Here is a 71,829-nt window from a genome sequence, read left to right on the forward strand (position 1 = left end):
CCATAAACTTTATTTAATTGACCATGCACACCAGCTCAGATAAACTATGAAGGGAATGTACAGCAATGCACGCAATCAGACATCAACCACGAATAAAACAATACCTATTAACTGCCCCCTCTTTTTATCATGTCTTTAAAAGTCCTGAGCGCAGAAACAAACAATTTAAAAACACTAAATAAGCCTGATCTATAACCAGCTGTTGTCAGTGTTTAGGAAATACTTTACATCTTCCGAAAAGACTGCAGTCCTACAAACAACATGGGGGTTTGTGCCACTGAACTCAATATGGTTTATATATAGGATTGCATCACATGGTATAATCCCAAGATGCAGACGTCTTGTATTTTTTGAAGGGACGTTCTTAATTATTTCAGATTGCTTAATAAACGCCTCCTCTGCAGTTTTCAAATGGCTGACCTTTGTGTCTGTTTCAACTATGGATGGGAGTTAACCATTTTCAGTCTTGCATTTCTTTCTGTTTATGCTTTGGCCAGCTCTCTCTGCTCTGTTTTGCAAGGAAAAGCAACAGACAGCATCCTCTCATTCCTCTGCTGATGTCAGCATACAAAGCTCATATGATGTTGCTAGTGATAAGAAGAGGTTACTGGAGGGTTGCGAATCCCATGGAGACTTTTTCACATCCACATGGATGCTTCCCTTACAATTCATTGCAGACAACTTGAAAATAATACTGAGCATTCATATAGCACTAGTTCCCCAGTGTTCTGGGGGTGCTTTCAGGTGGGGAGAGGGTTTCTTACTGCAAATGGGTCCTTGAGATATTGCAGATGTGGCACTGGCAACAGCAGGTTTTTCCAATTGGATTTCCCCCAGGAAGAGAACATTGGGTGAAATGGAAGAGAAATACAAGCTGTTTCATTCATGCACAAGTTTAACATGGTGTCTGTGTGTGTGTGTGGGGGGGGAGGAGCAGCACAGTCCTGCAATGTTGGTGGGTCTGCCCCAATCGGAGGGGACCTGAGAAAATGCTTTCTGTGTCCACACGTAGGCAGTAAGCACTTGAGAAAGGCATTCTCATTGGCACAAAACGGATTATAACTTCTCAGCCGAACGCGATTTAGGTTGTCAAAACAGTGTGGCACAGGGATGACATTGTGTGTGCAGCACCCCCGAAAGGTGCTTGCCTGCAGCACTGAATGCACATTATCACATAGTGTGTACCATATATATTTGTTTCATAAAATTTATACACTGCTTGTTTTTTGTTTTTAAAAAAACAACCCCAAGAAACCAAAGCGTTTTACAATGAGACATACAAAAGTTGAAACACTGAAACAGATTAAAATTACCACAACTTTCTAAGCATCTGGACATGTTTCTAAGCATCTGGGCAGGAATGTTTTTATCAGGTGCGGAAAAGTATAGATGGAAGACACCTGCTAGATCTCAATAGGCAAGGAGTTCCAAAGAGCTAGAGCTGCCACACTAAATGATGGAGTTCTTACAAATGCAGAATAGGTATTGGGTGGCAGCTGCAACAGTGTCCTTTCCACTGATAGAAGTGGCTGAGTGGGTTATGGCAATGTTGTAGGCCGGGTGACTGGAGGCCCCTTCCTAGGGCCTAGCCAGACTTACACCGCCATGACAGGAATGCACTGCGAGTTTATAACTTTCTTCTAGCAAGACTCCTCCCCTGGGCCTTAGACAAGCTCTGCATTGGCTTGCTCATGGAAACAGATGGATAGGTAGGCAGGTAAATAGAATCAAGGGCCTCATGAAGGTGCCGGACACACCTCTTTGCCGAGGGAATTCCATCATCAACACCCATCGGGAAGCACCCTCCAAACCCTGACAGACAGGAATATTGTCACAGTCCTCACAACAGTCCATGAAAGTCTGATCAGCAGAAAATTACGCCCATTTTTCTGATGAGGGGCTGAGGCTGTGTGAGCAAGAGAGGTTTTTCTAATTCCGCCTCTGGACTTTGTAGGCGAGGCGACAGTCAAAGCCCAGGCCTTTGCAACTCAAGAATTGGCCTATTTCTTCGTGACTCCATACTGGCTGTTGTTAAACCACCTTCTTCTCCCAGGAGCTCAAGGCGGGGTACAAAGTGATTCTCCCCCCTCATTTAATCCCCACAGCATCCCTGTGAGGTGGGTTAGGCCGAGAGGCAGTGACTGGCCCAAGGTCACCCAGTGAGCTTCGTGGCCACATGGGGGGATTTGAACCCTGTTCTCTGACAGTTCCATGGTGGTCACACTGTTCTGAGCTACACCTGCAAGGTCTTTTGTCTCTAGGCTGCAAGGTGTGTGTGAACACAAGTGTGAAAATAAAGAAGGAATATCTGCGGACGAAGGAACGAGGACAATGGAAAAGGTTATTTGTTCAATTGCAAGCGGCCGGTAACAGGCGGTGCTCAGAAGTGCACACAGAGTGCTTTCCAAGTAGGAAATGATAAGGCGAAGGCTAATGAAGAGAAGGGAGACGGAATGCAGCAGCCGAAGGCACTTTTTGGCACATTCGGAGTGCATCTTTCTTTGGGAAAAAAAAACATACACGCACACACAAACATCCTTTTGGCTGGCTGTTTTGGCTTGTCAACGCTTTCCTGGGGTTCAGGAAAACGCAGAAGATCTGGCCACAAACACAACAGCCCTGTGAAAAAAAGCAGAGTCAGTGGAACTGAGGAACTTCAATGAGAGAGGGGCTGCGCTGGAGTGGGGCGAAGGGGCTGCAGAGGAGGCAGGAAAAAGAACAGCAAACGCTGCAGATGGTCTCACTCTCTGAGCGAGAGAGCGAGAGAGGAAGCCCCATAATTGCAAAAGTCAGCTAAACTCGCTCTGGCTCTTTAAAACGCGAGGCGAGCGCGCCGCAGCGCGCTACTAGGAGGCACCGGGCGAGCTGCAAGTGGCTGAGGGCAGGCCCAATAAGCGCCTTCAGCACCTCCCCTCGGAGAAAAAAGCAGCAGGCGAAGGAAAAGCAACTCTGGCTCCAAAGCCTTGATAAAAAAAGAAAAGAAAAGGGACAGAAATTGGCACACGGCGGCGATGTATATAAAGCTCTCCTAGCAAGCGCGCTGCCTGTTTGCAAAGCCAGGCACCGTCGAGGGGGGTGGTAGCAGGAGCGCGCCGGCCGCGATGCCTCGCTGAGTGAGTGAGTGAGCGAGCGGGCAGCGGGCTGCTCCCCGACGCGGAGGACCTGCAGTTGCCCCGGCCGGCCCGGTCCGCGCCCTCCCCGCCGCGCCATGCCGCTCCTCCTGCTCCTCCTCCGTCGGGGTGCCCTCTTGCTCTGCCTGACCGTCCTGCGAGGGTTGTGCGCCCCGGCGGAGACGGAGCTGGTCACCCCCATCCGCCTGGACCCGTCCCCGGAGGGCGGCCGGCCGTATTTCCATGGCCCCCCCGAGGGCACCCCTGTCGGGCAAGGAGCCACCTTCCAGATCACGGCTTTCCACCAGGATTTCTACCTGCACCTGCGCCCCGACGCCCAGTTCCTGGCGCCCGCCTTCTCCACGCAGTACCTGGGCAGCGCCCCGACGGCGGGGGCGGCCGAGCAGGAGGGAGACCTGCGCCGCTGCTTCTACTCCGGGGACGTCAATGCGGACGCGGACTCTTTCGCGGCTCTGAGCCTCTGCGGAGGGCTGACGGGGGCTTTCGGCTACCGCGGCGCCGAGTACCTCATCCGCCCCGTCGAGAACAGCGGCGGGAACCGGGCGCTGTGGAGCGGCCCCGGGGAGCACCTGCTGCAGCGCCGGATCGCGCCAGGTCCCGCCGTCCCGACTTCCCGTTGCGGCGTGGGCTCGGGCTGGAACCCGGCCATCCTGCAAGCCCTGGAGAAGTACAAGGGGGCTCCCGGGGCCCGACGGGGCCCCCGCAACGGGACGGGCCACGCGCCGCAGCCTCCACCGCCCCGGGCCAAGCGCTTCGTCTCCATCCCGCGCTACGTGGAGACGCTGGTGGTGGCGGACGAGTCCATGGCCAAGTTCCATGGCGGCGACTTGCAGCACTACCTGCTGACCCTCATGGCCACGGCGGCGCGCCTCTACCGGCACCCCAGCATCCAGAACCCCATCCAGCTGGCCGTGGTCAAGTTCCTGGTCATCGGGCAGGACGACAAGGGGCCCAAGGTGACGAGCAACGCCGCCCTCAGCCTGCGCAACTTCTGCGCCTGGCAGAAGAAACTGAACAAGGGCAACGACAAGCACCCCGAGTACTGGGACACCGCCATCCTCTTCACGAAGCAGGTGGGTGGGGGCGATCTGACGGGGTGGGTTGACGGGTTGCCTCATGGCTCCTCCGGCTAGTCCTCCAGGGCAGGAGGACCAGGAGGTGCTGCCAAGCGGGGTGGGTGCGTCTCGCCTCCACCCTAGTGGTCCCTGCATGGGCGTCGAATGGGTCTTTCGAGGGAAGAGACTTCGAGGTTGGACGGCAGCGCGGGTGAGGCCGATTCCCCTCCTTGGCCAGCAGGAGGCGCTGTAACGATGATGGTTTTTACTAATCCAACATTCTATGCATGTATGGTCCGGGGTTCTGGTTTATTGCATCTGTACCCGGCCTTTTCCTCCAAGGAGCTCAAGGTGGCGAGTGTGGTTCTCCCCTCCATCATTTAATCCCCACAATCACCCTGCGAGGTAGGGTTGCTGTGAGGTGACTGGCCCAAGGTCAGGCACTGAGCTTCATGACTTGTGTATGTGCGCTCCTGTAAATGTGTGGTTGAATCTTGATCTCTCCCAGGTCCTAGTCTGACACTGTAATCTTCACAACGCCAGGCTGAGAGGCAGTGACTGGCTTACGGTCTCTCAGTGACCTTCATGTGCTGAGTGAGAATTTGAACCCTGATCTCCCAAGGTGCTGGCTTGACACACTAACCACTGCACCACTCTTGACTCCTCCCAAAGCCCCATTAGTCCCCTTTCCCTTAGTCCAGTCTGGGGCCCTTCAGATGTTGTCAGATTACAGCTTTCATCACCTCCTCACCCTTGGCCATGCAGGGCAGGGGCTGCTAGGAGTTTTAGTCCAATGTTTCTAGGGCATCACGTTGAGGAAGGCTGCTGTGGCCTCAGTGACCTTCAGGCTACCACGTCCATTACACACTTACTTAGGAATAAGCCCCATTTGTTTTCAACGGGCGGAGACGTCTTCCCAAATTAATTCAGAATTAGGTTGCACCTGCCCCGAATGAGCCACGAGAAGATGCCTGCCCAAATGAAAAGCAATAGCGCTTACTTGGCTGGTCACTTTCGGCTTTTCTGATTTTTCCAGAGAAGTGCAGGGAATCTGGGAAGCTGCTCTGATGCCGTTCTCCTTTGTTTAGCCCACTACACTGCTGCCTGCTTGGATTGGCAGTGCCTTTTGTGGGTCCCGGGCAACTACAGCCCTGATGTCTTAAGGAAGCTCCTAGTTATGATGGCTGCACTCTGCCTCCAGCATTCAGGTTTCCCCAGATAAGAATCCCGCTGGCCACTGAACCAGATGCTGGACTAGATTGGCATGATCCCTGAGCCAGCAGGGCTCACTTTTTATGTTCTGGTCTTTTTGCTGAAGCTGCCAGGGGGACGTGGGTTTGGGACCTTCTGCGTGGGATGAACGCAGTCCAGCCTTGCTCTCTGCCACCACCACCCCAATTGCTTGGTTGCATCTCAGAGGGGAGCACGTGGGTTGTGAGCTTGGCATACATGGAATTCCTTTTGAACAGCAGCCCAGAAAGAAATAAAAAAAGAGGGTAGAGAAAAAACACCCGTTGGCACAGTTTTTTTGCGAGGCCAGTAAATGGGTCAAGAGAGAGACATTCTTCAGGAAGAGTCATTTGTGACAAGAAGCTGCCCTTTGCCAGTGAAGCATCTCGCTGGGCGGGGCGGAGCCACGATTCTCCTCCTCTCTCCTCCTTCTGTCTCTCCCTCCTTCTCTTCTTCCTGCCTCTGCCAACTGGGCCAGAGCTGCCAATTACCCAATGCAGTGTCTCAGTTTGCCTGCCATGATGTGGCTGAGAAAACCATTGCAGGATGCATTTGTAGTTGCACCTTAAAAGTAATTTTAAAAACTTCAAGAGGAAAAAGGCAATTAATAGAGGCAATTGAGAATATAAGAAGAGCCTGCTGGATCAGGCCAATGGCACATCTAGTCCAGTATCCTGTTCTCACAGTGGCTAACCAGGTGCCCCTTATGGAACACCTGTAAGCAAGATTTGAGCACAAGAGCCCTGTGGTTTTCAGCAGCTGGTACGCGGAATCATTGCTGCCTCCAGCTGTGGAGGGAGAGCGTAACCATCCTGGCTCATAGCCACTGATAGCCCTCTCCTCCTCTTCCATGAATTTATCCAATCCTCCTTTCAAGCCATCCAAATTGGTGGTCCTCACTGCCTCCTGTGGGAGGGAGTTCCACAGTTTAAGTCTGCTCTCCATAAAGAAGTGCTTTTTAAAATCCGTCCTAAATCTTCCAACGTTCAGCTTCAAATCGTATCATTTTTTTTACATAGTAGGAGATACATAAATTGTAGGAAAACTTATGGAGAAAGTGGAAAGAGATGCATCCCCTCCCCTCCCCCGACCCTTAGGGTGATAAAATGTAGAGCAGGGGTGAGGAACCTGGAAGTCCAATTGCCCCTGGAGCATTGGAGGTTCAGCTCTTGACTTGGGATCACCCACTGAAATTAACTGGCAGCAGATTCAGCAGACAGAAGAAAAAAAAATCTCTTTCCTCCTTCCCTGCATAGTGAATTCATAGGTTTTCCTTGCACCATGAAATGGTTATGGCTGTTGACATAAGTCCTGATAGCTAAATGGAGACCCACCATATTCAGAGGCAGTCTACCTACAGCATAGCTGTTGTTGTGGGATGTAGTTGCGGTGGGAACCTTTGATGCTGTTGGATTCCAGCTTCTCTCCACCCAAGATGGCATGACCTATTGGTCTGGGATGATAGGAGCTGTAATTTAAAAACATATTGAGGGCCATAAACTCCTATCTCTGCTGTAAGGGAAGTCCTATGAAAAGGAAGTTAGGATCAATGGACTCTTGGTTTCATCCAGCTCTTCTCATGTTCTTGTTGGTCACACAGAGCCAGGGATTTGCTTTGTTTTCTGGACTCCCCCTCCCCCACAAACAGCTGGGCAGAGCACCAATCTCTTTCTGAAATCTCTTGCAGAACCCTCTATTGCATGAGGTTTGGGAAACTAGAGACCAACTGGGGTGTCTCCCCCACCACTAATCTACTGTCTTTCTTTAGAAATTGCTAACTCTCACTCGCCTCATGTGTGAAGTGGGATTTATTCCCCCAGAGTAATTTTTCATGTCAACATCCGTTTACAGTGGACGTAAACAAGTTAAGTTTGTCTGGCTGCACGACTTTGCCCTTAAATAAACATCCCTGCATTTCCCCCGCTTAATTAGAAGGATTTGCTACTTCCTTTCCTGCTGTTCCTTTTTTTTTTGGGGTGGTGCTTGTGAAATCCAGCGGAGAGAGCAAAGTTAAGTCCTTAGTTTGTCAGTGGAAATCTCACGGCAGTCAGGGATGTCAGATCAGTGGTGGCTGCTGTCCGTGGGGACTGGTGGGGTAGAAGTCTGGGAGCCCAACAGTAGGTGGTGCCAAAGCCAATGACAGACAGAGCCAATTCATTCTAGCTTGGTCCTTGTCCTCCTCCTTCCTGCTGAGTTTCTTTAGAAATTCTTTAGAAAGGGCAACTCTGAGACAATGGAGGAGGAAGGTGACAGGCAGTGCCACCCCTGGACTGGGTGTAAGTGGGGAGGCAGGCAGGTGAGGGCAGCCTAAGGTTGGCGGACAATGCCCAATTTGCCCTAATGGACCAATCTGTGCTGACATCCATCATGCATTTCCTTCTGGAATCTATTACTTATTGCATTTATTTCCTACTTTGTTCTCTAAGGGGTTCAAGGTTCTCCCCATCCTCATTTGATCCTCAAAACAACCCTGTGGGGTCAGTTAGGGTGAGAGGCAGGGACTGACCCCTAGGGTCACCCAGTAAACTTCGTGGCTGAGTGGGGATTTGAACCCAGTTCTCCACAATGATAATCCAAAACTCTAACCACTACACTGGAACCCCGATCTTCGAATATTTTATATCTCTGTGCGCGTGTGTGCGCGCACGTATACACACACACACACACACACACACACACACACACACACTAAACTTCCAAGGTTCTAGTTCCCATTTCATCTTCACAACAACCCTGTGAGGTGAGTCAGGCTGAATGGCAATGCCTGGCCCTCAAGGTCGCCCAGTGAGCTTTGTGACCAAGTGGGGATTAGATCCCTGGTCTCTGAGGTCCTAGTCGGACACTCTTTCCGCTGCACCACACTGGCTCTCATTCTGAAACCTGGCTGGGCCTGTTCCTAACTCCTCCCCTCTGTAGTCCCTGGTCTCCTGCATCTCCATGTTGATGCTGACAGCCTCAGCATCCTCTGCGATTGCTCCTTGATGCTATGGGCTTCGTGCCCGACGGGAATGCAACTGCTCCCTCTAGACCCGGTCGCTCAGCAGCCATCATCGCCTAAGAACGAGTGGTTTTTGCTTCCCTACACCTGGACGGGCTTCAGGCAGGTGATTGACTTGGAAATCTCCTCAAGGAATCCCTTGTCATCCTCGGGCTGAACCTTGGCTACACACACTGTTCTGATCCATGGCAGTCTTCCCAGTTTTGCTCGCAGGAAACATTTGTATGCATCCAACTGGGATTTCTCATTTGACACGGCAGGAACTTTGGCCAAACTTGTACCGGGAAACGTTCTGAGCGTTCTGTTTCCATCTCTACCATTTGCTCATCGCCTTCCTCCTCCTCCTCCAGGGTTCTGTTGCCTAAGTGAAGGCTTCCTCCTCTGTGTTTGTGCGGCCGGCTGCTGTGATAGGCAAGTTTAAGGGAGGTGCTTCTTGCCTTGGGTCTCAGGCAAAAAAATGCCTCGCCATCTTAACCCCAGATACGTGGCCATAGTCTGGCCCTTGAATTGCTGTTGGACAACAGCTCCCATCATTTCTAACAATAGCTGCGATTCCTCCATTGCAAGGCATTGGACTAGATGACTCAATGATCGCAGTGATGCAATGAATATAGGGAGGGCCACATCTCTATTTGCTGATGGAGAAAGATTAGAAAAAAACCTTCTGGTAGGAATGAAAGGCATCGTGATTGTGTATTTGTGTGTGCAAGGAAGCAGCACAACACACACGACCACTCATGTGTGTGAAATATCTCAGAGACTACTCCATCCCTCTTCATTCCTTCCATGACTACAGCCAAATGACCGCAGCTACCTGCATGACTCACACCTAGACTTGGGTTGTTGTTTTTTTGGGTAGGCACAGCCCCTCCAGAGCTTTGAGCCATTCTGTGAATTTCCATAGGCACTTCTGTTTGTGCGAATCTCAGAGAAGGGGTTGAGGACAAGGGGGATGGAGAGGCAGACCCAGAGATGTTTTGGGGTGGCCTGTCACTTTTACTCATGTCACAGGCATGGCCCTCCTAACACATGGCAGAGGCTGCAATCGTTTGCACTCTCACCTGGAGAAGGGTCCCATGCAATTCAGTGATACTTGTTTGAGAGGAGACATTGGTGCGATGGCAAATTCTGAAGTGCAGGAATGTATCGTGATGGCAACTCCTATGGCGGGGATGGGGAACCTCAGGCCTGGGTGATAAATGCGCCCCCATCCAGGTCTTTCTGTTTGGCCCCCAAAGATCTCCCCTTCCGAAGCACAAAATGAGCCTGTTCTATGGCATCTTTGAGTGCTTTTGCCTGGTTGGATTCTGCTCCTTGCTTGCCTAGATGGAGGACAGGTGCAGGTGTGTCAAACCTCTGATTTCTGCCTGGCTAGTATGCAGCTTATTGTAAAAAAGCAAGAGTCACATCCATTGCTCCTCCCAATTTTGTCTCTGGGCCCTGCATGCGCCACCCCTGCAGTACAGCTATAGGGACTGTGTGTTTCTTTAGTCCTGAGCCAGACCAAAGACATACTCACAAGTTAGACCATTGTTCATGGCATTGACTGCAATCCCGTGCATCACTTTCTGGGAGTAAGCTGAGTGCCGTGGTACTTCTGACTGTAGAGGTTCAACTTGGAAAACACACTGAGCTTCAAGAACAAGTTTTTCTGCCAGCTGCAATGGCAGCCTTTTCAATTACAAATGCTACTATCTTGCAAAGAAATGTTGAAGACGACAACAACAACAATAACAATGCTCCCATCTGACTGGTGTGAAGCAGATACCTCATCAAAGAAATGGAAGGAAGTACCTAGCCTTGATTAATTTTCTTGTTCTCTGACTTCCTCAATGCTAACATCCCACAAATCCTGGAGGTGGGGGAAACGACAACCTTGAAACCTCATTCAGTTGCTGAAGAAAATAGAGTCTATCAATTCCTCTGGTGCTGCAATACTTGATGTCATCGCTCATGCTTTGAAAAAGGTCCCCAAACTGTGCTCCCTCACATCCTCCCTCTGATGCACCACTGGGAGTAAACATGTGTGGGATTGGACTGTAAAACTCCTAGAAAGAGATGCAGACTTTGAGGCGGCGAGTGAACATGGGACTCCGCCCTGTGACGAACCCTCCTTCCCTTGTCCCCTCAATTCCTCCCATGATATCAGGCTGGAACAAGCCAGGTTTGGCTGCTCCTTCTCTGCTGGTCTATTGAGTTGGGACTGCAGGAGCCTCAGATGGAATGCATTAGAGCAGGATGTGGCTCGGGCGCATGAGACCCTTGCCTTGTTGAAAACGAGACCTGGAACTTTTCCACCGACTTTGGGAGGAGGGAGCTAAGGCTTCCCCCAGCTGCTGCATCCCAGCAGTGTGGCGACGGAAGTGAATGTGACAAATGCGGTATTATTTGCCGGATTGTCAAAAAGCTGCCATTATGGAAAAGGGGGAGAGAAAATAACAGTTTCTGCATGTTAGGAATCCGAAAGAGTGATTCAGCCTCGCAACTGCCAAGGGAACAGTGAAAAGAAAAAGAAAAAAAGGGGGGGAGAGGAAGAATACATATTTTTAATAGATAAAGGAAGGTGTCTTAGATTTTCATTTTCCTCCCGATTCTGTGGAATTCTATCCTGGAGCAGATGAGTAACTCCCTTTCCTTTTCAGGATGAGGATTTCCACTGAGTAGGTTCCAAAATAAAACACTTTTTTGGAATCGCAGGAAATTGGGCTCCATGAGTTTGTAGCTATTTAGGCAATGTGATGACTACCAAGGCTCGGATTTAGTGTTGACCTTCAGTTCAACCTGAGCTGCGTGTCCTGATCCTTACAAACATCAGATGGAGAAGATAAACTTGGGTGCAGAGTCATGCGACTTCAGACTGATGGGGGAGGGAGGCTGGAAGGAAACATAGAATCATAGAATAGAATTTGTAGAGTTGGAAGGCGTGCCACTGGTCATCTAGTCCACACCCTGCAATGCAAGATTTATTTAAGCCAGACTTAAATAAAACAAAAATCATTGCATCCAGAAAACTAACATGTCAGGGAGAAGGTGTGACTAGAACGCTTCCTCCCTTGATATCTGTTGCCGGGTTTTTTTGTGTTTCTTTTTTTGTAGAAGCAGGATCTTTCGGCTCTGTGATTCTCTCCACCACACACTGCAGACTACAATGGTAGAATCCAGAACCATTTCTACTCTGTTGGGTTTGAGTTGTGTGCCATTGAATCCAAGGCCCTCCCACTGGGTCGGTTGTGAGCAATGACAACAAAAGAGTAGGCGGCTTCTCCTCTTTGCATCTGTGGATTGTGTCCAGTGCTAGTCCTACTCAAGAGCAGGCCCTTTGAAATGAATGAGCCATGTCTGCTAACTTCAGCAGGTCTCCTCTGAGAAGGAGGCAACCAAATACCTTGCATCTATTGGGGATGCTTCCCAGGAATGTGGCTACAGTTTTTTGGATCAGAACCTGCCTGATTTAAGAAGATGTAGATTGTGTGCACACTGTCCCTTTAAAGCACATCTGGAGCACATTTTCTGCCTCAAAGAATTCTGGGCACTGTAGTTTGATAAGTGCTGTTGGGAACTGTAACACTGCAAGGGCGAACTACAGTGCCCAGGATTCTTTGAAGGAAAGACTGTCCCTTGAATGTGCCTTAAAGGTGTAGCTGGTACGCAGCTCACAAGTATGAAAAAGGCAGCCTACGGGGTTATGTTTGGGGAGAGTTTGTGCTGCAGCGTTCCTGGGGCCTTGTCCCATCTTCCGAATAATAGCCAGCTTGCATTTTTTGCGCATTACTGAGCCGCGCATTCCTCAAACCCCAATGTGAGGGCACTGGATCAATGGAGACATCTGCCTTTCTTGAACTCCTCCATCTGTGGTCTCTTGATACTGCAAAATGTATCTGCCTGCCAAAAAGGCTGTTGCGTAAACCCCGAGCTCTTGTTTCATTAAAAAAGGAGGGAGGGCGACAAGCTAATTGATAGGCAGTTTGCAGTGGCAGTCGACAAGTCCCGTGCAGAGCAGCTGGCGGGCGGCTTGGGGTATTTGCTTTTTCTTTCTGGTATCAGGAAGTTCTGGAAAAGGCAGGTTACTCAGTTCAGGAGTAGCACCAAACTTGAGAATGGCTGCACTTCAGTAGCGGAACATCTGTTTTGCAGGCGGAAGATCTCTGGTTCAATCTCTGGAATCTCCAACTAGGACTGGGAGAGACAGCTTGTCTAAAATCCTGGAGGCAGCTGCTGCCAGTCAGTGTAAACAGTGCAGAGCTAGATGGACCAATAGTTTGACTCAGGGTTAGGCAGCTTATTACATTACTGTGGAGGCAGCTGCAATTGACTTTATTCTCCAGTTGTTTCATCCTGATCTTCTAAGCAGGTATGAATTGGAAGTCTCCTTCTTTGGTGGTAATGGTGTAGCCCAGCAGCTGCAACTCTGCCCCATAGGATGAGCCCTGTCGGATCAGAACAGAGCCCAACATCCTGTTTCACACACTGCCCAACCATGTGCCCATGGGAAGCTCACAAGCAGGATGTGAGCACAACAGTCCTCTCCTGCAGAAATCTCTCTGGGTGATCTTAAGCCACCCTTTCATACCTGCAGTTTGGGAATAATAATACTGAGCCTACTTTACAGGATGGGTGCTAGGACTGCAGCAAGATAATGTTTGCAAAACACTCAGCTCACTCAAAAGAGGGCACCAATCCATATGATTCACTACTCTAATTAGAAGGTGCTTGGTTGCATGATGAAACTTGGGAAAGTGCGCCAACAGTGACTTTTAAAGTGATATTAGAATGATCCCTATGTGCAGGACCTTGAAGGCACATCAGAATGCTGTCTTGGTGAGGTCCAGTTCTGTGGTTTGTTCTCTGTACACCGCTTGGAGAACAGAGGAAAACACGGTGTAAATGCAATCAACAATATTTAGCATTTATATAGAGCAGGCACATCCAACTTCCAAGAGACTGTGATCTACTCACACTGGCAGTGATCTATCTACCCAGTGTATTGATCAAAGTTGTTGAGCTTTCTTTAGGGGAGGGTGAGCTGGGAAAGAAAGTTGTTGAGCTTTTTTTTTGGGGATCCCACAATAGATCATGATCGACCTGTTGGACAGGCCAGATATAGAGGTAAAGGCACTTCATATACATTATCCCAGGACTCCTCCTAGCTTGGGATGCCTGAGGAACTCAGCATTCATAAATTCTGGTGCACATTGACCTGATTTACATCTTCAAATGGGCAGGTCGATATGGAAATGGGATGGGGAAAACCTATGAATGAACATGTGCAAAACAGACGTGGTCAGGAAATAGAGTGATTTGCCCATCTCTCTGCCTACAACAGTCCTGTGAGGCAGGCCAGTCTTATTCTTTCCATACTGCAAATGTGAGCAGGGCAGGGAGTGGTCTGGCTGAAAACAGCAGCTGACTTAAAGCTACTATAGGCACCTTATGTCATAGCACTACACAATTCACTTACAATTTGTTTACAGAAAGGCACCTTTCCTGTAAAAAAAAAGGCTTTCTTTTAACCTCTTACTATCCATCAGTGACCTCAAGCGATGCTACTAGACCGGATCCAGGGCCTGTCCTCACAAGCTGCATGAGGGCCGTATGATCTCCAAGGAAAAATGACTTTGGGTGACCTGGGGCGGGGCAAGGGGGCATTAGAGGAGGGCCTGTTAAAATCTCCTTGTTAATCTCTGCTTGCAACCAGGAGGCAAGGCTCACTAGAGAAAGTGGGTCAGTATGTCAGTGCAAGTCTCAGGCAAAAAGCCAAGAGATCCTTTCAGCTTGCAAGGCAAGGAGAACTAAAATGAAGAAAAAAGGAATGAGTAAGGCAAAAGAAATAACCAACTTCCATTTTTTGGTCAGAGGCAGCAATGCTTCTGAATAGCAGTTGATGAAACCACAGGAAAGGGGGGGGGTGCTCTTGTGTTTGGGTGTCCTGAATGAGGGCTTCCCCATTGGGGCACCTGAGAACAGGATGCCTGTCAAGATGGGCCACTGGCAGCGGAGCTCTTCTGCTGTTCTCATAAAGCAACATTTCTCCCTCTCCAATTAACTAAGGTACGACTTGTAGACTGTACTTTATGAACCTAGAAGCTCTTCAGGGACTAAAGACCCATCATGCTCTGCTTCCTCTGGGCTGCATGTTTGGACAAGGAGCAGGGGCAAGCTAGGATTGTGTCCACAGTTGGCATCTTTGCCTCAACACTAAGCTGGGCTGCCCTGCAGATAACACTGGACTCCAGCCCCCACCAGCCCCAAGCAACATAGCCAATGGCCAGGGGTGATGGGAGTTATCATCCCACAGCACCTGTGGGTCTACAGCTCCACCAGCCCTGGCTTCATTGTTGTGGGCTGCATTTCTCCAACAGAAGAAGTGTGGAAGAGTATATGCAGAAAATGTTTCTGGAGATTGGTGAGAATCCGCATAGACTTTGCAGGGAAGATCTGTGAGCATTAAGATCTGCTTTCCTGGATCAGACCAAGGGGGTCTAGCTAGCTTTTCCTTATGTTCTCAGCTGAAGCTACCCATATGCCTCCGAGAAGGCCACACGCAGGACATGATGCTTGAGACAGCCAACCCCAACCTTTCTGGGTCCTGCTTACAAACCTATTTATACATTCAGCATAACGAGGTGGCCACATCAGCCTGAGAGAGAGGGTGAACGACATGTTTAAAATGCCCCGTTTATAGAAAAGTGACAAGCAAACAAGCCCAAACTCCCTGCACCTAGAAAGCTAACACTTACAGAAGGAAGCTTCTACCCTGGTCCTTTCTCTTGTGTGCTAGATTTCTGCATGCAAAGACACCTTTTTATTTTTTTTAAAATGGGGTGATATTTGCATTGCAATCTTACGCAGTGACTCCCACTGTGTTCAGTGGGGCTTACTCCTAGGTAAGTGTACTTTATAACCCAAAGCAGGCAATCCTACACCAATAATCCCTAAAGAATGTTGTCGCATACATTTTTTCTGAAACGTAAAGACTGACTTTCAATCTGAATCTGGTGGCTAAGTTATTTTGCAGGTTTTGGAGTTTCTCTGGCAAGGCATGTTGTATTTCAGAGTGGGCGTAAATGGTGAAAGCGACTAGAGGATGAACAGAGAGCGCAACGTAGCTGGATACCATGAGGGAGGAATGGCTAGCCTGCTAGCCACACAGGGCACAGGTCCAGTGACCCTGAACTTGGAGCCTCTCACAGGAAGTTACTGTGTGTTCTCAGATGTTATCTTTGCATGTGCAAGGGCTTGAACATTGTCCTTAAACTAACAAAATCTCAAAAGCTTAGATTCTTCAGTGTGAGATTCCAAAATAACCACAACCATGCCTTTCAGGGGATGTCAGGGGTGTATGTCAGGGGTGGGGGACATGTGTGATCTTCCAGTTGTTCCTGAACTACAAATCCCACCATCTTTGACAATTGGCTATGCCAGCCAGGGCTGATGGGAGCTGAAGTCCAACAAAACTCCTCACTTTGCAAAGGGATGTATTCAGCATGATGGCCTTGGCTGTGAACCTTCTGTGGAGTTGGCAGGTTGACATGGAAATTATATTAACATGGGTCATTGCAAAGTGTGATCAACAGAGCTGTCTTGTGAGCTGAGAGTTTATTCCCACCCACCCATGTTCCTCTCCTGCTAGCTGCCACCATGCCTGAATCGTTCCAGAAAATGGGCGCAGATGGGTGCTGACCAAGGAATTTGGTAAATTCTCATCTTGATCTCCTGAGAAGCAGGACTTGGCAATCTTGCTGATGGATGAGCTTAGCTTCCTCCTGAAGTCCATCTATCACAGTGAGATGAATGTGATTCCCATCCCCTGTGGCTGCAGGAAAACAGCCCCTGGGGAACACCCCCCCTCCAATCTCTTGCTTCAAAATGCCAGTCAAAGCTCCTTAGTGCAAGCCCATAAGTGGCCTGTCATCAAGATGCAATTGATGCTCCTCATACTCTGCAAAGATGTGGCAGCAGGGGTCCTGCCTCACCTTGACCTCATGTGATCCCTTTTAGCCCCTGGGGGTGGATCTACACACAGGAAAAAATGCTATAAATAAGCCAGAAATTAAATCAAGGTAACAAAAGAAACGCTATGGAAATTTGCTTAGAAATTTCTTTTTGCTTTCTGGTGCCATCTGGGGTTGCATGTTTATAATGTATTCAAAACGCTGTTTCTTGACTAATGTAGCTGAGTCCTGGGACTCAGCAGAAAAAGCCCTGGGGCTCCATTGTGCCTTGAGGGTACCAGGGCCACATTCACACCATACACTAAAACCACTTCAATTTCACTTTAAGCAGTTATGGCTCCACCGCAAAGAATTCTGGGAGCTGTGATTTGTTAAGGGTGCTGTGAGTTTTTAGGGAGATTCCCTGTTTCCCTTCCCTGAGCTGCAATTCCCACAGTTCCCTGGGAAAAGGGCTTGATTGTGAAACCACTTTGGGGATTAAAGCTCTCCATGAGGAATAAAAAGGTAAAGGGACCCCTGACCATTAATTCTAGTCGTGGCTGACTCTGGGGTTGCAGCGCTCATCTCGCTTTATTGGCCGAGGGAGCCGGCATACAGCTTCCGGGTCATGTGGCCAGCATGACTAAGGTTCTGGTGAACCAGAGCAGCACATGGAAACACCGTTTACCTTCCCGCTGGGGTGGTACCTATTTATCTACTTGCACTTTGACGTGCTTTCGAGCAATGCGAGCTCACCCCGTTGCGGGGATTTGAACTGCTGACCTTCTGATCGACAAGTCCTAGGCTCTGTAGTTTAACCCACAGTGCCACCCGCATCCTACCAAGAGGAATAGGAGTCTCCTAACAACTCTCAGGACCCTTGAACTACAGCTCCCAGGATTCCTTGAGGGAAGGCACTCTGACTGTTCAGAGTGGGATCATCATGCTTTGGCTGCATGGTGTGGATGTGGCCTTTAGAGCCAGCCCTGTAGGCACCTCTCTACTTACAACACCAGTAACCCTTCAGTCACCTTACTGGGGCAAGAAATCTCATGTCCCTCTCTTGCATAAGGGCCAAAAGTTACATGTAGTGGCTCTAGACCCACCAGTGAACTGCATTACCAGATTGCTGTTAAGGACCAGTGATTGCCTAACAGGAGAGAGAGTTTTTGGCTCATTGCTCTCCATTCACTTTCCCTTTTTCCTTTCTTTTATTTTTTTGGTTGAAGCCAGTGCCAGATTATCTGCTCCGTTGACCATCATCTGCCACAGAGAGGAGCATGAGCTGGCTAGGTAGAGGCAGTTTGCACAGAGACAATGGAAAGCTCTCTCTGGGTCACAATGATGAAGGGCTTCTCTGGTTAGCATCCAGCATGGAGAGGGGGGACACCAGGTGGCGCATTGGAAGATGGCCGACAATAACATCTCTCTGACCCACACGAAGTAATTAAGAGGCTGCTATGGGAAGTATGCAGTCTTCCTACCCCCCCAAGGATATGGGGAGGGGCTGCCTTGCCAGCAGTGGTCACAATGCACCCCCCAATTTGAAAGACGGGGGTGAGGATCACTTGGCACAAGCCCTCTGTGAAGTCGGCTCTTCCTGAAGCCGTCTCCAATCAGCGTCCCGGTTTGCTTCAGCTCGGAAAAATAATTGGAAATATATAATTGGAAAAGTAGCTGAAGCACATATATCAAGCAAAGTTCGAGAGATAAGGCTGCTGATTAATGCATCTCTGTGATTGGAGTGACGGGAGGAGACAAATCAAGCAATAAACCACCATTATGAGACTGGTACGTGCGGAGCGAAAAAAGAGGGGGGGGGTGGAGGAAAAAACTTTTATTTTCTTTGCCTATGTGAGTATTTATAAACCTCCACCCCAAAGAGACGAATCGTTGCCTTTTACTAATCGCAAGCAAGAATTTAAGAGCTGTGTGGAGTGAATTATTGATTGAAGAGAGGACTGGTAAATATTGGAGAGCGGAGAAAAAATTCTATGACGCAGTTTTAAATGGCGTCTTGCTAAGACAGGCTTGTCGAAGAAAAGCGAGGGGAGGAGGACCAGGGTCATTGGAATGTGAATGATGGATTGAAATGTGATAACCTGGCAGAGCCCCTTTGTGAAATACGTGGCAAGCTTGGGAGAATTAATAGGACAGACCGGGGATGAATTTTTGAAGAAGGGGAGGAATGGCGGCTGTCCTTATGAGATATGACTTTTAGACTGTGCAAAACCCACGCAGATGTTGTTTGTTTCTAAACTGCTTGTGAAGACTATCAGAGATCGCAAAGAAAGGAATATATGATAACAACAAGAGGACAAAGAAAATAATAAAGAGACTATCTGGACAGATCTGGATAGGACTGTTTGATAAAAGCAGAAACAGAAGTGATGTTTTGATCATCGTTCAGAGCTTGATGTATGGGCACCCCCAATAAATTTAAAAATTTGGCTGTATAATTTGGAATTATGATTTGGAAATAATGTGATTGGATTGGCCTGCTAATAAAAATTATGTTTTTTTTAAAAAAGAAAAAAGCATCCAGCATGGAGAGGAATCTTGGCTACCTTGGCAGAAGCAAATTCCAGAGGGAGAGGGAGAGGGAGAGGGAGAGGGAGAGGGAGAGGGAGAGGGAGAGGGAGTGTCTTATGGCACCCTTAAGATAAACAGCTGTATTGTTTGTGCACTAGTATCCCAGTGGATGCTAATCATTCGGGCGAATGGGGGCACCATCCCACCAACCGCAGTCCAGGGCGCTTGCATGGGCTGTAATAAGTTAAGTAAGTAAGTAAGTAAATAAGTAAGTAAGTAAATTATACCACACCCATCTGGCTGGGTTTCCCCAGCCACTCTCTGCGGCTCCCAAAACATGATAAAAGATCAAACATTAAAAACTTCCCTAAACAGGGCTGCCTTCAGATGTCTTTTAAAAGTCAGGTAGTTGTTTATTTCCTTGACATCTGATGGGAGGGTGTTCCACAGGGCAGGTGCCACTACCGAAAAGGTCCTTTGCCTGGTTCCATCTTCTTCCACCTTAATCTTGGTCAGGCATCCCCAACCTGCTGCTCTCCAGATGTTTTGGCCTACAACTCCCATCATCCCTAGCTAACAGGACCAGTGGTCAGGGATGATGGGAATTGTAGTCCAAAACATCTGGAGGGCTTGGAGATGCCAGGTCTTGGTGTTGCCCTTGTAGATCTCAGCAAGTCAGAGGATAGGAATGAAGCGCTAATTCAGGCATAGACAAACTCAGCCCTCCAGATGTTTTGGACTACAACTCCCATCATCCCTCACCACTGATCCTGTTAGCTAGGGATGATGGGAGTTGTAGTCCCAAAACATCTGGAGGGCCGAGTTTGCCTATGCCTGCTCTAATTAGTTGGCCCTGCCTGTTATTGGCTCTGGCGCCACCTACTGTTGAGCTCCCTGCTTTCCCACCCAACTATTCCCCATGAGCATTAGTTAGCCCACTGGTATCCCATCTCTTCCAGTCCTGATTCTTTTGTGTAATATTTATGACTTATCACGGCCGGCTCCTGGTGGCTCACATCCCGAGCATCTTCATCCTGGATTCCTTCAGCTGTCGGCGAGATTGCAGAAGACGATAGCGTTGAAATACGATGCATCTTCCCCAAAGGTTGAAGAATGCCCATGTGTGAATTCCATGCAGCCATTTATCTTCCTCCTCTCTCTCCCCACCTCACTCTCTTGTGTGGGCGCACTTCAAAGGGAAATGATCCACACAGGAAAGGAGGAGGCTGCATTTGCTTCTGAGAAGGAGAAGCACACGCAGGGACCTGAGTGGGATTGGATGACTCAGGATGCAAGCCCAGTCCTGGAGGTCAGCCACCTCTGTGATGTTTGGAAAGGAATGCTCTCCTGGCGGGATCATCCCGTCAGCTGACTGTGCGCTGCTGGTGCAGAGGCATGGCGCTGATTCTCAGGGCGTTCCGGACTCGACAGAAGAAAGGCCCTCTTCACAAATAGGCAAAATCGCCAAAAGACGCGGTGATGTAGAGTTAGGTCACCTGTTTTCAGAAAACGAAAACAAAACTGCCAGTATTATTATGACAAATCTGTGCTGTGGCCGCATTTGGAATACAGTGTATTCCAGTTCTGGTTGTCTCACCTAAAAAAGGATGCAATAGAGTTGAAAAAGAGCAACCGAAGCGATGGTTAGAGGAAGGGACTCATGGACATCTCATAACACAGGGACTCATGGACATCCAGTGAATGTTGGAAGATTCGGGACAGATAAAAGAAAGGCCTTCTTCAGGCAGAACTTGCTCTCTTGGGAGACAAGAGAGCCCTCCAGATGTTTTGGGACTACAACTCCCATCATCCCTAGCTAACAGGACCAGTGGTCAGGGATGATGGGAGTTGTAGTCCCAAAACATCTGGAGGGCCGAGTTTGCCTATCCCTGACCTAGATGGCTAGACAAATTTGTGGAAGAGAAGGATTATCAGCGCCACTTGCCATGGCGGCCACAATTGGAGGTAGGAATGCTTCTGAATGCCAGCTGCTGGAAGCCACAGGAGGGGAGAGGCCTTTTGGGCCTCAGGTCTTGCTTGTGGGCAACTGGTCAGCCACTGTGAGAACGGGATGCTGGACTGGACGGGCCATTGGCCTGATGCAGCAAGGTTTTTCTTCCATTTCCCCCACCCCCAAAAATGCAAAATGATCACAAGAGGAGGTGGGACCCACGCCCTTGGTGTAACCCCAAGAGGATATGCTATGCTACATTTGGGTAAGGTGTTATTAAGGTGTTCTCCACCCTGCCATAACCTGCTGCGCTCTGCACCCTCTCCTTTGGGCTCCACATTGTGATCGCGGAACATGACAGCACGCGTTCCCATTGTCGTTTTAGTTTAACGTCGTTCCTGAGGGCATGCCTTGAATCTGTTCACTCTTGTCTTGCGACCGGAGGATATGGAAGCAATTTGTAAGAACGCTCATGCCGGCACTGCCCTAACTGAAGCTCACGCGCTGGCTTCAGCAGGCAACATCTGCAAGCCATGATGTCAGCCCTGGCTCCTGACAGCAGCAAGGGGGCTTATCGCTTAAGATGAGGATGTGGCAGAAATCCCCCACGGTGCCTCTGACGCTGGAGGCCGATGCTCTTGTCTTTTCCAGCTGGGCGGGTCACGGCCTGGGGCTTTCATGCTTGCGAGATGAGAAGACGAGAGCTGCAAGGAAGTAGCTAACCTCCAGGCTTCCAGCCAGGGAGCCGAAACCCTTTCCTCTTTGCTTGCCCTTTGCCGATCGAGAGAGCATCTCTCGCACACATGTGGCCTTTTTTCGCCTGCTTCCTTGGCTGCAAAGAAAGCTGGAAAGTCTATCAGCAGCACCTTGTCAAGAGCAGGAGGGACGGCCTCTTCTATTGCGGAAGGAGCCCTTCCAAGCTTTGAAAGCAAAACCGTCTCACTTCCCTTTTTGGCCCTGGGGGGTTTCCATCCCCTGCCCAGTTCTTTCGATTATTTTTGAAACCTATCTCTTGCTTCCACACCTTGATACCAATAATCCTTCCTGCCCTATTCTTGTGCTACAGAACAGGGGTGCCAACTTGAATAAAATATTGGGGGGGGGGTAGGTAAGCCCCACCTTGCATAACTGATCACAAGATACAGCATGTACACACCCTTTGAATGGGCAATACCCATCAATTTTGGGAGGCCCCAGCAACTTCAAATATTTTATTTGGGGGCCCCGAAGGGACCTTGGCCCCTAGGACTTGGCTCCTATGCTACAGAAGGTAGTCATGTCCAGCCACTGAGAGCCCCATTTTCCAGCTTTTCCACAGGTACAAGGGATTCTCAGAATGGCAGGTTTACTAACCTGAGCTGCTCCACAAAGCATACACCCAGGTTTGGATTTTAAAGTGTGAATGTGACATGCAGGGGTTAGCAATCGCAGGTGTCCTCCGTGGCTTGGCGTGCTTTTTCCCAGCTTGTCTGGTTCACCAAACAATGGCTGTTCCTGGACAGGGATAGCCTGACTGCTGTAGTCAGGGTCAGATCTATTATGAAACTAATAAGCTTAAGATTTGGGGCTCCTAATCCCCAGACTTTAGTCCACATTGCTTTAATTTTTTTTTGCATCTAGTAGACCAAATTTGAATCGCACATCTCAATTTGATTAATTTTCCTCTGTATCTATTTTAACAATCCCAAAGTTTGAGAGTTGGTTGGCTCAGGGATATTATTTTTCTACTCACAATAATTAGCCGATAGAGGAAGTTAAGATAGGAGGTGCTGTAGAATTTCATCTGGATTGCATTTTAAAATGAACTGGTCTAATTTTTTACTTCCCAGACTAATATGTGGATTGGAATGCAGTTATCCTGCAGACAGAGCATTTCTCAGAATTTTGCAAAAATGCGTAAATGATTGTGCGTTATGGGGGGGGGACACATGCAAAAATGTATATACTTGGAGGAAAGGCGTACCACTTAAATGCAGACTTTATGTGTTTTAAAAGCAATGGCAGAAAACACAAGAGAATGGGCATTTGAGTCAACGTGTGTGAGAACGACACAGACCCAAAATAGACTGATCCTCCCATCCCTAGTTATGACTCTTATTGGCAAAACATTTCCCTTCTATGGATGCAGAGCTTTGGTATGGACAGTTGGACCTACCATTGATCCCCGTGCCTGTGATCAGCTTCAGAGACCCTGCTGTCTTGCTTGTTGCTATTATTAGTTAGTATAGACTTGGCAGCTGCAAGGCCTGCTCAGTGGTGTCTCCACAGCTGTGGAACTCCCTTCCCAATGGACTCCCTCTTTTCACCTTCTCTAGACATGCATTGAAGGTCTCTGTGTTCCACAAGGCTTTCTGTGTGCAAGGCTTCCTGACTGTATGCTGATTCAGTTTTTAGGTTCTTCTGCTGAAATGCTTGCTGACATACCTTTTCGTTCTTTGCTGTTGTTTTTATTTCATGGAATTGTGGAGTTGGAAGCAACTCAAAGGGTCGCCTAGTCCAACCCCCCGTGATGCAGAAATCACAACTATTTCTTCTGTTGTAAACCACCTTGGAAAGATTGTATCTCAAATAAAAGAGATAAATTGTGGTTGCCTTGAAAGTGCATGTTCTGGGCCAAACTCAATCCAAGCAAAGTTGCTCTTTTGTAACCACCTTGGCTGCAGCAGCCAACAACCCTGGGTACCTTTCTTGCCATGAGATTAAAGAGACCCTTTTGTCTTTGGCAGGATTTGTGTGGTGCTACCACCTGTGACACCTTGGGCATGGCAGATGTCGGCACCATGTGTGACCCCAAACGTAGCTGCTCTGTCATTGAGGATGATGGCCTCCCCTCTGCTTTTACTACAGCTCATGAGCTAGGTAAGTAGTAGCTTTGGCAAAGTATGAGATTTGGTCTGAAAATGCATTCGACATCATTTACTTATTGTCATTTCTTATATGATATAATTATACTGTTGACCCCACACTCTTCTGCCAAAAGGGTTCCTAGAGCAGCTTGCAGTTCAATAGTAACAAGCAAACAAGATAACTCATAACCTCAGGTTTTCTATCTAAAAGACACAACGCACATGGAAAAAGGGAGGAGGGCAGAGGAAGAAGAAAGCAAACTCAGGTGCCAGGAAGGGGGCACGTGTGTAAACATGCTCAGAGCAGAATATTGCTATCAATCCAGCGCCACAGAAAAGCGTCCTTTTGCTGCCTGAGCTATTGCATCTGTCTGGTTTTGCCGGCTCTCCTTCAAATGTTCGCCAAACCGTTCTTGGCTCGAAGCCTCCATTCATCATCCTGTGGCTTAGGAAGTGGCCACTTAAACCAAAGCCACAGCAAAGAGGCAGAGCCCCTGTCTGTGGTTTCCACCTGGGAAGCAGATTTAGACCAGGGGGAAGTGGAGACACAGGATTGGACCCATTTATGTATGTGTATATATATATATATATATATATATATATATATATATGTGTGTGTGTGTGTGTGTGTGTGTGTGTGGTGTGTGTGCGCGCGCATGTGTGCATGCGTATGCATGGAGAGAGAGAGAGAGAGAGAGAGAGAGAGAGTCAGAGTCAGTCTTAATCCATAATTTGGAGATGAGCCTGATTTTAAAAACAAAAAACTATGACTACTTTGCTCAGGAAGTTTAGACAACAGCAAAGCTTCCAGAATAGCTTTCTTGGGAAACTCCACGTGTGTGTGTGTGTGTGTGTGAGAGAGAGAGAGAGAGAGAGAGAGAGAGAGAGAGAAAGAAAGCAAGTGAGACTGCAGCCTTGTTCCCTGTGTGTGTGTCAGAGAGAGAGAGAAACGCCAAGTTTATTCCCAAAGGGGCAGGGAGGTTTGAGTTAAACTGTTGGGAAAGCAGCTGTTGGGAAGACAAGGGAGCCCAAGCCACAAATTCGCCTGCTCTGGCTTGGTCACTACCTCGTTTCCCAGGCTTTAGAAATCCTGAAATAACATGTCATGGCCAGGACGCATTCGACACACACCTAGATCCGGAGAAGTGGAATGCCAGATTGTCAACAGGATTCGTAGCCAAATTGCTAGACTCTTATTTGGATAACAGGAAAAGGCTCTGCTTTTTTTCGTTACTTTTTTTAAATTAGTGCCACAACAAATTCAGCATCCGCAATTTTTATTTGAACAGCCGGAAATGGAACTGCCAGGAATCAGATTTCCCTGGTGGGAATGGGCTGGTTCACACATGTTCAGCTGTGCAAATGAGCAGCCGCTGGTTCAGGTTGCCTCCCGGCCGTGGGTTGTATCTAAGTTTATAAAATTATCTATGGTTTAGAGCAGGGATTTGGATGTGGGCCCTCTAGGCTTCTCCACCTGGTCTTGGGACTGTCTCTGAGCCACACCTAGAGAAGGGCAATTGGCTCGATCCAGCAGGCTATTCTTGTGTTCTTAACAGCACCTGGCTGGTGATAACACCTCTTTGTTGCCTCGATGGAGGATGGAGAGACATGTCTGAGGATCAGGAGTGGCTGGCATGATACCGTGACGCCATGACGGCGCCAGCCTCCCTAAAGCAGCAGCGCTATTACCAGGATGGGGTGGGGCAGGGTGGCAGTCAGGATGGAGTGGCACACTTCGTTGCCTGGATCTCACCACCCTGCCCTGTTCTGGTAAGTGGAAGTTATGCTCCTGCTGGAAGTCTGGATGCATGAAGCCACATTGCCTGACTGTTTGCTCTATAGAAAACTCGGTCTCTTGTGCATACTGGAGCATACTGTACAAAGGGGGAAAGCCACATCTATTGCCCTGCCCACTTTTGTCTCTGGACACCATGGGCATAAGAAGAGCCTGGGATGGATCAGGCCAATGACCCATCTATAATAGCATCCTGTTTCTCACAGTGGCCAACCAGATAGCATAAAGGGAAACCCACAAGCAGGACCTGAGCACAAGAGAACTCTCCTCTCCTGTGGTTTCCAGCAGCAAGTACACAGACGCATTGCTTTCTCCAACTGTAGAGGCAGGACACAGCCATAGTGGCTAGTAATCATCAATAGCCCTCTCCTCCTCCATTAATTTGTCCAATTCTCTCTTAAAATCTACCCAGGTTGGTGGTCATCCAAGGGCATGTGGTCCTTGGAAGTTTCCCCATGAGGGGTTGTGACCCTCAGGCTGAAAAAGGGTTCCCTATCTCTAGTGTGGAGGACTGAGAGGCAGTTTTCCTCCCTCTCTCAGAATGCTAGTACTGGGAGTCACCTAATAAAGCTGAACAGCGGGAGATGCAGAAGCAGGCAAAAGGAAGTTCATCTTCCCACTACAGTGCATAACTCATTTGTGGAATCTGCTGCCCACAAGGTTGACGGTGGTGATGCCCAGTTGCCTGGGTGGCTTAAAAGAGGGATTAGGGAGGAAAATCATGGAGGGAAAGCTTGCCAATGGCTGCTTGCCATGATGGCAGTATGCAATCCTCCAAGATCGGGGGCACAGAATATCAGTTGATGGGGAGCAACAGCAGGCAGTGACATAGTGAGGGGGCACAAGAGCGGTTGCCCCAGGCACAAAATTCTTAGGAGTGCACAATTTCAACAGCCGGTGCTGCCTCAATACAGCTGTGCACTTCAAGAGCTCTGTTGAAAACCAGTGAACCAGCAAGTGACCTCCCCAGACAACAGAATTACTCTTCTTTTCTTAGCTCTGTGGCTTCAGTCTCCTGGGTGATGCACAGTTGAATGCACATGCGTGCTCTGTTTTGTTCCCTGCTACCCACCCCTGCCATGCCCCTGGCACTGGCAACCCATGTTATGCCACTGACAGCAGGAAGGGGCTATTGCCTTCAGGCCCTGCTCATGGTGTTCCCAAAGCCATCAATTCACCTACTGCAGAAAACCGGATGCTGGTCCAGTAAGGCACAGGAATCTGCCTTATACCGAGTCAGACTATTGGTCCATCTAGCTTAGTATTGCAAGCAGCTCTTCAGGCAGGGGAGTCTCTCCCACCTTTACCTGGAGGTGCCATTGAGGACCAAACCTGGAACCTTCAGCATGCCCAGCAGACGCTCTGCCACTGAGTTCTGGTCCTTCCCCATGAACATATTTGTATGTTTAACACAGATGCCCAGGGATGCAGGTGCCTGCAGGATGAATCAAATCTTCACATTGCAAGTTTGCTGCCTGGTTTTAATGTTAAGGTTTTGGCAAGTGTCAGATTTAGAGGGGTTTGTGGGTTTGGTTTTTTAAAACAAAACAAAACACGTAGCCCTGATTTTAACAGCTTTCCCAATCATAGGAGGCATCTGCTTTCAGACGTCCAGGGGAAATGGGCAGTTGTGGCAGGACCTTCCTCTCCGGGTAGCTGGGGAGTTGGAAGGAGGAAATCATTTCTTGTCTCCCCCTCTCCTCTCCTCCCTCGGATTCTCAGGTTTCCTCCTCCTGCCTTCTGCAAGGGCGAGTGTCCACACACAAAGCAGATGGTGTGAACCTTGGCCAGGATGTGGCTGGCTTGGAGGCTCGACCCTGGCAGGGTTACACGCATCTGGTGTAGCTTTCCCCCTGCCTTTGGGGGGCAATCTGATTAGAATGCGAGAAGCGAGAAACAACGCAGAGCCAGGAAGCGGATCCAACGGAGCAAAGGCTTTACTTGCAGGCTTTTGCAGCGAGCCGGGAGTCCCAGGAGCGACCGAGATGCCTCTTTTATGCATTATGCAGGGAGGGTGACGGAAGAAGCGAAGACACCACTTGTGACCCACCAGGCCAAGCCACAGTCTACCAGCTGTGTGTTCGGGGGCCTGCCAAGCCATTGGCGCTGCTCTTCAGACTGTTTTCTGCTAGCCCACGCATCCAGGACAAAGAGGAGAGGTTTATCAAGCCCCTCGTGGGCCGCAGTACACTGTTGATGAGCTGTGTTTGACCAGACATTGTGCAGGCATCCGTCACAAGATGCAAGTCAAAAGGGGTTGTGCAATGAGCATCCTGGACAGGCTTAGGGAAATCTGATCTGGGGTGTGTGATGGGAAGCTTCAAGGAACGTCAATGAACACCTGAAGCTGCCTTGTTCTGAACGTTATATTAGTCTAGTATTGTTTACCATGATGGGCAGTGGCTTTCTGGCATCTCTCGTGTCTAAGGATCATAGCTCAATGGTACAGCATCAGCCTTGCATGCAGAAGGTGCCAGGTGCAATTTCCAGTAGGGTTGGGAGAGACCCCTGCATGAAATTTTAAGGATGTGTAATATGTGGCTAGGGACATGGGTGGCGCTGTGGGTTAAACCACAGAGCCTAGGACTTGCCGATCAGAAGGTCGGCGGTTCGAATCCCCGCGACAGGGTGAGCTCCCATTGCTCGGTCCCTGCTCCTGCCAACTAGCAGTTCGAAAGCACGTCAAAGTGCAAGTAGATAAATAGGTACCGCTCTGGCGGGAAGGTAAACAGCGTTTCCGTGCGCTGCTCTGGTTCGCCAGAAGCGGTTTAGTCATGCTGGCCACATGACCCGGAAGCTGTACGCCGGCTCCCTTGGCCAATAAAGTGAGATGAGCGCTGCAACCCCAGAGTTGGCCACGACTGGACCTAATGGTCAGGGGTCCCTTTACCTTTAATATGTGGCTGTCAGGGCACAATGAGAGTGGCTCTCAGAGTCCTCTCTAGCAGACTTACAGGAAAACTCCTATCATGTTTCACTCCTATCATGTGCCTATCTAGCAAACATGCATTGTTGGTTTGACTGCAGTGTAAATATCCCACAGTGTAGGCTAGTGTGGTTTAATTGTGCTCAACCTTCGCAGACCCAGGACCCCCCTTTTGCCCGTGCATGTGTTTGGGGACCCACTTCTTAATTCCTTACCGTCTATCTTTATGCTTATAGGGCTGCTGTTGTGACCCACCTTTGGTCAGGCTGGAGAGAAATTGGAGTTGGTTCCAAGCAAAAGATGACCCTACCTGATCTGCATTGTCCCAAACCATACACAAACCGAAACAGAGCCATCCTTTGACATTCGCACTTCTCTGAATCTTGCAATGCAACTTGCCAGGAAAGCAATACATTCAAAATGCACATATTGCTGTAGAGTGTCCATATACATGCATACATTAGTGAAAAGCATTATATGAGGAGAAACTGATGAAGCATCTATCCTCCCTGTTTCTTTTCCTAAAGGCTTTTTGCTGCCATGACAGCCATATCTTCTTTGCAAATAATGCCCCTGGAAGAGGCTGTGTCAATGACTTGGTCTCCTTCCACTCCTGGGTTTAGGGTGGCAGTGGCCCTGGAATGTGCTGGGTGCCTCTCCAATGTCTGCTATCATCAATCTGAAGTGCAAACCCACAACGAATTTCTGTATGGAGTTTGGTGACTGACTAGGGATGCGGGAGTAAATTGATACAGTTTGCATTTGAAGCCAAATCTATTCAATTCACACGCTCTGAAACAATATGAAAATTGAAACACAGACATCCTTCAAAATATGCACTTGTCTGGATTTTATGATGCAGTTCCCCAACCAAACAGTGTTTACAAAAATGCATATATTACAAGGAAGTGTGCTTAAATAGGAATATATTTGTGAAAATAGCATACAAAAATGCAGGCAAAATGTGTTCAAAATTGCATACAAAAATATGTTTGAGGCCAGAGAAACATTGCCTGGCTGTGAGGCGTGAAGGCCACTCCCTGCAAGGCCCTTTCCTCCTGACCTAGGGGGCTGGGCCCACACTCACCAGCCCCATTGAAGAGGCTCCTCATGAGGTTGGAGGAACATCACCTGGCTAATGTTTTATTGATTGATTGATTTTAACATGCTGTTCCCCACTTTGACATTTTAAACAAACAAACAAACAAACAAACAAATGTTTATTAGGAGACATTTGCACTAAAATGTAATAATATTTTTTTAAGTTTTAAAAAATGCAACTTGCCGTAGAAGCATGGGAATTTAAGAATGGAAACATGAGAAACGGAGAGAACTGAAATTGCCAGATGCTTCCATCCCTATGGCTGACCAAATAATTTAGATTCCACACTCAGCCCCCCATGAAATCACTGGAGAGGTGATTGGTTGGACACCTTGGTTCACTGTGAACTTTGTTCCCCAAAGGCTGCTGGAGATACTCTCCATGGTTTTCAAATGACAACTGTTTCTCCTTCTAGGACACGTGTTCAACATGCCCCATGACAACGTGAAGGTCTGTGAGGAGGTCTTTGGAAGGCTGAGGACCAACCACATGATGTCGCCCACTCTTATCCAGATTGACCGCATCAGCCCTTGGTCGGCTTGCAGCGCTGCCATCATCACCGACTTCCTGGACAGCGGATATGGTGAGCAGGGGATAGGGAGTAGGTAGGTGAAAAGGGGCGAGCAAAGGAGGCATTTGGGTGCCAGGCCTGGGTGCCACCCTGTGTATTGCTTTGTTGTCAAAGCTAGCCAGAATTAGGAGGTACCTTACTTTGAAATTTGCTGGGCGTCCATAGCAGCGAATGCTAAATAGTTTCAGTCACAAACAAGGAGGCAAAGGGGAGCTTATAGGAGCGTTCTTCCAGGCCTGAAGGATAGCAGTGGAATGGCATGTCTGGAAGACCAAGGAGATTGGTTAGGCCAAAGCTTCTGCTCCGCAGTTCCCATTCTTCTCCCTGGCAATGACGAAGGCTGGAGCTTATGAAGAGAAAACCTATGGAGGCTACTGAGTGCAGCATTTGTATTCTTCCACCACCAGTGAACTGAGTCCTCCTTGCCTCTTGGTTGTCATCCAGTCATGGCATTTGATATGAGCGCAAGTCTCTCCCTGCCTCCAGACCAACGTTTGGCCAGAAGCTGCCAAGAAGATTGACATATAAGGCACCACCTTTCTAAAGAGCTGCAGCTGAATTTTGCCCAAAGTGTAGTTTTAAGGTGGATATTGGAGGTTCATCCTCAGGTAAAGCCCCCAATGGATTTTGGTGGTGGAGCACCCAACCATTTCAGTAAGACAAACAAAATTTCCCAGAGGGGTTCTGCAGATCTCTACAGACTTTGGCCCACAGAAAATATGAATGTGTATTGTTGGTCAAACTGTACACTTTGTGTGCCATCCTTTGTTCCTTGCTAGCACTGCTGGGAATCTAAGAGCTGGTGAAGGAAGCCTTTATTTATTGCACAAAGTTGCTGGGACCTGGGATTAGAATTGCCAAAGGATTTTGCCTAAAGTGAATCTGAAGGTTCTTGCTTGAGAAAAAACATCTGAGACATTGCCGGTCAATCAAAACCTTTTATCAAGGCTAGGGGAACTTCTCCATTGAGTTCTGTACATCACTACCACGTTATTGTACGGTCAAAATGGTGGTGTGGCTCTGCTTTTAATGAGTGTGAGGCATGAGGCCTCAGCAAATGATGGACCTAGAGAGCAAGGGATGTCAGAGAGGCTTCACTCCAACTGCCTCCAAGGTTGGAGTCATCAAGCCCTGACCCAGATGACTTGGCCTGCTCCTCTGGTTTTGTTAAACAGTTTATACCGGGAGGGCTGCAAGTCTTTAAAAATGTAAAACCTGAATGCTGCTTGAAACAGCTGTGTTACCAGAATTGTGTTACGACAGCTCAGCTGAAGTTCTGTTTCACTGGTTTTTGAAGCCTTCCTAAATTAATTTAATTCGTGAGATTTTTACATCCCCTTCCAATACAGATGTCCATAGCAGTATACTATATAATACTGCAAGTCAGAAACACCAGACCAACTAATAATCTATTTATTTATTTTTTAAAATGTTATAAAAGTAAAATGGACAAGTAAGCAATCAGCAGATGGGGGAAAGCCTTTTAGCAGACCCAGTTGGTTGAAAGCGCTGCAGTAAAGGAAGGTCTTACCTGCTCCTGGAAGGAAGGCTTTACCGGGCTTTGGTGCATGTGAGTGGGAATGGGGAGCTGGTTCCCCTGACTCTTTTCCTGCCAGCTCCGATTCATGTTTGCAGGTGTAAGATGCTATAGTCCTTCGAGGTCTGTACCACCTCCATTTTGTAGATGATGATTCAAAACATGAGACTTTGTTGCATCAGAGAGACATACAATCCCAAAACTTCTTCTTGATGATGCGAGGTTTGCCATTTAAAAAAACAAAAACAAATCAGGGCCCCCTTTTTTTTTAAGAAACAGACTCATCCCAAGATGGAACTGGCCATCTCTGGATTGAGCAATCTATTTATTTGAGCTAGTATTGCAATTTAGGGCAGAGTTCCCTCGAATGAGACTGCAAGTTCCATATGGACTGTCACCTTTAAAATGCACTTAATTTATTTCCTTTGTAGCTCATCTTTACTGGGATTCAAGGAGAGGTTCCTAGAGTTCTTAGGTGGTTCCTCATGTGGGAACCCCCGCCTTAGTTTCATGTGACTTGAGACCACATCCTGGAACGACACCCACAGAGCAGAGCTGGGGAACCTCCAGATGCAATTCCCACCACTCTTGGCCACTGGCCAGGCTGGCTGGGGTTGATGGGAGCTGGAGTCCAAAAGATCTGAAGGGCCACAGATTAGCCACTCTTGCCATATTTGGATACAAAGCCTTTGACTTACATTCACTGGTCTTGAATGTCTCACTGGCTTCTTTTCATAGAATTGCAGAGTTGGAAGGGACCCTCTGCTTATCAACCTCCAAGGAAGGAAAGTCCACAACCTTCTGAGGGAGTCCATTCTGCTGCTGAACAGCTCTTACTGTCAGAAAGGTCTTCCTGATGTTTAGCCAGAATCTCCTTTCTTGTAACTTGAATACATTGCTTCAGGTCCTAGCCTCCAGAGCAGGAGAAAACAAGCTTGCTTCATCCTCCACATGACGGCCTTTGAGATATCGGAATATGGCTATACATATCTCTTCTCACCCATGCTAAACATATCCAGTTTCCAGACCCTTGACCATCTTGGTCACCCTCCTCTGCACAGCTTCCAGCTTGTCAACATCCTTCTTAAACTGTGGCGCCAGAACAGGACATAGTATTTCAGGTGTTCAGGTATTCTGACCAAGGTAGTATAGAGCAATGCCCTTGATCATCATCATCAACATTGTCATTATTTGTTGAATTTATATACCGCAGGTCTCATAATCATGTTGAAAGTGATCTGATTTTCTGTACAGTCCCTCTGGGAGCCGTTCTGTACGACATCTGCGACATACATCCAATGGAGCTGTGTGCAGGCGTTAGCAGAGTTCGGCAGAAAGCCAGACTTTTTAGGAACGTGGTAACTTATTTTCTTGGGGAAGCTGTCAAAATCTATGAAGTCTCTCTTTTGCTGACTCCCTCCCCGTTCCCCTCCTCTCCCTCCCTCTTCCAGGCGACTGCCTCTTGGATGAACCCACCAAGCCCATCCCACTGCCTGAAGACCTCCCTGGTTCCAACTACAACCTCAACCAGCAGTGTGAGCTGGCCTTTGGCACGGGCTCCAAGCCCTGCCCATACATGCAGTATTGCACCAAGCTGTGGTGCACAGGGAAGGCACGGGGACACATCATGTGCCAGACTCGCCATTTCCCTTGGGCGGATGGCACCAGCTGTGGAGAAGGGAGGTTCTGCCTGAAGGGTGTCTGTGTCGAGAGGCATAACATCAGTAAGTACCGGGTGAGTACCTGTTGGCTCCGTACTGAGGATGTGGTTTGGGGAGGGCTGATATCTGTGGAGGTCTAGACCTGGGTAGGCAAACTAAGGCCCGGGGGCCAGATCCGCCCAATCGCCTTCTAAATCCGGCCTGCGGACAGTCTGGGAATCAGCGTGTTTTTACATGAGTAGAATGTGTCCTTATTATTTAAAATGCATCTCTGGGTTATTTGTGGGGCCTGCCTGGTGTTTTTACATGAGTAGAATGTGTGACTTTATTTAAAATGCATCTCTAGGTTATTTCCGGGGCATAGGAATTCGTTCATTTTTTTCCTTCAGAATATAGTCCGGCCCCCCACAAGGTCTGAGGGACAGTGGACCGGTCCCCTGCTGAAAAAGTTTGCTGACCCCTGGTCTAGACTTCTGTGTTACAAAGCTCTAAATCATGTAAACGAAACAGATGTGTGAAACACATTTTAACCTCTTCCATTGACTAAACCGAGGGCTTTAGAGAATTTGAATCTTTGACAGGCTTCTGAGATTTCACTGGCCATCACTGACACGCTTCCTCTTTTACAGGCGTAACAGCTAGAAACTTGCTTTAAACAAACAAACAAACAAACAAAAACAAACAAACCCTAAAAGCTGAGCTTCTCAAAACGCTGAATTCTCCACCCAGTATTAACTGCATGCTTGCACAGAATCAAGGAGTTCACAAGTTCTGCATGAAGGGGTTCCCCAGAGGTAGTGATGCTAGAAACCTATCCCTTTTCTTTCCACTGATTTTTATTTATTTATTTTTTGCCATTGTATGTTTGGGATGCTTAGCAGCGAGAGCAGATTGCAATTTGTGCAGTGCTGATCTCAATCCTTGCTCCACGTTGCATGTGCCTGATTTTTGTTGGAGGGGCACACAATTAAGGTTGAAGTGGATTGGTCGATGGATCAATTGATCACATTTGCATTGGAATAAAAGCAGCTTCCGAGCAGAAAGCAGTGTTGCATGCTTGTGCCTCAGCAGGCAGGCATCAGAAGAGGCATTGCCTCTTGTGTGAGGAAGAAGGGGTGCTACTGGAGAGGATGCTTGCCATCTGCAGACTTTTACAGTGGTACGTTGGTTTAAGAACAGCTTAGTTTATGAACAACTTGGATTAAGAACACTGCAACCCCGGAAGTAGGTATTTTGGTTTGTGAACTTTGCCTTGGAAGCAGAACATGTTCTGCTTCCTGTTGAGTGTGTTCCATTTGTAAATTGAGTCCCCTGCTGCTATGGGAAAGCATGCCTTGGTTTAAGAACGCTTTGGTTTAAGTACGGACTTCCGGAATGGATTAAGTTCATAAACCAAGGTACCACTGTACAATGATTGCATCAGCACCATCATCCAGAGTACCAGAGTACTATTTTAGCCCATCACAAGGGTTTAATTACATATTGATTTAATTACATAATGAATTTTCATAATTGCATGTCATCAGGGCTTTTTCACTCAGTTCCGGGACCTGTCAGGTGTTCATGATGAGTTCTGGCACCGCTTTTTCAAGAAAAATAGCACTGCATGTCATGTCATCTACAAGTGTGGCCATATCTGGACCAGGGATGGGGAACCTGTGGCTCTCCAGGCGTTGCTAGACTACAACTCCCATCATGCCCTGGTCATTGGTTGTGCTGGCTGTGTCTGTTGGGAGTTGGAGTCTGACATCTGAAGGGGGCCACAGGTTACCCATCAATGCAATGCAAGATTGAATTGTTGGGCACTGCATGAGCAACTGACTTGATTAATTGCTTGCTGGCTTGCTTTCTTGTCCTTTGCTTGCAGAGCAGGAGATAATATTATTGAAGCTACTGACTACATAGAAGGGTGTTTTGCACATGCTCAAAAGATAGCCTTTTCTTGCTTAACATGGCTTGAGCAAACCATGGCATACAAAGTTCATGTTGTTGTTGTTTTTATCAAGGCTAGTGAAAAATTCTAAGTAGAAATGTGACGAATATAATTAAGCTGTGGTATTGGCTGTGGGTTTCACGTCTGCCTCTCTGCGGTGTGCCTTGGCAGGTGGATGGCAACTGGGGGAAATGGGCACCCTATGGCCAGTGCTCTCGGACCTGTGGCGGAGGAGTCCAGCTGGCAAAGCGGGAATGCAACAACCCGCCCCCTGCCAACGAAGGGAAGTACTGCGAAGGAGTGAGAGTGAAGTACCGCTCCTGCAGTCTGGACCCCTGCTCTGATTCAGGTGAGCTTTGCAAAGGGGTGGGCCTGGCTGAGAGCCAGCGAATGGTCTGAGACCACCTGAGGCTGCAGCTTGGGTGGAGCCAGTGAATGGTTTCGGAGCATCTTCTTGCCACCTGCACCAGCTTCTGCTGCCACCACCACCAAATGATTGACAATGCCTGTCACTGGACAGCAATGCGTGGACTGAACATTTGCGACTGTTGCTTTATGCATATTTTCATTTTGCAGTTGTTTTAATTACTTATTTAATTTTGTTGTACATTGCCCTGTGCTATATTTGAAGAAGAGTGATTCAGTAATAATAATAATAATTAATAAATATCTGAGGCTGAAGCACCGATGAATCTAAGCAGATGTTGAGACAGGCAAATCCTGGATGAGAGACTTCTGGGGGGAAATAAATCACAAGAGCAGGATATAGTAAAAGCAAACATATAGTATATGATTTCTCATATTAAAAATATATGGGAAATGAAACTCAGTGCTATTTTTTCCAAATAAATTTTTATTAGTTTTCCAATATTCCCCCAACAGTAGCCGAATTATAACAATGTCAAAACTCAGTACAGTGGTACCTCGGGTTGAGTACTTAATTCGTTCCGGAGGTCCGCTCTTAACCTGAAACTGTTCTTAACCTGAAGCACCACTTTAGCTAATGGGGCCTCCTCCTGCTGCCGCGCCCCGGAGCACGATTTCTGTTCTCATCCTGAAGCAAAGTTCTTAACCTGAAGCACTATTTCTGGGTTAGCGGAGTCTGTAACCTGAAGCGTATGTAACCCGAGGCACCACTGTACTTTGTTGGTCCCCTGCAGTCATTCCAAACTGTATCTTAAATACCAGACTCTGACCATTGGGCCACGCTCTCTGGGGCTGATGGGAGCTGGAATCCAACTTCACCTGGAGGGCAAGAGGTTCTTGTATCCCTGCTCTGCCTATGTAAACTCATTTATACGACATGCTTCTTTTATGAGACTTTGGCCCTCCTTCAAGTGTAACCTGCATCATATAATGCATGCAGCAAAGTGACCTGCCTTCTTCAAAACAATGGTCACTTGGAGGAGACCCTAAATCAGGGGCAGGGAAGGTGACGGAGCATGTGCTTTGCATGCAGAAGGACCCAGGTTCAACCCCTGGAGACTCCAGGCTGGGCTGGAAACACTTTTGTCTGAACCCTGGAGAGCCGTGTAGGCAATACTAAACCCAATAGACCAGAGGTCTGCAACCTTTAAGACAAAAAGAGCCACTTGGACCCGTTTCCGAAGGAAAAAACAACTGGGAGCCGCAAAACCATTGCGACATTTAAAACAAATATATCTCCGGAGCTGCGATCTGACAGCGGGTGGGAAGTTGACGTTGGAATGGTGCGTGACTAACGCATGCATCGCCCCCATGCGATGTCGCAGCCAGTACAGTGCCCTCCACAGTGGGGAGTGTCGGGGTGCACAATGCGCCTCCTCCCCTCGCTGATATCCACCCTGGAGCCGCGGCAAAGGTGTAAAAGAGCCACATGTGGCTCCGGAGCCGCGGGTTGCAGACCCCTGCAATAGACCAACAGTCTGAGTTAATATAAGGCAAGCTTCCTATGTTCCTTTGGACAACTCCAGCTCCCATCAGCCCAAGCAAGCAATAGCAATAGCCAGAGATGATGAGTATTGTAGTTCAACCACATCTGGAGGGCCACAGGCCTCAAAGATTTTTCTCAACCACTGCCTACTATCGTGAGCATGTGTGAAATAGACATGGCAGGTCAAACACTGGGGATGGCTCTGACACTCAGCGGAGAGTCGCTACATGATGGCATAACCTGATAACTTGTTTGCATGTGTGAATCAGCCCCAAAGGGTTGTTTCTTTTTCTTTTTTAAACTGCATGAAATTGTTTTCACACAGTCCCCGGGAAGAGCTTTCGGGAAGAACAGTGTGAGGCTTTCAATGGCTACAACCACAGCACAAACCGGCTCACGGCCACAGTCTCTTGGGTCCCCAAGTATTCCGGAGTGTCTCCTCGCGACAAGTGTAAGCTGATCTGCAGAGCGAATGGAACCGGGTACTTCTACGTCTTGGCTCCTAAGGTGAGTTGGGATCCCAAACCGTGGTCTGTTTGGTAAATTGGGAGAGGAAGGCCGATGTGGGGGCAATGGCTGTTTGCAGAAGGGGAATTATATGCAGTGCAAAATTTAATCAGCGATAATGTGTTTCTGCAAACTTTCAACTAAGAACCAATGAGAATTAATAACTGGAAAGAACTGTCATCAGAGAAAGAACATATGAAGTTGTTTTAATTAAATGTTACTTGAAATAGAAATAAATTTCCCCCCGTTGAGCTAAATGGAGATGCTCTGGAATCACCTGAATGATGTGGATCGTAATCTGGATTAGCGTGAATCATGCACTGTGGTCTAAACCACAGAGCCTAGGGCTTGCCGATCAGAAGGTCAGCGGTTTGAATCCCCACGACGGGGTGAGCTCCCGTTGTTCGGTCCCAGCTCCTGCCCACTAGCAGTTCGAAAGCATGTCAAAGTGCAAGTAGATAAATAGGTACTGCTCCGGCGGGGAGGTAAACGGCATTTCCGTGCGCTGCTCTGGTTCACCAGAAGCGGCTTAGTCATGCTGGCCACATGACCCGGAAGCTGTCTGCAGTCAAACGCCAGCTCCCTCGGCCTATAGAGCGAGATGAGCGCACAACCCCAGAGTCGTTTCCGACTGGACCTAATAGTCAGGGGTACCTTTACCTTTACCTTACCTACAACCTAGCGATGCTTCACTTGCCCTTAACCCCACACATTTGGTACAGCTGGAGTGGAATGCAAACACAACATAAAGGGTGTGTCCCAAACCATTCCATCTTCATGGGTGGAAGATCGGCATTCTGCATTCCAGTACATGTGTGCATTGTGTTCTGCTATTGTTCAGGACTAGTTCTGGTCATGGTGCCATTCTTTCAAGGGGAGTATGATAGCATACCTGCCTTCCAACCAGATGTCTGTGGGAAACCCACATGTAGGACCCAGAGTACAAGAGCTCTCTCCCCTCCTGTGATTTCCAGCAACTGGTCTTCAGAAGCATTGGTGCCCTCAACCAGGAAGTAAAGCATGGCTAGTACTAGGTAGTACCTAGGTTGGTGGCCACTACTGCCTCCTGTTTAACTAGGTGTTGCCCCAATAAGCACATACTTTTATCTGCTCAGGTGGTGGATGGCACGCCATGTTCTCCAGATTCCACCTCGCTGTGCGTCCAGGGCAAATGTATCAAGGCTGGATGCGATGGGAGACTGGGCTCCAAAAAGAAGTATGACAAATGTGGCGTGTGTGGCGGAGACAACAAGACCTGCAAGAAGGTCTCTGGCTTGTTCACCAAACCCATGTGAGTGAGCTTCTTTTTTAAAAAACCTCTGCCTGCTTCCATGGAGAGGAATGCAGACACAGCTAAGTGCGGCAGCACCCAGTTTGCGTCCAGAAAGCCTGAGGTCAGATCTCTGACGTGCAATGTAGAAAACCACCTTATGTCACGTCTCACCATAGGTCCATCTAGCTCAGGGATGTCAACACTGACTGGCAGCACCCATCCAAGCCCTACCCAGAGATGCCAGAGACTGAATCTGAGACCTTCTGCATGCAAAGCAGATGCTCTGTCCCTGAGCTGTGGGAAAGTGTTGGGAAAGAGCCCTGCTTGAGATCCTGGGGGGCTTTCTGTAGACATTACAGAGCTACACCCAACAAATGTCTGATCCAGTCCATAGGAGGCTAGATTGGAATAATGGAGAATAAGCATCAACATTTAGAGTGGGGTGGTGGTGGTGGGGAGATGCTGTTGGACTCCAATTCCCACCAGCTGCATCCAGTCAGGGATGGTGGGAGTTGCAAAGCCACATTGGCTACCATTGCTGCCCAGCTCAAGACATCTTCTGTATGTTTATTTTAAGCTTTCTTAGAGAGGGTGCAATTTATGTTGCAGAATGACTATCGGCATCTAGTTTAGAATGGAAATGCTGGTTTCAAGGCCAGTTTCAGCTGATGCCCTCTTATGGGGCTCTTGGAGGGCAGGCAGTGGCCCTCTGATTAGCACTGGAAGGTGAGCCTCCATTTAAATTTCCCACAATGCCCTAGAATGACAGTCATACTATACATTTAATGTGCTATGATACTACTTTAAACAGTCATGGCTTCCCTCAGGGAATTCTGGGAGGTGTGGTTTGCTAGGCATTTTTATGAAACCCCTATTTCCCTCCCAGAGTTGCAGTTCCCAGAGTTCCCTGCAAAGAGGGAATGATTGTTAAACCACTCTGGGAATGGCAGATCTGTGACGGGGTCTCCGAACAACTCTCAGCACCATTAACTAAGGACAGTTCTCAGGAAACTTTGGGTGGGAAGGAGTCATGACTGTTTAAAGTAGTATCATAGTGCTTTAAATGTGTGATGTCAGCCTCCTGACACCAAAGGCTCACAGCAGGCCTGGGGTGGTGGTGGTGCTAGGATGTAGTCTTCCCATCAACTGCTTGAGGATGCGGTTGCTAATTCTTGGCCCAACTGGCTCATAAACTTCCATCCTGAGGTATTCTGAGACTGAGTTCTGCACTCTATGCAAGCCCTATGATGTGCAAACTTGCTAACTTGTATCACATCTAATCCCCCCCTTCTCATCCAGGCATGGCTACAACTTTGTGGTGCTCATCCCAGCTGGAGCTTCCAGCATTGACATCCGGCAGCGGGGCTACAAGGGCTTGGTCAGTGATGACAACTACCTGGCTGTGAAAAACGGGCACGGCAAATACCTCTTGAATGGGCATTTCATCGTCTCAGCAGTAGAGAGGGACCTGATGGTCAAGGGGAGCGTGTTGCGCTACAGTGGAACCGGGACAGCTGTGGAGAGCCTCCAAGCCTTTATGCCCATCCAGGAACCATTGACGGTGGAAGTGTTGTCCGTGGGGAAGATGACCCCGCCTCGCGTCCGATACTCTTTCTACTTGCCCAAAGAAAGCAGGGAGGACAAGTCCTCATACCGCAAAGATGGGAAGCGCCCGCCGGTCCTCACCAACAGCATCCTCACCCTCTCCAACCGCCTCGATCCCGGCAGACCGGATTACAAACGCCCCTCTTACAAGTGGGCCACCACCAGCTGGGAAGACTGCTCGGTCACCTGTGGCAATGGGCTGCAGAAGCGCATGGTGCAGTGTCGCGATGCCCTTGGCCAGGTGGCCTCTGCGTGTGATGCCACTCAGCGGCCCACTGACATCAGGATATGTGGGGACCCCTGCCCGGTGTGGGAGGCCTCCTCCTGGTCGCCGTGCTCGAAAACATGTGGCCGGGGTTTCAAGCGACGCATGCTGAAGTGCATGGGCAGGGGGGCCGTCCTGCTGCCCCGCGACCGCTGCAACCTCAGGAAGAAGCCCCAGGAGCTGGACTTTTGCACCCTGAGGCCGTGCTGACCGGGCTGGACCCTCGTATTGACCAAGGCCTAATGAGCATAATTCTGGCTCTTGACGATCAAGTGGCTGAAAGTGTAAAAAAAAGAAACAAAAATAGCCTCCGGGGGGAGGGAAGGAGGGAAAAGGGAGTTGATTGAGTGGAGTGGGATCTGTTACATAGTGCATTTGGACGAACTAAAGGATTCTGAATGGGCCGAAAGAGAGAGAGAATGAGAGCAAGCAAGGGAGAGTGCCAATGAAAAGGGGCTGAGTAGGAGGGTTTGACGATCTGGGCGCTCTGTGGTGAAGCAGGAATAAACAACTACCTCGAAGCTGCCAAACCACCCAATCTCTGCCTCGCATGGCACAACCTGCAGTCATGAAGTAGAAAGGCAAAAGATTGAGAGAAATTGCCGTCCAAGATGGACCAGAGACAATGGTGGCCGTTCCTTAGAGTCATGGCCCCAGCCTATTCTGAAATACCAAGGGGTCATCTCCTATTGGGGACCCATCACCCCAACACCCTCCCATTGTAAAGGACCATAAGGGATTACCATTGCACCCACAGCAAAATGCAAGGCTTTCCAACTGGTACAGTAAGGTACCTCCAAGGCCGAACATGCGTTGTGGGTCTCTAGAAATTCCCACCCCCTTGTTGCTTTCCGGCTTCTGTGCAGGGCTGACGATGGATGGGTTGCTTTACTTCTGTTCATGTTTACGGGCCAAACGTGTAGGTTTAAATGGTGCTTGACCTCTTTTTCTATTCTATTTTGTCTTTCTTGGTTGAAGTAAACCATTTGTTTGTTGCCTATTTCCCTTGGAACAACCCCTATAGCAGTTTGAGGGGGCATTTTATCTCTCCGACACATGCAGAAGGGAGTGAGAAAACCCAGATTCTTCTCTTCTCTTCTTAGGAGTTATTCATAAGCCACACCTCTTCCAAATTCATTGCTGTATTATGAGTATTTCCAGAGATTGCAGTAAGCCTCTGCAAAATACCTGTGAATCTGAACGCCTCTTTCTCTGAAGTGCTCTGGATATTTGCCAAACTGACTTTATACTGTGCATGAAAAATCTTTAAGGGCCAAATTGAGTTTCCTGCAGCCATCCTTGTGTGCTACTTGAACAATTTGCAGGGAAGGGGGAAATCATACCGTCAGGTGGATATTTACAGCTGCTCTGATGCCTGGGGCTAAGTCAACCATTATACTAAGGATATACTGAAGAGGTGGTCCCCATTACTCCACTTCTGATATCTGGAGCTTATTAGTGTGATATTGCACCTTAAGGTTTTCGTCTTTAACTCTCCAGGCTGGAATGCTATGGTTGTTCCCTTATAGTGAGAATAGCGTGCTTGTTCCCACCATGAGATGAGAGGCCATAGCTTAGTGGTAGAGCATCTGCTTGGCATGCGGAAGGTCCCAGGTTCAACCCCTGGCAACTCCAAATTGGACTGGGAGAACCCCTGGTTTGAAATTCTAGGGAACGGCAGTTTTCCCCCCCATAAAAAATTGTTGCTCCTATTAAACAGCAAATCAGCCAGAGATCTCACAGTCAACCTGCCTTTTGCCCATCCATGTCTTACAGTCCCTATGCCCTTCAGTTCAACTCTGCTAGTGCCTTTTCATGTGTCTGCAAATGGGTGAATCAACACCACCTTTCTCTCCAAGTTATTTTCATTGGATGTAAGGTGGTCAATAGCTTTCATAGCATTGTAGAGTTGGAAGGGACCCCCAAAGTTCATCTAGTCCAGCCTTCTGCAATGCAGCAACCACAGTGAAAGGATCCCTGACAGATAGCCCCACCTCCACCTCTGTTTAAGAACCTTCAATGAAGGAGAATCCACCATGTTCCCAGGTGGCCCATTCCACTGCTGAACAGCTCTTAGCACCAGAGGTGTAGTTGGAACCACCTTATCATTTGAATCAATTGGTTCAGGTCCTCCTCTCTGGAGCAGCAGAAAATTAGCTGGCTTCCTCTCCCATGTGATAACTGTTTAGATATTTGAAGGTGGCTGACTATCATATCACCTCTCAGTCACTTCCAAGTTAAACATGCCCAACTCCCTCATGGGAGTGTTCCTCATAAGGCTTCATTTCCATACCCTTCATCATCTTGATAAGAGTCCCTTCCACTTTGTTTGTTTCTCTGCCACATGTAGCAAATAGAGGCACTCTTGATTTCAAAATGGTGCTGATTCTATGGTATTTGGGGATGGGGATTTCTGTTGACTAAAAACAGTGGCATTCCCACTTCTTCCTTAACCGATTGTTTACAAGGTTGTAAAATGGAATTATATATTAAGAGAGGTTGTGAATTCAGGTCGCTGGGCCTGATATTCTGCTTGTCCTCACACACTTGGTGTGTTCCATTGAAACCAAGAGATCTGCAGCGATATTCGAAGAACTTGAGAATGGAATCAGAACTTCTGGGTTTATTTATTTTCTTCTATAGATGGTGAGAACAAAAAAATTGTGAAGGTATCAAGTTGATAGATATATGGTCCCAGTTGACATTCTTCTCTAAAAGCACCATGTAGCCAAAGTTCTAGATCCATGCCTTCAAAATTCTAGTCTTGGCAGTTCCTCTGGGCAACCAGTTACACCTGTCAAAACGTATTAGTGGAGCTCTAGATGACAGAGATGGGGAACCTGTAGTTCTCCAGATGTTGATGGACTCTATCAGTCCCAGCCAGCTTAGCCAGTGGCCAAGGATAATCACAGATAGGGGCCAATAACATCTAGAGGCCACATGTACCTTTAGGTCTTTGTACACCACAGGTGTACATTGCATTTATACCAGTTTTACCAGGCTTGCAAGTAGCTGCTTGGCTTGTCTGCCAGTGAAGAGTAAGGAAAAGAACCACAAAGGGGTAGCAGAGTTACATGTGGTATGATGGGTTAGTACACCTTGCAAATTTACTTGCAGTGGTGTAGTTTGGCGTGGAGGAGCCTCGAATAGAAATCCCACCCTTTTGCAGAACTACAGCTCTCTGGGGGAGACAGAAGGATGTGCTCTTAATTCTGTAATGCAGATATCACATCTGTGACTTGTACAGACTTCAAACTGACTTTCTGACTTCTCTGAAAATGCATTTTAATTTGTGTTGGTTTTTTTTTTAACTGTTGTCTTCTCCCATGCCCAGTAATCCAGCCTTTGATGGCTTCAGAGGCTTCCCTTTATCAAAATGGTTGGTTTCCATCAACTATGCAGCACTGACATCCTTGCCCATTGCAGTGTGTTTGGGAAGGGAGGGGCTTTTAATTTTTGTTAAAGATATGATTCTTTTGCAAGATATACAGCAAAAGGATGGAAATGCCTATTGTACTGGCTGCTTTGTGTATACCATGTATACTATGTGTTGGTCTCTGCTGTTTGTGTGTGGATAGCAAACCTAAAATAAAACTGTTAAGTATTTAAACAATTTGGCTGTTGCGCAGTTTTTGGGGTCCTGGTGGACATATAATCACGGAAGGGCACATTGCATCTTCTATAATCTATATTACGAACTTTCAGATTTCAAAAAGTTTGTATTTTATTTATCTATACTGTTTATATTCTGATTTCCTACAAGTGGTGTGCATGACACGGACTACAGAAAAGGTAAAAATTGGTCAAAACTCTAAAATCAGACCCAGTTATTTATTTATTTATTTATTCATTGCATTTCTACCCCACCTTTTCCTCCAAGGGGTTCAAGGTGCAGTACATGGTTTTCTCCCCCCTTTTTAAATCCCCACAACAGTCCTATGATGTAGGGTAAGTCTGGGAGGCAAGGATTGGCCCCGGGTCAGCCAGCGACCATCATGCCCAAGGGGGTGGGGATTTGAACCTTGTTCTCACCTAGAACCTAGTCCAACATTGTAACGTCAATTAAAATGTTTGGTGGAATAGAATATGTCTTCAGTGGGCACTGGAAGTTCAACAACTTGAGCTGGCTGGGAGTTGCACTAAATTGGACTCACAAGACTGAACGTGCACGGCTTCCGGTGGATATGGGTTGTGCGTCTGAGCCATGGGGGACCACTAAAAAAAAAGGTAAAGGACCCCTGGATGGTTAAGTCCAGTCAAAGGCCGAGGGAACCAGAGTTTGTCCATAGACAGGCTTTTCTGAGTTATGTGGCTTCTGGTGCAATGGGACACTGTGACAGAAACAAGAGCGCACAGAAACACCATTTACCTTCCTGCCGCAGTGGTACCTCTTTATCTACTTGCACTGGTATGCTATCGAACACTAGGTTGGCAGTAGCTGGGACAGAACAATGGGAGCTCACCATCAACATGTGGAATAGAACCACTGACCTTCCAATCGGCAAGCCCAAGAGGCTCAGTGGTTTAGACCACAGTGCCATCCGCGTCCCTACTGTGGGACCACTAACAGTGACCAGGAAGGGATATAAGGGATTAGGTGGCCCTTGAGGTATACTGAGCCCAAATTGTTAAGGGTCTTACAAATCAATACAAGAACCTTGAATCTGTCCCAGTAGTGTGGGCAGCCTGCACAGTCTTTGAAGCACTGGAGTTACATGCTGGCATAATTCTGTCCCCATAAACATTAGCCCTGTGGTTTTTACATGCTGGGTTGAGGAACCCTTTTCCATGCAAGAGCAAGATTCCTTCACTCCCTGCTGCATAACATTCTGGGTGCCACTGGCAACTGGCTGCATCAATGGATGCTACTCTTAACTTTGCAGACGACTTGCTAGCCATGCAAGATTCACAGGTTTGAATGCCATCTCTGAGAGAGATGCAACATTTGAAATGTCATTGGAGGCCACCATTCATTCTTCCGCCACCATAAGGCCCCATGGCAGCCCACATCAGATTAAAATACAATATTAAAAGCAGTTGTAAACCAGTTAGTCACAAGAATAAGGTAGGTTCTAAAAAATCTCTCTCAAGTGTCAAAGGCCAGTGTAAACCGATGTGCCTTCAGCAAATGATAGAAACTGCAGAATGAAGGTGCCAGCCCCACCTACCCACCCACCCACCCATGATTTTCCCGTCAGATAATCAAGGTGACATCATCATGCTTCGAGGATACATTCTAGCCAGGCAAAAGCATTGCAATTAAAGCGGATTGGTGACATCTGCCTTCAAAATTATAGGAAGGGCTTTGTCTGGTGCAGGTATTTTACTGTTAGTATAAACAGAGCTCCATTTTTGCACCTGCGCGCGCGCTCTCTCTCTCTCTCTCTCACACACACACACGCACACCACTTTTAATTGTTCTTCGTAATGTGGAGGAGAGGAAAAAGGAAAACATTCCGAGATCAAATCAGAAACCGGGATGGCTTCTGTAATTCTGGGATAGTCTCTGGAAATTCATAACACTTGGAAGGTATGAAAGATGACTCAACCAGCTTCTTGCCACCTTTCCCCCCAGCGCATCCTGGATGAAACAGTCTATTCTTGGGAAACAAAATTGGCTCCAGCCTTGTGATAAGGGCTTCAGCCCCATCACATTTCTCCTCAGAATGTGTTTGTGATGAGAGGTTTATCTGAAACAGAACAAGGGGAGGGGGAGTATGTTCATCCTGCTCTCTCTTAGGAAAAAAAGTACTCCGCTCCAAAATAAATGAGACTCTCTCTTTTTTTTTTTTTTTCCAATTCTTTTTATTATTCTTTCCATAAAGAAAATAAAAACAAACATACACATAAGTAAAACAGAACGTGAACAAGAGAAGAAAGAAAAACAAAAGAAAGAAAAAAAAAGTTTAACAATCGAAATAAATACACAAATTTTCTTATTTTCACAGTTCTCCTATAACTTAGTTATTTCTTTGAGGACTTCCTTCAACTTGGCCGCGAATCATACAAAATACATAAATAAAGTTACACGTTTCCTCGTTCTTACTGTCGTTGTGTCCGATTTTGTTCTCTAATTTCCTTACACAATAACCATAGTCTGTCACAGTACATCTCTGAATCCCTCTAGCGTTATTCGTCCCTCACTAATAACTTCCAGATAATCTACGTACTTTCCCCAGTCTTTAATGAACACTTGGTCTTTTAGGTATCTGATTTTCCCTGTTAGTTTATCGAGTTCTGCATATTCTGATAATTTAGATCTCCACTCCTCCACTGTTGGGGTTTCTTGCTGTTTCCACCTCTGGGCTATTAAGATCCTTGCAGCTGTGGCTGCATAATATACCAATCTACAATCCTCCTTCTTTATCTGTTGTTGCAAAATCCCTAATAGAAAGATTTCTGGTCTCTTTATGAACGTGTACTTTAATATCTTTTTCAGTTCTGTGTATACCTTCTCCCAAAATTGTTTTACCTTTCCACACTCCCACCACATATGGTAGAAGGAACCCTCTGCCTCTTTACACCTCCAACACTTGTTGTTTACCTTGTACATTTTTGAAAGCTTCACAGGTGTTAGATGCCACCTATAGAACATCTTCATGACATTTTCTTTTATCGCGGTACACGCTGTAAAGTTCAACCCATCACTCCATAATCTTTCCCAATCCTCATATTGTATGCTATGACCTAAGTCTTTTGCCCAGCGAATCATTACTGATTTAATTTCCTCATCCCCTAGGTTCCAGTCAAGGAGCATCCTATACATTTTAGATATATTTTTCACCTTACTATTTATTATTTCCATTTGGAATTTCGAATCTTTATCTACGTAGCCTCTTTCTTTGATATCCTTACTAAGCATCTGATTAACCTGCTGGTGGTTAAGCCAATCGTAAACGTATTCTTTTATCTGCTCGTAAGGTTTGGTTCTCCATTTCCCATCTACTTTGATCACTAGTTGATTGTATGTTGCCCAGTTTCCTCCCATGTTAGTAGTTTTCCTGCTAATTAGTTCAAGGGGTGATAACCAGTGTGGTGTTTTAGGTTCTAATATATTTTTATATCTTTCCCACACCCCAATTAGCGGTCCCCTGAAAATATGATTGCCAAATCCTTTGTGTATTTTCATTTTGTCCTTCCACAGATAGGCGTGCCATCCAAAGTGATTGTCGAAGCCCTCTAAATCGAGTAGCTCCGTATTTTCTAATTTGATCCAATCTTTAAGCCAAATTATACATGCTGCCTCATAGTATAGCTTCAAATCTGGCAGAGCAAAACCCCCCCTTTCTTTTATGTCCGTTAGTAATTTAAATTGGATTCTGGGTTTTTTGCCCTGCCATATGAATCTCGAGACTGTCCTCTGCCATTCTTTTAGAGTCCTACCCCCTTTTATTATAGGGATAGATTGAAATAGGAACATCAGTCTTGATAAAACAGACATCTTAATCATATTCATTCTTCCCCACATTGACAGTTTTAGCCTCCCCCATTTTTCTAAATCTTTCTTTATTTCCCTCCACACCGGCTCGTAGTTATTTTTATATAAATCTATATTTTTTGATGTTAGCCAGATGCCAAGGTATTTCACTTTTTTAGACGCCCCTATCTGCGATTGCTGTTGTATTAATTCTATTGTCCTTAAATCTACATTTTTATATATCATTTTTGTTTTAGTCTTATTTAGTTTAAACCCAGCCACCTCTCCAAATAGTTCTATTTCTTTCATTATCTCTCCTATTGATGTTAGAGGATCTTCCGTCATCACCACTAAGTCATCCGCGAAAGCCTTAGTTTTATATACATTCTGTCCTAAAGTCACTCCTTTTATGTTTACATTTTGCCTTATCGAATTTAGGAGGACTTCTAACACTGTTATGAATAGTAGCGGAGAGAGTGGACATCCTTGTCTTGTTCCCTTCTTTATCTTGATTTCTTCTGTTAATGTACCATTTACAATCAATTTAGCCTTCTGGTCCGTATATATTGCCCTCACCGCGTTTGAAAAATCACTGCCTACATCCATATATTCTAAGTTTTTAAGCATGAACTTCCAGATCACATTATCAAACGCCTTTTCGGCATCAATAAACATCATTGTAACTTGTTTGTCGATCCTAATAGACAAGAATTCTAACATATCGATAATATATCTTATATTATCTTTCATCTGTCGTCCTGGCAGAAATCCTGCCTGATCTTTATGGATGATTTCTGCTAGCACATTCTTTAACCTTCTTGCCAGAATTCCTGCAAATATTTTATAGTCTACATTAAGCAGAGAGATTGGTCTATAATTTTTAACTTGGGTTAAATCCGCATCCTGTTTAGGGAGGAACGTAATATACGCCTCCTTCCAGGTTTCTGGGATTTCTCTTTTCTTTAATATTGTATTCATGGTCTTTTTCAGGGGGCCCACCAGGACAGATTTCATTTCTTTGTAGTAGCTGGCAGTAAATCCATCGGGGCCTGGAGCTTTGCCCCTCTTTAACTCTCTGATTACCTCTTCTATTTCTTCGTTTTCTATTGGGGTATTCAATCTTTGCTTTCCTTCCCTTGAGATTTTTTGTCCCCCTTTTTCCTTCAAAAATCTTTCTATTTTCCTTTGACCTATCTTCTCTTGATCTTTATACAGATTCCTATAATAATTAATAAACTCACTCCTTATTCCTTTTGGGTCATTTTTTTCTTCCCCATCTACCATTATTTTATTTATTGTCCCTTGATCTTTCCTTTTTTTAATTTGCCAGGCAAGCCATTTGCCTGGTTTATTAGCAAATTCAAAATTTCTTTGTCTAAGTCTTTTCACATTCCACTCTACTTCTCTATTTATTATTGTAGCAAACTGGGTTTGTAAAATTTTTATTCTCTCTTTTATCTTTGAACAGTTGGGTTTTTGGACTAATTTGCGTTCGTTTTCCATTATTTGTCTTAGAATTTCCTCTTTATTTTTTTCCCTATTTCTATTTTTGATTGCATTTTGTTGGATGAAGTACCCTCTTATTACTGCCTTACCTGCGTCCCAAATTATATTTTCCTTTGTTCCTTTATCACAATTATCCTCAAAGTACTCTGTTAGTTTTTTCCTTGCCCTTTCCACCACCTTTTCATCATCTAACAGGTAATCCTTTAGCCTCCACCTATAGGGTCTTTTCTCTAAGCTCTCAAATTCCATCTCTACCGGGTTATGATCTGATATTACCTTCGGTTTTATTTCTATAGTTTTGACTCTTGGACAAAGTTCTTTTGAAATCCAAACTTGATCTAACCGGGAAAAGGACTGATTGGGCTCAGAATAAAAGGTGAATTGCTTTTCAAGCGGGTGTCTCAGGCGCCATATATCCACTAAACTGCAGTTTTCCACCATGGAAAAGAATGACTTTGGTAGCTTCCCATCTTTGTTTGCTCTATCCCTGAGTCTATCCATCTCAAGCGAAACTACTGCATTCATATCCCCCATTAATATTATTTTTTGATCCACAAAGTCCATTAATTTCTCTTCTAATCTTTTAAAAAATTCGGTTTTACTTCCGTTCGGGGCATAAATCCCCACTATCAGTAGCTTTTCCCCTTGCCAATTGATGTTGACCCCTATCATCCTCCCCTCCTCATCTTTGAACATTGTTTTGGCCTCTATTTTATTACTGATATACAGCACCACCCCTCTTTTTTTTACCTTATCCAAAGTTTCAAATTCATTCCCCAATCGTTTATTAATTAACACTTTTTTATGTTTTCTAGCCACGTGTGTCTCCTGAAGACAGATAATATCGAAATTTTTCCTTTTTAAACACTGCTCAATTTTATTTCTTTTTTTTTTATCGTTCATACCGTTGATATTCCAATTCCAAATTTTTAAGCCCATAGCGCTTATTTTTCCTTTTGTTTTCCTTTACTATCTTCCTTCCTATTCTAAATTTCCTGAGTCTTCTACTTCCTCTTCTTCCTCCTCTCCCGACCCGCTCCCCTCCTCCTCCCCCTCCTCTGTCACTTTTGGTTCTCCCGGAGGGGCTCTGTCTACTTTTCCTACCTCCTGTGTTTCGGCTTTAAGTTCCTTATATTTCCTAAGGAATTTCCCGGTTTCTTCTTGGTTTATCAGCTTGTGTCTCTTACCTCTATAAGTAAATGATAACCCTTCTGGGAATTCCCACCTGAACTCTATCCTGTTTTTCCTCAATGTCTGCACCAATGGTTTATAAGGATCTCTTCTTTTAAGTAATCTTATTGGGACGTCTTTAAAAATAATTATATAATTCCCATCTATGTTCAATCTCTTTTCTCTATTCCTTTGGAGGATCCTGTCTCTCATTTCTTTACTCTTAAATGTGATCAAACAGTCACCAGGAAGTTTCTTTACTCTTGTTGCATTGACACGCATTCTAAATGCGTTCAATATACTGTTAGCCATCTCCTCCACTGGCAAGCCCATCCACTCTGCTAACTCCTTCGTCAGTTTTTCTTTAATGTTCTCATTCTGTATCTCTGAGATCGCTCTCAGCCTCAGATTCACCTCCCTCTGTCTCAATTCATTCATCGCAATAATATCTTTCATCTCTTCCTGCGTCCTGCTTATTTCCATCACTTCAGATTTGATCTTTTCTTTATCTCTTTTCATATCTTTTAACTCCATCTTTGTCTTTTTTAACCCTTCCTCTGTGAGCTGTGTCCTTCTAAATATTTCCTTAATTTGACCCTTTAATTCATTCACAGTTTCCTCCATTTTTTTGTCCAGTTTTCCAATTCTATTATCCACCGATTCTAACTTATGTTCAACCTTGGTTTGACTTTGTTTAATCTCTGCAAACATTTTCAAAATATCTGACTTAAAGTCTGCCTCCTGTTTCGAGCCTCTCCTGTCTCCTGAGGTTCCCCCGTTCGTTCCCTTCTTCCCTGTTTGAGACATTCTTATACCTTTGTGTTAACCCCTCTCCCCCACCGTTCTTCTCTACCAGATTTATCTATCTGTCCTAATGCCTCCCACTGTTTCCCCACACTCTTTTAATCAATAACCCCCTTAAGCAGTGCTCCGCAGGCTCAAAGAACAACCATTGGGGGCACTAGCTAGACTTTAGCCACCTCACGAGAAGAGATAGAATTAGCCTTTGTTAAATCCTCGGGGTCCCGATCATAACAATGTCTACTTCCAATAAAGCGGTAGTGTCTCCTATAGTGTCTCCCCAAGTCAAACAGAAGTTTCCAATAAACGCAAAGCTTCTTCCCTCCTCTCCCCAAATTTGTCCAAATGCTAATTAGTCCAGTTTGTCAGTTAGTCCGAACCTTGGGCGGGCATCAGATAGAGGGAGAAGATTAAATAGAAAAAGGTAGGAGCTAGGGGAGGTATAAGGCTAAGTTGAGAGGGGGGGAAGGGGAGCAGGAAACCGGAGCGGTTCAAGCAGAGCTCATATCGGCTCCATCTTGTCCTCGAAGGTTCTCCATGTTAACTCCCCACTCTCGCTGGCTCTTAAGTCCTCAGTGTCTCTCACTGTGTCTTTAAGATATTCTTTGAATTTCCTTAAAACTCTAAGGGGTTATCGCGTTTCCACTCGTCGTCCCCCACATGTGAGATGTGCAGCTCTCGATATAATGCAAAATATATAGTTCTCTATCAGCCACGAACAAAAACAAAAAAAAACGCCGTCCTTTCTTCTCCCTTTCCACCCAATTCTGCGCTTCGGATTCAGACGACAGCGGAGCTTTTCTTCGGAGATATCTCACTTGCATGCATTTAAACACATGACGTTAACAAGTTGAACAGGAGAAACGCCCCTCTCCTTTTAGCACCCTCCTGTCCACCAAAGACAACAAATTTTTATTCTTCCCCTGGACCCTTTCAAGATTCCTTCACCTCTCCGCTGTTGGTTTCTTCCTTTCTTTTATAACTTGTTGTTTATCCACTCGGAGAGGGGGGAACTCGAGAGGGAACCGCGTTACCGCCCGGGCAGGTCACTCACTTTTTTTTTGCACTGGATACCCTCCGCGTCTCAGTTGATTCCGGCTATCGGCTGAATTCTCTTTACCTCTCTCTTTTGCCCCGAAGCTTCTTTGTTTCTCTTCTTAGCCACACTGTTTCAAGTTCCAAGGCTCTTTCTTGTTTTTTGAAAGCAAGCCGCTCTTCCTGCAAGCGCAGGGCTTCGCTATCTGAAGGCGAGAAAATGGCTCCCCCTCGACCAGTGAATCTTTCCGCTACGCTCTTCACCTCTCTCGAGGTTACCTGGTAACCGGTTTGATCCTTTCTTTGGTCGCGCCGGGGACTGGACTCCTTGAACACCCTTCCAAGGAGTTTGGGGGGTCTCCGCGCCCTGGAGCCGCCCCTATCCTTCAGAATAGCTTGGGTTTCACCTCGCGGTGTAAACCCTTGCTTGCACTGGGATCGCGGCTCACCGGAAGTCCCCGAGACTCTCTCTTTTTTTATTGCAAAATTTGGCAAATTTAGAGGGCCTCTCAATTTTGTGGCAGAGACAGAAAGGTCTATTTGCGTAAAGATGGGGGTGGGAAAACCACTATCCTTTTCCAATAGCAACACCCTCTACCAAAATCCTCTTTAAACCATTCACGGAAAATGATTGATAATTTTGTCTTCAGCCAAAAAAGGTCTTGCATATGTTCCATTTTGCTGTGACAAACAAGCTTTATTAAGAACATATGGCCTTCTCTTCTAGCAAACCATTAGGCAGAAAGGCCCCTGCATGGTGACAGGACATGTGCCTTGCATGTAGAATGTAGAAGCCTGTGGTGTTGCCCATTATAAGGCTTGGAAAGTCTGTGGAGGTCCAATGTTAGTCAGATGAGGCAGGTGTCTCTCCAAAAATAGCCTCAATGTATGTACAACTGCATCAGGATTACCTTTTTCTTCAGTGTTTTATCATTGCATACATTGATTGTTTTATTCATTGCATAAGAAAGGCAGTTAATAAAGAAACAGAATTGCTAACGTAATTCTAGGTTGCATCAACAGAATAGGGTCCAGGTCAAGGGAACTAACAGTACCACTCTGTTTTGCCTTGGTCAGCCCACACCTGGAATATTGTGTCCAGTTCTAGGTACCACAATTTAAGAAGGATATTGACAAGTTGGAACTTGTGCAGAGGAGAGAGACCAAGATGATCAAGGGTCTGGAAGCCAAGCCTTATGAGGAACATTTGAGGGAGTTGGGAATATTTAGCCTGAAGAAGAGGAGATTGAGAGGAGATATGATAGTCAGTCAAATATATGAACCGCTGTCAACTGGAAAATGGAGCAAATATCTTTTCTGCTGCTCCTGAGGATAGGACCTGAGCCTGTTCAAGTTGCAAGAAAGGAGATTCTGATGAAACATTAGGAACAATTTTTTGATGGTAAGAACTGTTAAACAGCGGAACGGACTAACTCGGATGGTGGTGGACTTTGATGGAGGCTTTTAAACAGAGGTTGGATGGCCATCTGTCGGGATTCTTTAGCTGTGGTTCCTGTGCTGCAAGGGGTTGGACTAGATGACCTTTGGGATCCTTCCAACTCTACAATTCTATAAAAATTTGAAAGCAAACTGCACCTGTCAGCATAGTTCAGGAAAAACAACAATGGAGACTGCTGATACATCTGTTCCATTTTGGAAAGAAGACCAGGTTATTCAAAAGGACAGTGAGATGAGAAATTTGGATGAGGAGAATCTCAAAAGCAGCCCTCATTTTTCTGCTGAGCAAAGTTCAGCAAGAAAGATGCAAGCTTGGTTCTAACTATTCCAAAGCTGGATCTAATGAGACGTTTTCCTCTCCCTTCATGGATAAATCTTACATTCAGATGCAACATCAAGACAGGGGCGGAAAGATCTGTGGGCAGGAGATTAGATGTCTGCACCCTGTTGTGTGTGTGGTTGAGCACATGGATTTCTGCATTTGTCAACATTGTTTCTTCCCATGCATTCCTCCACGTGTGTTCCTCTGTGGTGGGAAAAATGTGACACTGGAATTCATCCTCAGGCAGCATAATATATATCAGCAGAGGCTTGCAGTCAAAGATTTAGCTGGGTTCTTGAGGGTTGTCTCTGAAGGAGCACCAGACTTCCACCAGTACATGGCTTTCTGCTTGCACAGTGGAGTGGGACTGCCTCCCCCTCTCCTCCCCTATATCAGTTCTGGGGTTCCCCCAATCCTCTGGAGCAGATATGGGGAGGGTGTGGGGAGTGTGCAGGGGGGAGGTCCTGTTGCACGACCAGAAATCCTTGTGCTGATGGGGTGTGATAGTTGGCTACCACCCCTAGTCAGTATGGAACCTGAACATTCCTCAGTTCTTCAGCAGCTGTCCTGGCCATGCACAACTCTCCTCTCTGTATTCCTTCTTTTCCCAGACCCTTCTTTCCAGCTTTTCCCCCTGGAGTTTTCGCTTTTCAAATCCCCACTATTAATTTCTTAAGTTTCTCAGTTGTTTTTTTTAAAAAATGATATTTATTAAGGTTTCAAAGAAAAAAAAATTACATAGATAAAAAAGAAAAAAAAGACAGAAATAAGAATAAAAGAAAAATACAAAATACAAAAAACAGATAAAAAACAATACATCAATCTTTCCACCTTACATTCATTTCCTTGCTTCCCTGACCTCCTCACACCTCCCTTTTTTGTATTCCAATTCAGTTAGTTAATTCAGCAATTCCTTTCGACAAGGCATTCATTGATTGACAAGGCATCTGACCCCCCCTTCACCTCATAGCTCACCAATTAACCCATTAACTAATGCATAGCCAAACCAATCAACTCACTTGAAGGATTACTGTTAATCTCTTTTTCCGTCTGCCTTCTTGTGCTTGGACTTTGTTTGCCTCATCTTTCCTAAGCTTAGGTAAAGGGACCCCTGACCATTAGGTCCAGTCGTGACCGACTCTGGGGTTGCGGCGCTCATCTCGTTTTATTGGCCGAGGGAGCCAGTGTATAGCTCCCTGGTCATGTGGCCAGCATGACTAAGCTACTTCTAGTGAACCAGAGCAGTGCACAGAAATACCGTTTACCTTCCTGCCGGAGCCGTACCTATTTATCTACTTGCACTTTGATGTGCTTTTGAACTGCTAGGTTGGCAGGAGCTGGGACCAAACAACGGGAGCTCACCCCGTCGTGGGGATTCAAACCGTCGACCTTCTGATCAGCAAGCCCTAGGATCTGTGGTTTAACCCACAGCGCCACCCGCGTCCAGCCCACAAAGGGACGTATGTAGCTCAGCCAATGTCACAAGAGGCACTGTTGCCTTCTGTTCCATGACATCAGAGCAGCTCAGCCAATCTCTGGTGGTTTCTGCACTTCTTCGTGTCATGAGAATATCAATGGGTAATTTCCCACTTTTTTTCTGTGAGGTTCCCTCCAAATAACAATGAGCTTACTCTTTCACAAGCCTATGGGATCATTTGTATTCACTTAAACAATGCAGGTGGAGTCCAGAGAGGAAAGGATAATACTGGATAGGCTGAACAAAATGAGGACGTAATGCGAGGAGAAAAAAAATAAAGAGGTTTTGTCATTCTTACAGGATTCATGCCTCATTCATTGCAAGAAGATATTAAACAACTAAACATGCGGGGGCAAGTCCCTCAGAACCACACAGCCAATCAGCGCTTGAGTTACTCGCAAGGATCATGCCAATCTCAGTGGTTGCTAGGCAACATCTGGTGCGATTGTACTGATGATTGCAAGTGATATGTGCCTTGACTACAGGTTTCATTACTGTAATGCGCTTTGTAAGGGGTGCCCTTGAAGACAGTTTGAACAAGGCTTCCTTGCAATGGCCTCCTAAATAAGATGCCTTTTGTGTGGTGTTTTACCAACACATAGGGAGGGGAGCGGTGAGCATTTGCAATCAGAGAAAACATTGCAATGAAAGAATCTTGGTGCACTCTTCTGTAAAGTCACCAAAGAATACCTCCTTTTGTAGTGTTTCATTGCAGGGAAAAGTGAAGTTGCAAATGAACTTGCAGGAGTGAAACGCTCCACTTTCAAAGTGAATTTGCGATTTGGAAAAATTCTCCTAGTTAAACCAGAGGGGTGGTCTTGGAAGACACTGGGCAAAGCAAACTGGGGAACAATCTAGAAATGGAAAGGGAGAAATTGTTTTGTGCCAGGCAGAACTCCTTAGAGGAAGGGTGGACCGCAAGGATAATAAACAATCATGTACAGGAAGCCCGAATCTCCACAGAGGTTGGGGGGTCAAGGAAAAGGATGCTGCCAATGAGGAAATTTACCAGCAAGAGCAAGGAGAACGGATTGCCTGTGTGTGGCACATGTGACTCAGCTGCCCATGGTTTTGGGAAGCCGGTGTGCTCAGTGTTCCTGTGAAACAATGGGGATTATGAATGACTCAAGTGAGAGTGGCTATTTTCAGTAGGCATTGTTGTCAATGGATGAAGCAGGTGATGTGGTCCCCAAACTGCCATTTCCTCCGACTGAGAATTTCCCCTGTTTCGCTGATTGCCAACTTGGCCGTGATCATGTATCAGCAGGAGACTGTGTCACTGCTTCTGCATTGTGCCTTTTGAGCTTTCTTGTACAGGGGCCGGCCCTAACAAGAGGCAATATGAAGCAGAGGCCTCTAGCAGCAGAATTTGGCTGTTATTACAGGCTGGAGTTTTGTATTTTATTCTATTTATTGAGGCAGGATGGGAGAGGGCGTAGGATGATGGGGTCTGAGGTCAGGTATAGGATTCCCAGGTCAGGAGCATCCCAAAGATTTCAGACCCTATACCTGAGACCTACAAGTGGCCTTTGGTGATTTCACAGGAGTAGGTCCCATTGATGTCATTAATCACAACACATTAAGCATTAACCACCATCAGGAACCTCAGAGTGGCTTTGCAATAATTTGCAAGCTGCAGGCATCATCATCCTCACCACCACCAATAACTGTAAGGTTATCTCCCCCCCCCTTCAGATTCAAACACTCCCCCTACCAACTAGGGGAGGGGCAAGGAAACCTGGAGACTTCAGGTGAGCCATGGGAATGGTCTCACAGCCTTAGTTAGGAGAGATGGGGAAAGGGGCCTTGGGATAAGGAATGAACAGAGGGAATGACAAGTGACAAAGGTGGTGTTGATGATGGGGTCAGGAGGGGAGCTTCCTTCCACCCTCAGTCTGATCACTTTGTCTTGGAACATGCATAGAGGTTGATCTTCAACTGGCTTCTAGTTTATGACGCAGGTGGCGCTGTGGGTTAAACCACAGAGCCTAGGGCTTGCTGATCAGAAGGTCGGCGGTTCAAATCCATGCAACGGGGTGAGCTCCCGTTGCTCAGTCCCTGCTCCTGCCAACCTAGCAGTTCAAAAGCACCTCAAAGTATAAGTAGATAAATAGGAACCACTCTGGCAGGAAGGTAAACGGTGTTTCCGTGCACTGCTCTGGTTTGCCAAAAGCAGCTTAGTCATGCTGGCCACATGACCTGGAAGCTGTACACCGGCTCCCTTGGCCAATAAAGCGAGATGAGCGCCGCAACCCCAGAGTCGGCCACAACTGGACCTAATGGTCAGGGGTCCCTTTACCTAATACTCCTTTTAAGATCTTCCATAGATGCTGCTGCAACCATTCTTGCTAAACATAATGTATCAAGATGTTTAAACTGAAGCCTTACCCTCTCCCTTCAAAACAAGCTTGGGGGTGGTGGTTAATGAACAGAAAGGCCGCACAACAAGTTACTTTGAATAGTGTGCTTTGTCACATCATTTGCGCTCCATTTGGTCTGGGGGGAGGTCCAGCTCCCACTAGAAAGGGTTGCCAGGGGGAATATTCTGCCTTAGGCATCAAAATGCCTTGGGCCGGCCATGGTTCTCACTTCTCTGCCCCTTCCTAAAATTCTCTATGTGCGTGCATATCTTCAGAAAGCCTTATCTCGCCCCCCTCTCTCTCCCAGAGTCAAACTTGTTGCTGCAATTCCTCTGGGTGGAGCGAATTTTGCAAATGCAATCTGTTTATCATAAGCAGAACCTCTTCTACTGCTCTTCCACTCCAAGGTCAGAGTAACCCCAAAGGTTTGTGCTGCTGTTACCCAGGCCAAGCTCGGGTGGCCATATTTGTCTGGCCAGCTTTCTTATTCTGCTGTTTTATTTCACTTGAATAGTTCAGCAAACTGGAGGCAAAACACAGCAGGGAGAGGCCACTGCTGGCAGCTATAAACCTTTCTATTTAAACAATTTTTAAAATAAAAAATATGATGTTCCTGTTTAGGGATGTTTTTAATGTTTAATGCTGTACTGTGTTTTTAATATTTGGTTGGGAGCCGCCCAGAGTGGCTGGGGAAACCCAGCCAGATGGGCAGGGTATAAATTACTATTATTGTTATTATTATATACCTACAGCACCATAATTTGATTACTTTGCACATTAGGCCTTCAGGCATCTCAAAAAATGGGAATGGATGCCGTGAAAGTCAAATGGGCTGTCAATAGACTAGGGAATGATGATCTGTAAATTTCACTTTTCTCTTCCTTTTTTAAAAAAAAATATTAAATTCAGTTCTCCACTGTTCTGCAGCAATTTTCCATTGGTTTTAAAATCCCCATGAAAACTCACCAGCATTTTAGAACTGATTTCATCAAATCAGCACATTTTTAATGCAATTTTGAATAATAAATGCATTTCTATGTACACTTTCCCCTAATATATTTATTTTGGTGCATACTGGTTGCAGAACTGCATTGCATTTTTTTAAAAATAAAAATTTCAAAGGGCAGCTGTTTTTTTAGTTCTCTCATTGCTTCAAGAAGTGCAAATTTAGTCATTTCTTGTTGACATGCAGGCTTGCAATTGATTAGACATGACACAAAAGGAAAAGGGGACTGAGGAGGGAAGAGGAAAGCAAGCAGAGGAGCAGCTACTCCTTTACTGGTCAATGGATGAAGCCAGGCTGATCTCCCCCTTGCCATGATTTCCACATGGCACAACCAGATGCAGAGAATTTCTGCGCACTTATTCTAAATTTCACACACCAAAAAATAAGACATTGGCCCAAGTAACCCCATGCTACAGAATATATTCAGATGTATCCCCTTGCAGTGCCTCATACCTTCCAGTTGTGTTCTCATCCATGACAGGAAACCTCCCTATAAGGATCAAAGAATTGTCACTGAAAGTTCGCTTAACACGAATTTCAAAGCAAAATGTGAAAATTTAGATTGCACTCGTATATGTACTGGATTTTTTTTTTAAAAAAGTCTTAATACTGATTACATTTACCATTTATGAAAGAAAAAGTATTAAAGTGACTTGACAAGATAAAATGCAAGAAACTGAAGCAATTTGAAACCAGAAAAAAATGCTCATTCAGTAAAACAGAGTATGAATAAGGACAATTCACCACTAAAATATGAGCCTCATGGAAGGAGGAAGTTTAAGGAAGTGCACTGTAAGAGAAGCATGTGAGGAACTTCAAGGGCAGTTGAAAGAGTTTCCACTTGCCTGGTGAAATTTCCTAGGTGGGTAGAGAAGGACTGTCCACAAAGTCTCAGGTTGTCAATGGTTTTTGCAACAAGTGAATCACTGATCCAAATATGGAATAACTGAAGCCAAAAGAGTTCCAAAATCAGCCCCATTACTTTCCTCATGGGGAGTTTTGCATTTCCTCAGTGGGGGAGCATCTGTTTCACACACAGAAGGCCCCAGGTTCCTGCATCTCCTGGTAGAGCTGTGAGAGACGCCCTTTCTGAAGCCCTGGAGAGATGCTGCTGGTCAATATAGTAGTCAGTCGTAAGTTGGATGTCCCTACGTACAAGGCAGCTTAGTTCATGACCTGGAAAATCCTGATGTTGGGCAAGAAAGATGACCTCTTCTTGGCCTGCACAAGACTTGGTCTTGAAGCAGCCAAGAAAGCTATTAATGGTTGGCAGTTGTGGTGGTGTTTGAAGGGGGAATGTCACAACATGATCTGGCCTGAATCCCACCCATCCGTCCAATGTAACCCCTGATGAGCTGTAAGGAGGAGAAAACACTTCAAGTTGAAATGGGGAGCAAACTGGGCCCAGTTCATAGGAGTCACCAAGATGCTAAGTGCCCCTAGCTCCCCCTCAACTCTCATTTCCTATTCTCATTCATTACCACCCTCTTGGCTGGTCACTCTGGAATGTTTAAGTAATTTGACCCTGGTCTTTTGGACAATGCTAGAAGCTGCAAAAGTTGTTTCAGAGGACCAGTCTTTAGCATCTTCTTTCTCACTCTTGGGGAATATTTATGTGTGTGTTTTAAATGATATCGTGTTGATGTTTTTTTCCTAAGCCTGATGATGTTGTATTGATTTTTTTTGTTTATTGCTGATTTTAAGTATTCAACATGTTTTAAATACAGTGGACCCTCCGGATACGAATTATATTCATTCCGGGGGTCCGTCCGCAACCTGAAAAGTCTGTAGGCAGAGGCGCCGCTTCTGCGCATGTGCATGGTGCTATTGAGTGCTTCTGCACATGAGCGCGCGGCAAAACCCAGAAGTATACACGTTCATAACCTGAAAGTTACATATACAGAGCGGTACCTAACTAGAGGGTCCACTGTAGTTGTTTTAACTGTTTTTACCAATAATTTTATTGTTTTATTTTTTTATGTAAACCTCTTTGAAGTTTTTATTACAATCAAGTGGTCTATGGATAGCTCAGTTGGTAGAGCATGAGACTCTTAATCTCAGGGTTGTGGGTTCGAGACCCATTTTGGGTGAAAAGATTCCTGCATTGCAGGGGGTTAGACTAGATGATCCTCATTGTACCTTCCAACTCTACAGTTCTATGATCCTGTGATCCTGTTGGTCTACTGTTGGCATCTGCCTGTCTTGGGAGACAATGGAGGAATGTGCCTTTGGGGCTGAAAACAAACTGTTGAAAGGTTACCTTCTACATGCAAAACACGTGCTCTACTACTAAACTACCTGGTTTGTTGACCAGGATTTGATCAACGAGTGACTGTTGTCATGATAAGAGATTATTACATGCTTCCAAAGTTTATGTCTGAATCTCTACATATTGGGGGAATCAAAGGACTGGAGAAAAGCAAGCAGCTGTGAAAGATTATAACTCTTTTAGCTAGGTAAATCTTCCTGCTGTTGTGGTCAAGGCTGACTGTGGTAGGTTTTTTGATGGACGCCCCCATTGCCATGTGGTTGCCGGGGGTTTCCATTTAGTGTAATTAACACCGACCTCAGCAGAGAGATGCCGAGCCCTCGAGGCTGTTAAATGCATGCAAAGGCGGCGTGAGAGTAATTTAATTTTGGTTCAGCCATTTATTTTTGAAATGTTTGATATTGGGAGGGGGAAGATAAAGAGAGGGAGTGTAAATGAATTCAGCACTCCCAAGAGGTGCCAGATGGAAGACTACAAAGAACCAGGGAGGCCTGGAGCATAAATGAGACCTGGAATCTTTGATGGTAGATGGGCATCTGAACCAGCAAGCAGCCAGCTCTGGGGCATAGCGTGGGTTGCCTGTGCCCAGGGCGGGGTAAGGGGGCTGGGCAGTAGTCAGTCCTTTCACTGGGACCAGCATCTAATCAAGGGAGCATCTCCTTCCAAAACTGCTCAAACTTGGGAGCAGAGATAAAACAGGCAAACACCAAGCCAGGAGCTCTGTGGTGTTGCCTCAGCTTCCTGTCCTTGCAGCAAGGTGCTTTGGCAATGCATGTGGCTCCAGCAGTGCTTTCCTGCCTTCTTCTTCCTCCCTCTGTCCATGGGAGGGGGAGCAATGGCAATGGCCTCAGCTTCCCTCCCTCTCAGCCAGCCCAGGGGAGTGGGCATCCCTTCGCCGGCCACAAAGAGAAGAAAGAGGTGGTGGTAGCTCCCCAGCCCCAAAGGCCCGGCCCAGATGCATCTTGCCTCCCTGTGGTTCTGGTCTCAGTGAGGGAGCCTGTCATGGGAGCACCTGGTTGCTCCACCTCATAAATTTACACATGCACCTCATGCCACTGAAATAGTCCCCCACGTTGTCATTTGTTTAGGGAAGAAAAAGTATAAGAAGGGGAGGACAAAGTCTTGCTTTTGCACCACTGAGTTAACACAAAAGCCCTCTTCTCTGCAGTTGGGATGGCCTAATTGCAACCTAGACACAAACTTTAAAAAGTCACAGGAATGTATCTATGTATAATACGTGTGTTTAGTGTTCTGGTTTGTGCTTGTAAGTATTGCATTTATCAATAAAAGTTTTGGTTTTTTTTAAAGCCACAGTAAGCCACCTTTTACTCAGTCATACTATTGATGAGTACTGTCTGCATGGACTGAACATATGAAGAGCCTTGTGGATCAGGCCAGTAGCCCACCTAGTCCAGCATCCTGTTCTCACAGTGGCCAAGCAGATGGCCTGGTTGACCTCTTACTTGCCCCCCCCTCCAAGTCCCCAAAACAGCAACCTTTCCTTCTGGGGAGCTGCTCCATCCCTTTCATCATTTGGGCTGACCTTTTCTGAACCTGTTCTGGATGCTTGCCTTTGCCTGGCTGATAGGAAAAGAATTGTGAGGGAAAGGATTGTAGAAAAGCTGGAGCTACCTGCCTCTGAAGGAAATAGGGAGGTCATACAATGCTATCTGATTCCTGTAAAAGTGCGTTGACCTCATATCACCTTGCTATGAAGGCTGGCTTATATACAGGTCCGGACACTTACCAGAGATGGGTTTCTCTATGGAGAAAGCTTTTCACTGCATGTTTGTAGTGCACACGTGAGGGGCTCCTCTTGCCTGTTGCCGTATGGGAGCGCCCAACACCTCCCGGAAGTGGCCTGCAGGAATCTCGGCATTGGCATCCCATATCCATCTGGCAACTATCTCAGCAAGCACAAGTGAATGCAGGGAGCAGATAAGACTCAAAGCCACGGTTTCCCACATGGCCTGTGCAACACACAAAGGAACCGGTGATAAAGAGAATAAAGCAAAAATCCAGGCATGATCAACGAGGCAAACAGAAATCTTTCAGACTTCTGTGACAGATACCAGAAGGGCAAAAGGCCAGAACAACCAGAAAAGCAATGGGAGTTTATGATATGGGATGCGTCTAGAAAGCTCAGATCTGGCCACATCTGCACCATGGATGTAAATCACTATTATACCACTTTAGATATTCAAATGATAGATTGGGAAAGGCTATGGAAGACAGATTTGAAATTTACGGCATGTACTTTACTGAAAGAAAATTACATGAAAATGATGTACCGGTGGCACTTGACCCCGGTTGAGTTAGCAAAAATATATAGAATATATGTTGGAAATGTAAAAAGACAGAAGGAACCTTTTACCACATGTGGTGGAAATGTAAGGTAGTCAAAACATTCTGGGAAATGATTTATAATGAAATGGGGAAAAAATGCTTAAAGTAACTTTTATTAAAAAAACACAGAAGGTTTTCTGTTAGGAATTATAGGTACAGAGATCCCAAAAGATCAAAGGAAGCTGTCTGTGTATGTTGCAACAGCCACCCTGATGCTGTTAGTCCAGAAACGGAAGGAAGAAGCAGTCCAGACAAAAGAGGAACGGCAAACCAAGTTAATGGACTATGCTGAAATGGCAAAATTAATTGGGAAGCTCAGAAATCAAGATGACAACAAATACAAAAAAGAATGGGAAATGTTTATTATGTATTTACAAAATTATTGTAAAAAGGTTGAAACATTAGTAGGATTTTAGGAACACTTGTAATTTAAGGAGGATTTAAAGATAATACGGGTTGTGAAAAACTGGAATAGTATTGATATGCAGTTGAAAAGAAAATTTGAAGGACCCAGGGACGAGATGGAGGGAAGTTGTGACATTCATAGAATCTCAATTTTTTTGGATTTGATATGATTTTGGGTGTATATATATATCATCTTTTTTCTGTTATTTCTTTTTGAAAAACAAAAAACAAAAAAATATTAAAAACAAAACAAGACTATTATACCACTTTAGAACAAAGCCATTGTGGTTGGGAGCCACTGGTAGCCTGATCCACCATATGTTTAAAGCAGTACCATACCATTACCAACAGCTATGAGTCCCCGCCCCCCCCCAAAGAATCTTGGGCATTGTAGTTTGTTAAGCATGCTGAGAATGGCTAGGAGATTCTGATTCCCCTCTCACAGAGCTAAATTTCCTAGAGTTTCCTGAGAAGAGAGATTGATTGTTAAACCACTCTGGAGATTGCACAGACGCAACCAGGTGTAGAGGTGCTGTCCTGGTCTCCTTTGGGACAAAGACTGGAATGCAAATCTAATAAAAAGATGCCAGTTTTTGGAAATAATGACTGCCATTTAAATAAAAATGCATCTCGCCATAGTGGCAAACACGTCTGTACCTAGGAAACATGCTGGGTCTGCTGCCCAGGTGCTGCTCACCTGGGCAACATCAAGGCTCCTACCTTTTCTCTCTCTTCCTAACAGGGCTCATGTTATGTACTGAGTTGAATAGGATCCAAAATGCAGCAGTCTGATTGGTCCTAGAACAATAGGATCCAAAATGCAGCAGTCTGATTGGTCCTAGAACAATAGGATCCAAAATGCAGCAGTCTGATTGGTCCTAGAACAATAGGATTCAGAGTGCAGCAGTCTGATTGGTCCTAGAACAATGCAGCAGTACGATTGGTCTGCAGGAGCCACCCAATCCAGCTCCACATGGAAGTGAATCCACAACCTGATTGGCCTACAGGAGAATTCCGGAATTAGCCAATCACGTGCAGCCCATTGTGTAAATAATGTATATAAAGCAGATATTTTGAGGGGACTTTCATTCCTCCTCACCACTATGAGCTGAATAAAGAGCATGAAATCCACTCCCGACTCTGAGTATTTTTCAGCTCATTAACCTTAAACTGGACTTGGACACTGGGCAGTCCTTCAGACAGAGGACTGTCCCCTGCAAAGCAGGACACACGACCACCCCATGAAAGGTGAGACCCACCTTTTTAAAACAAAGCCAAAAACCCTCCAAAATCTAAGCTCCAGGAAGAGTGTCTCACATCTAAGGATTTGTACGCTGTGCTGACCTTGTTGTGGGTGTCAGAAAGTCCAGCTACTTTGGGTTGCCTAATTTGCTTTCAACTGGGAGCAGTTAAATGGCCTCACTGGTGACGCCTGAGACAGCTTGGAATGAGTAATGAGAGGGTGGAGGAAGCTGTTTTACAAGGGAGGCGAGACCCTTCGTGCGTTTAGCGGGCCAAAGGCGCAGGCTTTTCTTGGGGGCTGAAGGGGGCCCAAACTGGGAGGCTTGTTGAGAGGAGGAACATGTAGGTCTGGGGGAAAGGGGATACAGGAGGTTGTGGAAAACTCTGGAGAATTAAGGGAAAGGTTGGGCCAGGCCTGTTAAAGCGAGGTCAAACCGATAAAAAGTTTCTGTGAGTCTGAGAAAGTGTGTGTAATTGGTCACCCTCGGGAGCTGATTTTGGCAGGGCTGCACATGTAATAGCTATCAAGTGCAATTCAGTGGTTTAGCAGATTGGAAAGGACTGGTGCGGCATTGGGGAAAGTCGAGGAGGCGGGCTGAGCCTGCTAGGGAGTCTCCGCACTTTGCACAGTGCCCAAATGCAATCTATTTCTGCCACTTGAACAGATTTGGCTCTTAGCATCTGCAAAAACACTCGTCTCGTGCTGCGTCATAGTGTTGCAAGCAAGAAGAAGCTGGGTGCTTCCATTCCCTACCAGCCTTCAGTGCTGCATGCAATGAGGTCAAAAAAATTACCTTGGTTTTCCAGGGTATGGCCAGCAGAAGAGGAAGCCGTTCGGAGGAAGCCATGGGGTGGGGCGCACCACAGGGCCTCCGGAGTCTGCCTGTCTCCTCCCACTCAGCCGCCCTACAGCTGTGGGGGGAGGCAGTGGGTGGACCGTTTGGGCAATGTGGAGCCTACATGCACCCAAGCCACTGCCTCTCTCCCAGGAGAGACGTGTGGCTCGGGCGCGCTGCAGGTCCCACGATGAGTGCCACCTGGCATTTCGTCACCCCACACAGTGGTGACACCCGGGGTGCACCGCCCCCACGGCCCCCTTCCTCTGCCCCAAGGTATGGCAAAATCAAGGAAAGGCAGATGGAGATGGTAGTGAATGTCTCAGGGAGAACACGAAGCAGAGACTGTAAGGACACCTATGTTGTGTGATCTACAAAGATGCATGAGACTTGGCCTTTCCTCTCTCCTTTTCTGAAGATTCAACAATCTGCAACCTGCCCTCTTGCTTTAAAGAAACTTGCACACCTAGGCCTCTGAGCATTTGCAGAGTTGCTTTGCTCAAAGGGAAAGAAATTATTACAGAAAATACTGATGGACCCAAGCAGAGCATCCTGGGCAAGCTCTTCTGCATTGTCCTAAAAGGTAAAGGGACTCCTGACCATTAGGTCCAGTCATGGACGACTCTGGGGTTGTGGCGCTCATCTTGCTCTACTGGCCGAGGGAGCTGGCGTACAGCTTCCGGGTCATGTGGCCAGCATGACTAAGCTGCTTCTGGCGAACCAGAGCAGCACACGCAAACATCGTTTATCTACGATTTATCTACTTGCACTTTGACATGCTTTCAAACTGCTAGGTTGGCAGGAGCTGGGACCGAACAACGGGAGCTCACCCTGTCGCGGGGATTCGAACCGCCAACCTTCTGATCGGCAAGTCCTAGGCAAGCCCTACTCTAAAACTGGTCAAAATAGAATGGCATAATATTTGCATATCCTAATTCCTAGGTGCAGAATTAACTAGCACTCTGATACATTTCACCATAGTGGGGAAGACTGTGACCAAGTGACCTGTGTGCCTGCTACGTTTATTGTAAGTGGTTTGCAGTGCTTTAAATGCATGGTGTGTTTGTGGCCTAAGTGTCTGTACCACATCTTTGCCAGTAGCTGCTGTCAGGAGGTGGGAGGGGAGGGAATGGAATGATAGGCCATGAGCTCATTGGTTCCCAGGCCTTTTCAGGGCATTTCCCCCATTGGTTCCAGGAATTCATCCCAAGTGCCTCCTACCCTATCAAAACCACCATTCAGAATTGCGGTTAAAGAAGATTCTAAAAAATCTAAAAAACATAGCAAGATTAAAAACTGTAAAAATATACTCCTTTTGGGAAAAAGGTGTTTCACATTATTTCTAAAATTCCACAGCAATCCCAATTTGGCTCTTGCCTTGTTATCATTACACTCAAATTTAAACAATTACCTTAAATGCAGAGATTTAGTATTTCTTCTATTATCAGCAGCCCAATTAACAATAGCCCGATACTGGAAACAACCTATAGAAATCCCCATTGAAATCTGGTTGAATAATATTTGGAATGTGGCTCCATTGGAATGCCTTATTCGCCACAGATGGGTAATTGAAGGATAGACACTTTTGTCGAGACTTGGCTTCCTGTCTTTTCCTTTAGAAATGAGTCAGAAGATACTTTTATTCCAAAATATCTGCAGAGAGGGTAGCTGAATTGATAAATCATAAATAAATGTATTGCTTGTGTACTGTGTACTGCATATGAAACTGAATAAGATGGGACAAGTTATTGTAGTTGTATATTGCTCTTGTATTTACATGAAAATCAATAAAAATTATTTGGGTGGGGCGAGGAACCAGTAACAATTATTTGCACATTTATTCAAAATCCAATTAAAACTCAAATGGGTGAACTTGATGCAGTGAGGCCAACTTCTCAGGGTCTGGTCGTCATTTGCATCTTCAGTGCCTCACTGCTGCCCCCTTGTCTCTTAAGAGTCCACCTAGGTAACCCAGCCCTCCCAGGGGGCAGTACTGCTAATTTGGGAACCACTGGATTACATGAATGCACTGTGCATCCCCTTCACCCCAGGCGATGTCTCAGTGCAGAAGCATGCTCAGCTACAGCATAGCGTGCACATGTTCAAGAATGGCCCGGCTTGAAATTGCAGCCATTCTTTCCATTCTCTAAATCTGGCAACTGGCCAAGAGGATAACATTTCGGCTGTGCCAGTAAAGTGCTGGCTGGCTGGATACCCTATAACATTTTCAGCCTGATGTCCCCCCCCTCCAACCGCCAAGAAACTGGAACTGAAATGTTACTGAAGTGCTTGGGATTACATCTTGAAACGAGTTGTTATTGACGCAAGTGAAACCAGCAACAAAATGTTGCAGCGTGGAACATTCCTGTTCATCAGCGCCTCCTCAGAGAGTCCTCTGCTCCATGCCTCCTTCCCGCACTGGCAGAGGAAGAGGAATGTGGGGGGAGCGCACTGCCCCCGGCAGCGCTATCCCAGTAGGGTGTCATCGCGGCTGCCCCCCCTGCCTGTGCTGGGCGCCACGCCACTGCAGGCGGCATGCCCTGCCCCCAGGACGCGTGACAGCCCCGCCCCCGCCTGCTCTCTGCCCCCCTTGCCAGAGCATGAAGCTCTGCCACTGCCCTCCCATACACTTTTTGGGGTTTCCTCCCTCAAGCAGTCAGCTAGCAACTGAACATTGGGCATCATTATTGGAGGTGTGTCTTCAGGGTTTCAGAGAGAGATTTCACCCAGTCCTACCTGGAGCTGCCAGGGACTGAATCTGGGACCTCCTGCGTGCAAAGCAATGTGAGCCTGCCCACGCCCCACATTCCTCTTTATTCAGTGTTTTGCTTGGATTCCAAACTTTAGGAAAGAGTTCTGCCTTGTAGGCTGATGCACATCATATTTAGATGTAAATATGTGCTAGTCCAATGATGGCTTGTTGAGAAAAAGATTCAGCTGATTTCTTTTTAAGAATTCACATGCAAGTATATCAGGACTGACTACAAGATAAACACCTGACTGTTGTTGATCTTTCAACCAGATGCAACTGTTTTCTTTTTGTCCCCTCCAGGGCCCGTTTCGCATAACTCCAGCCTAGCGATTCTCTATTTTTCTTTCCCGAGCAAAAGATCTCTGTGTTGTTCAGGCTAATCTCTCCTCTCTGAACCTCCTCAGGGCCGATAACGGGGAACTTTTCCACTGCTTCTGAAATGTTGCTTCTCCAGATTAAGAAATAATGCCTTGCGGAATCCCGGTTTGCAATAACAACGGCAGTTATTAATGAAATGTAATTTGGGAGGAAATCTAGCCTCCGTTTTGGGTGACACGCTCAGCCGTTTGGGAAAAGGGAGGCAGGGTGTCTTCTCATTGGGAATCCAGTACAATTCCGCAGAAGGATGAAACTGGCTAGCTTGATCCCCTGCCAGGAAACAAATACTCCTCACAATAAAAGGAAATAATAATTAAAAAAGACTTTAAGGGAAGTCGTAGCTAGGAGGCTTCTCCTGTAACTTTATGGATCATGCAAGATGTAATTATTTTTCCATTCTGATTTGCAATTTCTGTCCAGTCTTTTTGGCCGTAGTTCAGCGCTCCACCTGACCTAAATAAATAAATAATAATAATAATAAACTCTGCATGAGTCACAATACAAAAATTGGCCTTGCTGACTTTAACTCTGTAAATGCACCCAAACCTCAGTCCTCTGTGGATGGTTCCCATCATCTCAGGTGCTGTTTGAGACTTCCCACACTGCGCTTTTAAAAGGGTGACAAGCAAGTGTCTGACTCACCTGTTTGTTACACCTCAAATGCATAAGTTGCGAAGAAGTCCGTACGAATGCCAGTTTAGGTTATGGCAGGCATGGGGGAGAATCTGTGGCCCTGCAGAAGCTGGACTACAGCTCCCATCCTCCTTGACTGTCGGCAATGCTGGTCAGGGCTGATGGGAGGTGAGAGTCCAGAAAGTGGTTGCAAGGGGTGCACGTCTCCCATCCTTGGGTTATAGAACGGGTTTGCCCATCAAAGAACAGGAATTAGCTGCAGCTGCATCCAGGGGTAAAGCCAGAATGGTTGCAGGGTAATGTGTAAATCAGTTGTATAGGATTTTTGTTGGAAAGTGAAGACTTGAAGTGGTAGGGGCTGTCACTCTTAGAATTGTAGCATTGGGAGAGACCCCTAAGTGTCATCTAGTCCAAGTCCCTGCATACAGAAGGTCATGTTGTTGTTTAGTCGTTTAGTCGTGTCCGACTCCATGACTCCATGGACCAGAGCACGCCAGGCACTCCTGTCTTCCACTGCCTCCCGCAGTTTGGTCAAACTCATGCTGGTAGCTTCAAGAACACTGTCCAACCATCTCGTCCTCTGTCGTCCCCTTCTCCTTGTGTTCTCCATCTTTCCCAGCATCAGGGTCTTTTCCAGGGAGTCTTCTCTTCTCATGAGGTGGCCAAAGTATTGGAGTCTCAGCTTCAGGATCTGTCCTTCCAGTGAGCACTCAGGGCTGATTTCCTTAAGAATAGAACAGAAGGTCATACAGAAGGTCAATTCATAGCTCCAACAAGGACCAGGAAAGACCCCATGCTAACCATGGTCCTGTCCACACCATACATTTAAAGTACTCTTATACCACTTGGACAGCCATAGTTTCCCCTTTGGTAGTCTGTTAAGGGAATTGTAGCTCTGGGAGAACCCTCGTCACCCTTAGCAAACTACAGTTCCCAGGATTCTTTGGGGGAAGACATGACTGTTGAAATGGTGTGATACAACTCAACCTGTTGTCTAGTGACCATCACCCGGCCTCATGCTAGCAAATTCAATTAAGTTCATAGACTCTTGGGATTCTAGAGTTGGAAGGGACACACAGCTAAGTTAACGGTCGATGAGTAGGGATGCGTGAACCTGGCAGTTTTGGCTTCTTTGTCTTATTTTTTCCTATGTTAAGTTCAGCTCTCCACATTTCCACATCGGTCTCTGTGTGTGGTTTCTTTTTTTTAAGTCCTCATGAAAATTCATCAGTCTTTTAACAGGCATTTCTACTCACATGCATATTTTTGTAGGGAATCTTGACTTACATGTGCATTTTTGCAAAGCAATTTTCTCGTATGTGAGGCACTCTTGTATGCCGTTTTCACTAACGCAGGCAATCTCTAGGCATACTTTGCCCTGGTGTATGCATTTGTGATCACATTTCTTGGCTGGAGGGCCTGCACTACAAAAATTGGTGAGAAGAGTGAGGAAATAATGCAGCATGTACCTCTTGCGTGGCTTACTCTTCCTCTGAGGGACAGACAGACAGACAGACAGACAGGGTAATGGAGACAGTGTTGAGAAGGATATGGGTCCATGCTAAGGTGGGAGCGGGGGGCGGGGAAGGGATCTCACTGAGGACATTTTGCCCAAAGTCGCCTCCCTGCAGAAAAAGTTTGATGACCCATGGAAG

The 71,829-nt window shown here is 46.5% G+C and overlaps 1 protein-coding gene across 1 annotated transcript; it reads left to right on the forward strand.

The window, feature by feature from the left end:
- The first annotated feature begins 1,236 nt into the window (after positions 1-1,236).
- ADAMTS15 (ADAM metallopeptidase with thrombospondin type 1 motif 15) lies at positions 1,237-41,291 on the forward strand. Its single transcript, XM_082201384.1, has 8 exons — positions 1,237-4,204; positions 23,555-23,687; positions 29,913-30,080; positions 33,057-33,340; positions 35,371-35,548; positions 37,437-37,618; positions 38,734-38,909; positions 40,191-41,291. The coding sequence occupies exons 1-8, from the start codon at positions 3,209-3,211 to the stop codon at positions 40,969-40,971; spliced, it is 2,898 nt and encodes a 965-aa protein (XP_082057510.1). The 5' UTR covers positions 1,237-3,208; the 3' UTR covers positions 40,972-41,291.
- The last annotated feature ends 30,538 nt before the right edge of the window (positions 41,292-71,829 follow it).

This window comes from Podarcis vaucheri (assembly GCF_965113315.1).
Source record: "Podarcis vaucheri genome assembly, chromosome: 15".
In the NCBI taxonomy this organism is placed as follows: Eukaryota; Metazoa; Chordata; class Lepidosauria; order Squamata; family Lacertidae; genus Podarcis; species Podarcis vaucheri.

Bases quoted from the DNA above. Each gene is read 5' to 3' on its own strand.
- ADAMTS15 (XM_082201384.1), top strand. From the start codon at position 3,209: ATGCCGCTCCTCCTGCTCCTCCTCCGTCGGGGTGCCCTCTTGCTCTGC. The intron at 30,081-33,056 runs GTGAGCAGGGGA...TCCCTCTTCCAG, and splicing joins CTTCCTGGACAGCGGATATG to GCGACTGCCTCTTGGATGAA. The intron at 38,910-40,190 runs GTGAGTGAGCTT...CTTCTCATCCAG, and splicing joins GGCTTGTTCACCAAACCCAT to GCATGGCTACAACTTTGTGG.